Genomic DNA, 72089 nt, shown 5'->3' with positions numbered 1-72089 from the left:
CAGACATCCATTTCTACACTCATCAGACATTCACATCTGTACTCCTCAGACATCCACATCTGCACTCCTCAGACATCCACATCTACACTCATCAGACATCCACATATGCACTCCTCAGACATCCACATCTGCACTCATCAGACATTAACATCTACACTCATCAGACATCCACATCTACACTCCTCGGACACCCACATCTGCACTCCTCAGACATCCACATCTACACTCATCAGACATCCAAATATGCACTTCTCAGACATCCACATCTGCACTCATCAGACATCTACACTCCTCAGACATCCACATCTACACTCCCCAGACACCTACATATACACTCCTCAGACATCCAAATCTACAATCCTCAGACATCCACATCTGCACTCCTCAGACATCCACATCTGCTCTCATCAGACATCCACATCTACACTCCTCAGACATCCACATCTGCACTCATCAGACATCCACATCTACACTCCTCAGACATCCACATCTACACTCCTCAGACATCCACATATACACTCATCAGACATCCACATATGCACTCCACAGACATCCACATTTGCACTCATCAGACATCTACACTCATCAGACATCCACACCTACACTCATCAGACATCAACATCTACACTCATCAGACATCCACATCTACACTCCTCAGACATCCACTTCTGCACTCATCAGACATCCACATCTGCACTCATCAAATATCCACATATGCACTCATCAGACATCCACATCTACACTCATCAGATGTCCACTTCTGCACTGATCAGGCATCCACATCTACACTCATCAGACACCAACATCTACACGCATCATACATCAACATCTACACTCATCAGACATCCACATATGCACTCCTCAGACATCCACATCTACACTCATCAGACATCTACACTCCTCTGACATCCACATCTACAATCCTCAGACATCCACATCTGCACTCCTCGGACATCCACATCTGCACTCCTCAGACATCCACTTCTACACTCATCAGACATCCACATTTGCACTCCTCAGACATCCACATCTACACTCATCAAACATCCACATCTAAAATCCTCAGATATCCACATCTGCACTCCTCAGACATCCACATCTGCACTCATCAGACATCTACGTCTAAACTCATCAGACATCCACATCTATACTCATCAGACATCAACATCTACACTCATCAGACATCCACATATGCACTCATCAGACATCCACATCTACACTCCTCAGACATCCACATCTGCACTCATCAGACATTCACATCTACACTCATCAGACATCCACATCCACACTCCTCAGACATCCACATCTGCACTCATCAGACATCCACATCTGCACTCCTCAGACATCCACATCTGCACTCATTAGACATCCACATATGCACTCATCAGACATCCACATCTACACTCATCAGATGTCCACTTCTGCACTGATCATGCATCCACATCTACACTCATCAGACACCAACATCTACACTCCTCAGACATCAACATCTACACTCATCATACATCCACATCTACACTCATCAGACATCCACATCTACACTCATCAGACATCAACATCCACACTCATCAGACATCCACATCTACACTCCTCGGACATCCACATCTGCAATCCTCAGACATCCACTTCTACACTCATCATACATCCACATCTACACTCATCAGACATCCACATCTACACTCATCAGACATCAACATCTACACTCATCAAACATCCACATCTGCAATCCTCAGACATCCATTTCTACACTCATCAGACATCCACATCTGTACTCCTCAGACATCCACATCTGCACTTCTCAGACATCCATATCTACACTCATCAGACATCCACATATGCACTCCTCAGACATCCACATCTGCACTCATCAGACATTAACATCTACACTCATCAGACATCCACATCTACACTCCTCGGACACCCACATCTGCACTCCTCAGACATCCACATCTACACTCATCAGACATCCAAATATGCACTTCTCAGACATCCACATCTGCACTCATCAGACATCCACATCTGCACTCATCAGACATCCACATCTACACTCCTCAGACATCCACATCTACACTCCCCAGACACCTACATATACACTCCTCAGACATCCAAATCTACAATCCTCAGACATCCACATCTGCACTCCTCAGACATCCACATCTGCTCTCATCAGACATCCACATCTATACTCCTCAGACATCCACATCTGCACTCATCAGACATCCACATCTACACTCCTCAGACATCCACATCTACACTCCTCAGACATCCACATATACACTCATCAGACATCCACATATGCACTCCACAGACATCCACATTTGCACTCATCAGACATCTACACTCATCAGACATCCACACCTACACTCATCAGACATCAACATCTACACTCATCAGACATCCACATCTACACTCCTCAGACATCCACTTCTGCACTCATCAGACATCCACATCTGCACTCATCAAACATCCACATATGCACTCATCAGACATCCACATCTACACTCATCAGATGTCCACTTCTGCACTGATCAGGCATCCACATCTACACTCATCAGACACCAACATCTACACTCATCATACATCAACATCTACACTCATCAGACATCCACATATGCACTCCTCAGACATCCACATCTACACTCATCAGACATCTACACTCCTCAGACATCCACATCTACACTCCTCAGACATCCACATCTACACTCATTATACATCCACTTCTACACTCCTCAGACATCCACATCTACACTCATCAGATGTCCACTTCTGCACTCATTAGGCATCCACATCTACACTCATCATACATCCACATCTACACTCATCATACATCCACATCTACACTCCTCAGACATCCACATATGCACTCCTCAGTCATTCACATCTGCACTCATCAGACATCCACATCTACACTCCTCAGACATCCATATCTACACTCCTCAGACATCCACATATACATTCCTCAGACATCCACATCTACAATCCTCAGACATCCACATCTGCACTCATCAGACATCTACATCTACACTCCTCAGACCCCCACATCTGCACTCCTCAGACATCCACATCTACACTTATTAGACATCCACATCTACACTCATCAGACATCCACATCTACACTCCTCAGACATCCACTTCTGCACTCATCAGACATCCACATCTGCACTCATCAAATATCCACATATGCACTCATCAGACATCCACATCTACACTCATCAGACACCAACATCTACACTCCTCAGACATCAACATCTACACTCATCATACATCCACATCTACACTCATCAGACATCCACATCTACACTCATCAGACATCAACATCCACACTCATCAGACATCCACATCTACACTCCTCGGACATCCACATCTGCACTCCTCAGACATCCACTTCTACACTCATCATACATCCACATCTACACTCATCAGACATCCACATCTACACTCATCAGACATCAACATCTACACTCATCAAACATCCACATCAGCAATCCTCAGACATCCATTTCTACACTCATCAGACATCCACATCTGTACTCCTTAGACATCCACATCTGCACTCCTCAGACATCCATATCTACACTCATCAGACATCCACATATGCACTCCTCAGACATCCACATCTGCACTCATCAGACATTAACATCTACACTCATCAGACATCCACATCTACACTCCTCGGACACCCACATCTGCACTCCTCAGACATCCACATCTACACTCATCAGACATCCAAATATGCACTTCTCAGATATCCACATCTGCACTCATCAGACATCCACATCTGCACTCATCAGACATCCACATCTACACTCCTCAGACATCCACATCTACACTCCCCAGACACCTACATATACACTCCTCAGACATCCAAATCTACAATCCTCAGACATCCACATCTGCACTCCTCAGACATCCACATCTGCTCTCATCAGACATCCACATCTATACTCCTCAGACATCCACATCTGCACTCATCAGACATCCACATCTACACTCATCATACATCCACATCTACACTCATCAGACATCCACATCTACACTCATCAGACATCAACATCCACACTCATCAGACATCCACATCTACACTCCTCGGACATCCACATCTGCACTCCTCAGACATCCACTTCTACACTCATCATACATCCACATCTACACTCATCAGACATCCACATCTACACTCATCAGACATCAACATCTACACTCATCAAACATCCACATCTGCAATCCTCAGACATCCATTTCTACACTCATCAGACATCCACATCTGTACTCCTCAGACATCCACATCTGCACTTCTCAGACATCCATATCTACACTCATCAGACATCCACATATGCACTCCTCAGACATCCACATCTGCACTCATCAGACATTAACATCTACACTCATCAGACATCCACATCTACACTCCTCGGACACCCACATCTGCACTCCTCAGACATCCACATCTACACTCATCAGACATCCAAATATGCACTTCTCAGACATCCACATCTGCACTCATCAGACATCCACATCTGCACTCATCAGACATCCACATCTACACTCCTCAGACATCCACATCTACACTCCCCAGACACCTACATATACACTCCTCAGACATCCAAATCTACAATCCTCAGACATCCACATCTGCACTCCTCAGACATCCACATCTGCTCTCATCAGACATCCACATCTATACTCCTCAGACATCCACATCTGCACTCATCAGACATCCACATCTACACTCCTCAGACATCCACATCTACACTCCTCAGACATCCACATATACACTCATCAGACATCCACATATTCACTCCACAGACATCCACATTTGCACTCATCAGACATCTACACTTATCAGACATCCACACCTACACTCATCAGACATCAACATCTACACTCATCAGACATCCACATCTACACTCCTCAGACATCCACTTCTGCACTCATCAGACATCCACATCTGCACTCATCAAACATCCACATATGCACTCATCAGACATCCACATCTACACTCATCAGATGTCCACTTCTGCACTGATCAGGCATCCACATCTACACTCATCAGACACCAACATCTACACTCATCATACATCAACATCTACACTCATCAGACATCCACATATGCACTCCTCAGACATCCACATCTACACTCATCAGACATCTACACTCCTCAGACATCCACATCTACACTCCTCAGACATCCACATCTACACTCATTATACATCCACTTCTACACTCCTCAGACATCCACATCTACACTCATCAGATGTCCACTTCTGCACTCATTAGGCATCCACATCTACACTCATCATACATCCACATCTACACTCATCATACATCCACATCTACACTCAATAGACATCCACATATGCACTCCTCAGTCATTCACATCTGCACTCATCAGACATCCACATCTACACTCCTCAGACATCCATATCTACACTCCTCAGACATCCACATATACATTCCTCAGACATCCACATCTACAATCCTCAGACATCCACATCTGCACTCATCAGACATCTACATCTACACTCCTCAGACCCCCACATCTGCACTCCTCAGACATCCACATCTACACTTATTAGACATCCACATCTACACTCATCAGACATCCACATCTACACTCCTCAGACATCCACTTCTGCACTCATCAGACATCCACATCTGCACTCATCAAATATCCACATATGCACTCATCAGACATCCACATCTACACTCATCAGACACCAACATCTACACTCCTCAGACATCAACATCTACACTCATCATACATCCACATCTACACTCATCAGACATCCACATCTACACTCATCAGACATCAACATCCACACTCATCAGACATCCACATCTACACTCCTCGGACATCCACATCTGCACTCCTCAGACATCCACTTCTACACTCATCATACATCCACATCTACACTCATCAGACATCCACATCTACACTCATCAGACATCAACATCTACACTCATCAAACATCCACATCAGCAATCCTCAGACATCCATTTCTACACTCATCAGACATCCACATCTGTACTCCTTAGACATCCACATCTGCACTCCTCAGACATCCACATCTGCACTCATCAGACATTAACATCTACACTCATCAGACATCCACATCTACACTCCTCGGACACCCACATCTGCACTCCTCAGACATCCACATCTACACTCATCAGACATCCAAATATGCACTTCTCAGATATCCACATCTGCACTCATCAGACATCCACATCTGCACTCATCAGACATCCACATCTACACTCCTCAGACATCCACATCTACACTCCCCAGACACCTACATATACACTCCTCAGACATCCAAATCTACAATCCTCAGACATCCACATCTGCACTCCTCAGACATCCACATCTGCACTCATCAGACATCCACATCTACACTCCTCAGACATCCACATCTGCACTCATCAGACATCCACATCTACACTCCTCAGACATCCACATCTACACTCCTCAGACATCCACATATACACTCATCAGACATCCACATATGCACTCCACAGACATCCACATTTGCACTCATCAGACATCTACACTCATCAGACATCCACACCTACACTCATCAGACATCAACATCTACACTCATCAGACATCCACATCTACACTCCTCAGACATCCACTTCTGCACTCATCAGACATCCACATCTGCACTCATCAAACATCCACATATGCACTCATCAGACATCCACATCTACACTCATCAGATGTCCACTTCTGCACTGATCAGGCATCCACATCTACACTCATCAGACACCAACATCTACACTCATCATACATCAACATCTACACTCATCAGACATCCACATATGCACTCCTCAGACATCCACATCTACACTCATCAGACATCTACACTCCTCAGACATCCACATCTACACTCCTCAGACATCCACATCTACACTCATTATACATCCACTTCTACACTCCTCAGACATCCACATCTACACTCATCAGATGTCCACTTCTGCACTCATTAGGCATCCACATCTACACTCATCATACATCCACATCTACACTCATCATACATCCACATCTACACTCAATAGACATCCACATATGCACTCCTCAGACATCCACATCTGCACTCATCAGACATCCACATCTACACTCCTCAAACATCCATATCTACACTCCTCAGACATCCACATATACATTCCTCAGACATCCACATCTACAATCCTCAGACATCCACATCTGCACTCATCAGACATCTACATCTACACTCCTCAGACCCCCACATCTGCACTCCTCAGACATCCACATCTACACTTATTAGACATCCACTTCTACACTCCTCAGACATCCACATCTACACTCATCAGACATCCACATCTACACTCATCAGATGTCCACTTCTGCACTCATTAGGCATCCATATCTACACTCATCATACATCCACATCTACACTCATCAGACGTCTACTTCTGCACTCATAAGACATCCACATCTACACTCATCAGACATAAACATCTACACTCCTCAGACATCCACATCTGCACTCCTCAGACATCCACATCTGCACTCATCAGACATCCACATCTACACTCCTCGGACATCCACATCTACACTCCTCAGACATCTACATCTACACTCCTCGGACATCCACATCTGCACTCCTTAGACATCCACATCTACACTCCTCGTACATCCACATCTACACTCATCAGACATCCAAATATGCACTTCTCAGACATCCACCTCTGCACTCATCAGACATCCACATCTGCACTCATCAGACATCCACATCTAAAATCCTAAGACATCCACATCTACACTCCTCAGACATCCACATATACACTCCTCAGACATCCACATCTGCACTCATCAGACATCTACATCTACACTCATCAGAAATCCACATCTATACTCATCAGATATCAACATCTACACTCATCAGACATCCACATATGCACTCATCAGACATCCCCATCTATGCTCATCAGACATCAACATCTACACTCATCAGACATCCACATATGCACTCATCAGACATCCACATCTACACGCCTCAGACATCCACATCTGCACTCAGCAGACATTCTCATCTACACTCATCAGACATCCACATCCACACTCCTCAGACATCCACATCTGCACTTATCAGACATCCACATCTGCACTCCTCAGACATCCACATCTGCACTCATCAGACATCCACATCTGCACTCCTCAGACATACACATCTACACTCATCAGACACCAACATCTACACCCATCATACATCCACATCTACACTCATCAGACATCCTCATCTACACTCATCAGATATCAACATCTACACTCATCAGACATCCACATCTACACTCCTCAGACATCCACATCTGCACTCATCAGACATCCACATCTGCACTCATCAGACATCCACATCTGCATTCCTCAGACATCCACATCTGCACTCCTCAGACCTCCACATCTACACTCATCAGACATCCACATATGCACTCCTCAGACATCCACATCTGCACTCATCAGACATTAACATCTACACTCATCAGACATCCACATCTACACTCCTCGGACATCCACATCTGCACTCCTCAGACATCCACATCAACACTCATCAGACATTCACATCTGCACTCATCCGACATTAACATCTACACTTATCAGGCATCCACATCTACACTCCTCGGACATCCACATCTGCACTCCTCAGACATCCACATCTACACTCATCAGACATCCAAATATGCACTTCTCAGACATCCACATCTGCACTCATCAGACATTCACATCTGCACTCATCAGACATCCACATCTACAATCCTAAGACATCCACATCTACACTCCTCAGACATCCACATATACACTCCTCAGACATCCACATCTACAATCCTCAGACATAAATATCTGCACTCCTCAGACATCCACATCTGCACTCATCAGACATCTACATCTACACTCATCAGACATCCACATCTATACTCATCAGACGTCAACATCTACACTCATCAGACATCCACATATGCACTCATCAGACATTCACATCTACACTCATCAGACATCCACATCTGCACTCATCAGACATCCACATGTACACTCCTCAGACATCCACATCTACACTTCTCAGACATCCACATTTACACTCATCAGACATCCACATCTACATTCATCAGATGTCCACATCTACACCAACTGCTGTGTTATGGAAACATATTAGCTTTTTTGTAACAGAAGCATTATAAGTTCTTATAAATTATTCATTTTCTTTTTGGCTTAGTCCCTTTATTAATCTGGGCTTGCCACAGCGGAATGAACCGCCAACCTATCCAGTATATTTTTTTACGCAGCGGATGCCCTTTCAGCTGCAACCCATTATTGGGAAACATCCATACACACTCAGTCACGCACACACACTCATACATTACGAACAATTTAGCTTATCCAATTCACCTGTACTGCATGTCTTTGGACTTGTGGGGAAAACCGGAGCACCTGGAGGAAACCCATGCAAACATGGTGAGAACCTGCAAACTCCATACAGAAACGCCAACTGACCCAGCCGAGGCTTGAACCAGCGACCTTCTTGCTGTGAGGCGAATGTGCTACCCACTGCACTGTGATTAGAAATCATTATAAATATAATTCTTTATTTGAAAGTTTTAAATACATTTACTGTATTTTTCTTTCTGCAATAAAGGAATATAAACAGGTCCTTGGTAACCATTTAATAAGTCATACAGTTTTATATATCTGTTTATTTTGTGATGAAGAAATATAAATGGGTGTTTTTTTTTCTATTTCAATGCAATTAAAAAACCTAAGTCAACTAAAATACTTTCTAGCTGTTGCATGTATTATCATAAAAGTTTTAAATACTGTAATATAAATGGTATATTACTGTACTACTGAATGGTAAAGCACTATAACGTGTCTATATAAATATTTTTTTTATGTGGGAGGAATGTGTAAAAATTTTTTATTTAATAGTGCATTAACATTAACAAGTCATGCATTTTGCCAATATAAACACATTTTAGATGTGTGGAGTAAATAATGCAGTAAGACAATATTAGAAATGCCTATCAACTATTATTTTAAATAAAATCCTGGCTGCGACCCAAATTCTTTTATAATAGGAGTTTACAGGCTACCTCATAACATAAATATGTGGATAGATACATAGGTATTTCTTTAGTCTGTCGTACCTTAAGTTTGTAAACCGTATTTTGGCATATTTCCGTCTTTGACCCGCCGCAACATGCGCGTGCACGAGAATACCTGTTCAAATGCGCATGAGCGGCTGAGATTGCATTGACATAAATGCGTATGCGCGGCCGAGATTGCATCAGTCTAAGACTGCATCATGTTGGGGCTTGCATGCACAAATGACATACGCACTCACGCCAGTTCACATGGTTGTATTTTACAAAGGTAACAGAGGGGTTGCTGTAATTCACTGAATGCTTGAGACTGCTCCTGTTTGCCAATACACAGAGAAGTTGGAAAAACATCAGTAGCAAACAACTATAGTTCATACCCTTTACCCTGATTATATCCAATACTGCAATACATTGCCTGCAAGAACAGTGCTGATGATGGTAGAGCGACTTGCCAAGACAGAGGGATCGGTCACGTGTCTGCTGTCTACAAAGAGAGCAGAGGGGTTACTGAAGTTTGTTAAATGCTTGAGCCTACCACTTTTTGCCGGAAATAGCTAGGAAAAATCAATTCATGACTGTTGTTCATAGCCTTTCACACAGCAGTGTCCAATACTGGAATACAGTCCCTGCAAAAACTGGATGCTGGATGGACAGATACATTCACTGTGGCCTATGGACTATTCATTCACTCATTTCTATGCCAGCTGCTCTGTGCCAGTACATGGAAGGGAGAGATTACAAGGGAACTCTGGGCTCAATGCGAGGCACTCAAAATCTGAGGGGTCATAACTTACCAAATAGTAAGTGGAATCTGTCGCTTTCTGTGAGGTGTATTGAGTACTGTGGTATTGCATTTTGAGTGTTCAGTGCTTGGTGAAGAAGGAAGTAAGAACCGTTTGGTGTTTATATTTTTTGTTGTTATTTGTTTAACTTATGATTTAAAAAAAATCCATGTGTACAATCCTGCACACTGACGATACTTGCTAGATAGTGTCTTGCACTTTTTAGCAAGTATTGATAAGGTGGGGGTAGGCTTTATTAATATTTAAATTCAACAGTGGTATTGTATATTTTTCAACTGCAATGATCATATTCAGGTGTGCTCATGTAATTTATTTTATGGTTACAACTTTATTTGCTAGTTTCTTTTTCAAAACTGAAATGTGTGATAGTGGTGCTGAGAAAAAGTAAGTAAGTACTGTGTATTTATATAGCACATTTATTGTGCATGGCCATACACCCAAAGCACTTAACACTGATGAGGGGGGTCTCTCCACACCACCATCAGAGTGCAGCCTCCACTTGGATGATGCGACGGCAGCCACAAGACAACAGCGCCAGTGCGCTCACACACACTAGGTATATGTGGAGTGGAGAGACAGTGATAGAGCCAATTCGGTGGATGGGGATGATTGGAAGGCCATGATGGTTAAGGGCCAATGGGGAGAATTTTCCAGGACACCAGGGTAATAACTAATAAGGAGGTAGAGGAGTCCATGGGCATCAACCCAGGATTGCCCAGTACTGCAGCATGATATTGCAAGTGTCCAATCAAACAAGGTTCAATGTTCAGTTCAAAGATGCAGAAATAGGCAAATGTTTAACATTTTTGATCCCAGTTTGATCCCAGTAGAGGTTACAGTATTGTATTATGAGGGCAATATTATTTTTTACAAAAATAATTAAGTCCACGTATACATGATTGTTGAGTTGACCTTGTGTTTAATATATTATTTTAGTACTGTTTCGATATTCTAATGAATTTTGAGACCAGACACACCTGATCTTTGTTACCCTGATGAAGGCAAGTGTTTCCCGAAATGCACAGGCGCAGTTTTATGGAATGTCCATGTCAATAAATGCTTTTAAATACCTTTTCCACATTTTTCGAGTGCCTTAGACTTACTTTTGCTGTTTATTTTGACAAAACCCTTACACAAAGAGCACCAACACATTAATTAAGCTACCCCTGAGCACTGTTTGATTTAGGATTTTTGCACAGATACATTGTTTATAACAAGCACTACTGTATACTTTACACATTGAAATACGAAAAGCAAATCTTTATTTAATGCCAACTTTAAAAAGAATGTATTTGTAGATAAAGCGTTCATATATTCAATACAAATTACATGAATGTTCCATTAATTTTTCTCTTGAAAAATGTACACTAGAAAAGATATCACCCCCATTTGTGTCATGATTACCAGCGATCTCTAACCACCAGAGGTCGCTGGTAAGCACTCACCTTCACAATAACCTATGGACTACAAATCCGCCATTCATGGACTACATTTTCATACATGCACTCCGTTCACAAACACACATGCTTCCTCATTTTGACTGATTACACTTGCACCACCTGAGGATTGTCAAAGACTGATTACACACACTCACTTCCTTTGCCGAGTCTTGTTAGCTGTAAAGTGACATTACAACGCGTTTCCCTTAGTCTTGTTCCGCTGTGTTTTTGATCTTTGCCTGGTTTCCCTTTCTTCTTGTCTGCCGCCTGTCTACCGACCTCTCGCCTGTGTTTTATTACGATTCTGGACTGCCTTTATACATCTGTTTGCACCTGTGTTGACCATTGCCTCCCTGACTTTGAATAAACCTGCACGTGGATCCTAAACTTCGATGGTCTCTGTCACTCCCCGTGTTACAATTTGACAGATTTTGTAACTTCATTTCTGAGTGTAGATTACATAACAGTTTTATTTATTTTTTTTAATTTTTAGAATTTTACTTTATATTTTCCCCTAAATTTACTACAGAGCTCTTGTAGGAAAACATATGCAGTTTGTACATAATTACCTTCCCTTACAATGTCACAATCTATAGTAGTCAACATTTGAAGTGAATTAAAACATTTCATCAAAGTTGCCCTAAAATTATTGAACACAAATTATTGCCTTAGGAAAACTTTGATAAACTATTGATAAACACTTTAAATGTTGACTACTGTAATCATGTTTATATTAATTAAGTGGCTCCCGAGCAGGTTTGAGCTTACGTTCCTGAAGCTATGACAACAAATCCTGGATGAGTTTTGAAGCATGAAACTATCCTGGATCATGTTAGATAATCAAATCCAGCTAACTGAGCAATTCACATATGAAGAATGAACCACTAGTGTGGTCCCCTCCAACGCAATCTCACGGCAATTTGTAACTTTTTGATTTAGTGGCTAATTCGTATGAATTTGCACAATCTAATTTGTACAGTTTAGTTCGATTTGCTCATCCCCCAATGACGGTTGGATTTAGGGGTGGGCTTAGGTGGCACGCTTCCTTTTTTAAAATTGTACTTTTTCATACGACTAAACTTGTATGAAATCGTATGAATTAGCCACTAAAGTGACAATGTAAAATCTCTGCATTACAAGTGATTAAGTACCAAGTGGGCCACCAAGCAAATGTACAGTACTATTCCAGAAAATACTTTTTTACGAGTCTTTACTAAGTGATATTTTACCCAGTAATCATGATTTGGGTGAAAAGTAATACTAAAAATAATAAGTTTTCAGAGTTTTTCTGCATCAGATGTACATTCTGTTGCATGTATTTGTGAATGTTTTGCAAAAATGTTTTTAGATATTTTTTTTTTTTTCACAGTGAGTCTTGGTACAATAAGCCGATCATGATATCATGTAAAATGGCAGTGTGGGCATTATTCTCAGTTGTATATTCATCCAGACCCTCAGAGGAACCGTTGTGACCCTGCTCTTGAACAGACATCTCGTGGTCATTAATCAATGAGACTCTGGCTTTTGTGTTTCTGCTCTCCCTGACAGCCTGCTGTTGTGACGCCGATGAATGAGGCGTGAAACGGAGCGACGCGCTAAAGCAAAGGCCTGACACCTCGTTATTCAGAAGTGAGGGACAGACACACCATCCGGCGGCTCTGCATCCCAACAACCCATCCACATTCTTCTTGTTGCTGTGGATACTTCACAAATTAGAGCAAAATGCACGTGCTGTTCAGCAAGTTTTCATGGTTTTGTAGAAAAGGGCCACTCTATCACACTGTGTGCCTGTGTATCATTGTGCTAAAAAGAACAAATTATGGAGGTGGTAGTGCTGGTCTAATGTTTGAAAATGCCTCCATTTGTTACAGTGAATAAAACACACATTTTTCTCCACACAAATCAGCTATTTATAATTAATGATTTGCTCGTATCTTATTTTAAATAAAATTTTTTGATGTTAGCAGATATTTTGTTACTTTTAAAATGATTCATTTACAAAGGCAATGTTTATATATAACAAATAAGGCAAATAAGCAGCTATTATGAAAAGGGAATATTAGACAAACACATGGTTTATAAATGGCACTGATTTGTTGTTTATGTTGTTATCATGTTTATGACAGTTCATATTGTAATTTAGTCTAGAACTAGACTTAACCCTTGTCTCAGAATCTGATTTTTTTTATTAAATGTATTTTTTAATTAAAAACTAATTAATGAATCAATCAAACATACTTTCCCTATCATCCTTTTTCCCTACACATTATAATAATTTTAATTTCACATTCTCTGAAATGAGATTTTTTTTTTCAGCTTCTCCAGTTTTTATATTTTAGAACGTGAAATAGACTTAAATATACATATTATTTTAATACAAATTTGCTTCAATCATTTTAAGAAATAAGAATAATTGTCTAAAGGCTGATTTATACTTTTGTGTCAAGCACACACGTATGCTCCGGCGCAGCCTTCGCTCTGTCGCATAGCCCTTGCTGTAGCTGACGCTGACTTGCACCTCAAAAAAATTAACTACATGTCACAACAATGCATAGCGCAAGCTCTCTGATTGGTCGGCTTGAAATCGGTGACGAGTGTGGGAGGTCCTGAGAGCCGTGAGCCTAATGGAGCGAGTGTTTACAAGTGTCAAGTCATGTGAAGGTGCTCCAGATGGAAGCTGTTGTTTTGTGTTTACCTTATGATTAAAGTTGTTGCACGTCTGCTAGTTCCCGCCTCTAAATGAGCAAGTTTTAGCTACTTATACATTAAGGTAGTGTTCCGAAAAAACAAAACACCAGTGACGAAACTCAACACAGAGGAAATTTAAAAACCTACTGCCAGCTAGGGTTTCGGAAGTGTTATTGCAGAGCAAAACAAACAGCATGCAGAAGTATAAATGCACGACTACTCGCAATCACTCGATGCAAGAATAACTCAGTCATAAGCCTATGCAGATCACAGAAGAACTACACATCAGCCAATGCATGAACTATAACTACCAGGATGCTTAGCACCAATCACTCCTGCCACATCTGATCAAAGGCTGATTACACAGACTGTATAAACTGCTCACATTGCCTCACACATTGCTGAGACTTGTTATTGTTACACTACGAAGAGCTTCCTAGTCTAGTTTTTCTGTATTCCTTGACCCTTGCTTTGTTTATTATGGTGGCTTGAAAAGCCAGCATATTGTTATCTATCAAAACTTCTTCTTCTTCTTCTTCTTCTGAGACTAATTTCTAAGTGTATCTCCTCCTAAGCCTTTCAAGCTACATACTTCAAACACTCGTCAAACCTTCAAACTGGTCTGACTCGGGTTGCTATATCTTTTCTAACTGATCTGACTTTGGGTTTTCCGAAAAACGACCCAGAAAAATCCCAAAAGTCCCATTGACTTAACATTGGGTCAAACTTTGTGAGCTCATAACTCTGCATCAGACTGTCCTACAGACTTCTAACTGGACTCATTTAACTCAGTCTAGCCAGCAGCCAATAACTGATGACTTCTTAACTTACTAGCCACTCCCTAGCAACCACTTACAGCACCCTAGCAACTGTCCCATAGACTTCCATTGTAAAAGACTGTCATTGACTTAACATTGGATCAACCTTTGTGAGCTCATAACTCTGCATCAGACTGTCCTACAGACTAGAGTCTGGCCTCATTCAACTCAGTCTAGCCAGCAGCCAATCACTGATTACCTTTAAACTTACTAGCCACTCCCTAGCAACCAATTTAAGCACCCTAGCAACTGTCCCAGAGACTGTGACTAGCTATTCTAACACATGCTAACAGTTTAAACTTCCTACTGACATGCTAATCTTGCTAGAAAGGTGCTAGCAACACGATAGTGACATGCTAGTCATGCTAGTAACATGCTAATTCATGCTAACAACATGCTAATTCATGCTAGAATCATGCTAGTAACATACTAATATCATGCTAGTTACATGCTAATATCATGCTAGTTACATGCTAATTCATGCTAGATTCATGCTAGTAACATGCTGGTAACATGCTAATTCATACTAGAATCATGCTAACAACATGGTAATTCATGCTAGAAACATGCTAGTAACATGCTAATTCATGCTAGTGACATGCTAATTCATGCTAGAATCATGCTAATTCATGCTAGAAACATGCTAATTCATGCTAGAACCATGCTATTAACATGCTAATTCATGCAAGAAACATGCTAGTAACATGCTAATTCATGCTAGAAATACGCTAATAACATGCTAATTCATGCTAGAATCATGCTAACAACATACTAATTCATGCTAGAATCATGCTAGTAACATGCTGGAATCATGCTAGTAACATGCTAATTCATGCTAGTAACATGCTAATTCATGCTAGAATCTTGCTAATTCATGTTAGGATCATGCAAGTAACATGCTAATTCATGCTAGAAACATGCAAGTAACATGCTAAATCATGCTAGGATCATGCTAGTAACATGCTAATTCATGCTAGAATCATGCTAGTAACATGCTAATTCATGCTAGAATCATGTTAGTAACATGCTAATTCATGCTAAGATCATGCTAATAACATGCTAATTCGTGTTAGAATCATGCTAGTAACATGCTAATTCATGCTAGAATTATGCTAGAAACATGCTAGTTCATGCTAGAATCATGCTAACAACATGCTAATTGATGCTAGAAACATGCTAATCCATGCTATAATCATGCTAGTTACATGCTAACTCATGCTAGAATCATGCTAATTCATGCTAGAATAATGGTAGTTACATGCTAATTCATGCTAGACGCATGCTAATTCATGGTAGAATCATGCTAGTTACATGCTAATTCATGTTAGAATCATGCTAGTTACTTGCTAATTCATGCTAGAATCATGCTAGTAACATGCTAATTCATGCTAGAAACATGCTAGTAACATGCTAATTAATGCTAGAATCATGCTAATTTATGTTAGCAACTGCCTAGCAACCACTAAGAATACTTTAGCAACCGCCTAGCAACAACCCAGAAACATGCTAACATATATGTACTTATCTATGCCGACTGTTTCAAACTTCATAAAAACTGCTTCAGTTATTTACACTTTAAAACGACTTCAAACTTTTAGACTCAGCTTTTCAAGCCACCATAAAGTTTGTCTTCAAACTTTAATATCTAGTTGTTTTCTGTTGTTTGTCACCTGTATTGACCATTTGCCTGTGACTGGACTACGTTTCTGGATTGCCCTGTATGTATCCGTTTGCTTTTGTGACTGACCATTGCCTGTCTGATGATTTTAATTAAAGCTGCATGTGGATCCTCACTCCATTGTCACACAACATCCTAGTTACAATAATGATTTTTTATTGTATTTTCATGATGTCAGTTTAGTTATACCAGCTACACATGTATTGTACACACACACACACACACACACACACACACACACACACACACACACACACACACCCAGCAGGCACATAACATCATAAGACGTTAATATTAGGTTAGATTTAAGTCATGACGTCAGGTGACCAAAATTTTATGTCTAGCCAGTGTCTAAGGACGTTATTTTGACGTCCAATACCTATGACAAGTTACGTTGAAATTTGGTTGATTTCAGGTTGTCTTGGAAAGTGACCAAAATACAACATCTGATAGATGTCATAGTGGTAATGTCCTCACAACGTCAAGGTGTAACATGATTAGATTTTGATATTTGGTTGATTTTAGGTTGGACGTTGGACATTGGGGTACAACGTCAATGTGGACGTCATGTTGACATCCTGTGCCTGCAGGGTACACAAATAACTAGCCAATAAATAAGAATGATTTGAATTCAGACATTTTAAAAAAAGAATCAGATGTATTCTGTCACGTGTAAAATAAGAGTACAGAGATGGATCCAAATGCAAGTGATATTTTAATGGTAACAGTGCAAATAAGCCAACAGGGCTACAAAAATAGGGTGAGGACACTGGAACACTGGGGCAGGAACAAAAGGACGAAACCAATACCAGCAGTCACTCTTCTAGTCCTGAGCACAACACAGATACACATAAGCAGACACAACGAACTGACAAAGAGACATAGAAACGTAGCCCACGATAAAGGGAACCCCCGAACCCTCCAACCAATGACGCCACTCCTCCAAAGCGAGTTTGACAGCCAACAACTCCCTATTACCAATGTCGTAATTACGTTCTGCGGGAGATAATCGGTGTGAAAAAAACGCGCAAGGATGAATTCTGTCAAAAGGGAGAACACAATATTCAAAATGACCCCTGGGGGTATTAAATGCAGTTTTCCATTCATGACCCTGCTTAATGCGAACCAAATGATATGCGTTGCGGAGATCTAATTTCGTGAAAAAACATGCCCCTTGCAGACGCTCGAACGCTGAAGACATCAGCGGCAAAGGATATGTATTCTTCACCGTGATGTTGTTCAGCCCTCGATAATCAATGCAAGGTCGAAGAGACCCATCTTTCTTTTTCACGAAAAAGAACCCCGCCCCCGCCGGTGAAGAAGAAGGGCGAATGATCTTAGCCGCTAGAGAATCAGAAATGTATTTCTCCATGGCCTCCCTCTCAGGAATGGAAAGAGAGTATAACTTGCCTTTAGGCGGAGATGTACCTGGCAATAAATCTATAGCACAGTCATAGGGACGATGAGGAGGCAGAGAAGCAGCCCGAGACTTACTGAACACTCTCTTCAGGTCGAGGTACTCACTGGGCACGTTTGACAAGTCCATGCGCTCCTCCTGAAACACAGAACAAGACACAGCAGAACGAGCAGACGAAAGACAAGACTCATGACAGTTCTCACTCCACGAAAATATAGTATTAAGACCCCAGTTAATGTGAGGCTTATGGAGGATCAGCCAAGGATGACCTAAAACCACTGGTGTGTTAGCACAGTCTGTTAAAAAAAAAGATATATTTTCAACATGATTTCCGGACGTGATCATCTTTATGGGTTTAGTGGAGTGAGTGATAGTGGGAAGGGAAAGTCCGCTGAGAGCGCGTACTGCAATGGGTTGTGAAAGGGTGATAACCGGAAGTTTAAAACTGAAAGCGAAACTGGAATCAATGAAATTCCCCTCTGCCCCGGAATCAACAAGGGCATGGGTGTTCTGGCTTCCGGAACCCCATGATAAAGTGACGGGCAACAAGGTAGCCGCCGCAGAGGGTTTATCCAGATTAATTTCACCCATCAGTAACCTCTTACCTACTGATGGGTGTTGTCTTTTACTGGACAGGAAACCACACGATGTCCCGTGCCACCACAGTAAAGGCAGAGTCCCTCCTCTCTCCGTCGGCGCTTCTCCTGCACGGACAAGCGGGACCTGCCCACCTGCATCGGTTCCGGGTCAGCGCTTCCCACTTCCGGCGCCGCAGCCAAAACCGGAGGACCAGAGACCGGCTCCAAAAACCTGACCTGCTGCCTGCGATTCTCTCGGCGAAGCAATCGGGCGTCCACCCGAACCGCCAGATCCACTAGCTCGTCCAAGGTCTTTGGAAGATCTACAGTATAGATCTCGTCCTGAAGACGCTCGGATAGTCCATGCAGGAACATGTCCCACTGCGCCTCCTCGTTCCAGCCGCACTCAGCCGCCAAGGTCCTAAACTCAATTGAGTAGTCCGCCACGCTCCGATCTCCCTGACGGAGTTCAGCGAGGATTCGGGCGGCCTCTCTCCCGGAAGCGGCCCGATCAAACACCTTCTTAAGCTCTTTGGAGAACAGCTCGAAGGTAGAGCAGCATGGCAGTTTCTGTTCCCAGGCTGTAGTTCCCCATTGAGCCGCCTTACCTGAAAGGAGAGTGATGACAAAGGCGACCTTAGCCTGCTCCGTGGAGAACAACGACGGCTGCAACGTGATGTACAAGGAACACTTGGAGAGAAAGGACCGGCATAGGTGAGGCTCTCCGGAATAGCAGGTTGGAGGAGGAAGGCGAGGTTCAACAGGGCGATTAGTAGTCATTGGTGCTGGCAACACTACAGGGACTGGTGCGGTCTCAGCTTGTGCCGCTCCTGTAACCAGCTGTTGGACCTGGGTGGTGAGCAAGGAGACCTGGCCGACCAGAGCCTGAATCGCCTGAGCGGTGGTAGCTAATGCCTCATCCTGCCGGTCAATCCTGGCGTTACTGAGCGAGACGAACTCAGAGATCTGGGATGCACTCGCTGGATCCATGATAAGGTCAGTTCGTTCTGTCACGTGTAAAATAAGAGTACAGAGATGGATCCAAATGCAAGTGATATTTTAATGGTAACAGTGCAAATAAGCCAACAGGGCTACAAAAATAGGGTGAGGACACTGGAACACTGGGGCAGGAACAAAAGGACGAAACCAATACCAGCAGTCACTCTTCTAGTCCTGAGCACAACACAGATCCACATAAGCAAACACAACGAACTGACAAAGAGACATAGAAACGTAGCCCGGATATAGGCTCAGTAATGAACCTCAGCTGGTGATCAATCAAACAGCTGAGTGCCGTCATAACACGTGACCAAACAAATACACGTGGAAAAAACAAACAACACAAACCCATGTGACAAAACAGATAATCCGGAAAGCGCACAAACCTGCAACCGTGACAGTATTCAAGTCAACATTTTTGTTGAGACAACATTAAAAAATAAAGTTAGTTTATTAGTTTTTACTAATTTAAATGGATTAAACATAAAACATTTAAGTTGTCCTTCAAAATACTCAATATTTGTGTTGTTTCAGCTCAAATAAAGAAAGAAAGAAAGCTTTAAGGTGTTCAATGGTATGGTCTTTTTCTCTCTATACAGTATATCACATTTCACCTGTGCTTGACAGACTAAATTGGCACACTTTCCTGAGCTTCACCACTAACACAAGTCAAAGGTCAATGTCAAAGCGATCAGTCAAAGAGAAACGCTCTATAAATGCATTAAACCAGAGGATCATCAAGTCAAGGCCGTTTGTCTGACCACAACCGTTAAACTCAGCATACATTTCATTTTCAAACACGCATTCATTTTCAGCAAACCAGCGGCTTTTAATGACATTGATTCATCAAACACAAGAAAAAAAGGCATGTGTATGTACAACAAGTGATTATGGTAAGCATAAAGTCATATTTGCACTTGCTGTGAATGGAGACAAGCTAATGCATTGCTTGCTAATGGTGCGTAAAAGAGAAATAGGAAAATACAAAAGTTTAGCCATCTGGAACTGTGGGTCACACACCATAAAACACATGCATTTTTTCCCTTTATACCTTTGTAGGAGTTCATTGTTCTTTTAGAAAAGTGAGTTAATGCTAGCATGAGGAGCTACAACAAATCAATTTTGGTGTTAATATCTTATGAGAATGTGAATAGGTTGGTCAAAGGTATCAGAGCTTGATGTGGTCAAAATAGCCAACCCAGGCTCATTCTGATTACGTTCTGCAGAGTGCCAAATACGTCCCAGGAGGTATGTTTTTTGCAGTATTTGTAAATTTATCAAAAGCCGCTATCGACTGACTTACTGACTGATCCACCCCTCTACTTCCCTAAACCCAACCAATAGTGTTTTAAAAAGCACTGATTGACCCACCCACCTATTTCCCTAAACTCAACTCACAGTGTTTTCAAAAGTAATCCAGAAAAAGAAAGCCCTCACGGCAGCCTGATTTTTTTTTACCACGTTTTCAGATTTGACCACATTCTCACCCTGCTATTTACTTGTTTATTTTATTTTTGGCTTTTGTTTTTGTCCTGCCTGCTTTCTGGAACCATTCTTCACTGGACTCAATCCTGTCCTCTTTGCATCTCAAGTTCGTCAATGTACATGGCGAGTCACTGGACAAACTGGTAACAGCAGGAAAGCCGTCCATACGGAGGTAAACGGTCAGCTGGTAAGCGAGAAAAGGAACAGTGTGTCATATCATATTCATTTTAAAGATGAAATGCAGCCATACCTACCTCTGGCTACATAATTTGTGATTTCCAGAAATGTATGTAGGGCTACGTTTTCTCAATGAGCCTTTGTTGAAAATAGCACAGCTTAAAAAAAATAAATAAATAAAAATAAAATAAAACAAAACAAAATAAAAAAATAAAATAATTAGTTATATTGTCAGCAGCATTGATTTCTGCCTTTGCTTATTTAGAAATTACAAATGTATTTTTTTATTCTAAATGAAAATAGTTTTATTTTAGATAGTAGTTATTTGTTAAAAGTTATAAAAAATTTATTAACATTACAAAAAACAGTTTTCAAATTAAAATAATTTAAATACTGTAAAGTAAGTACAGGTTTGTTTATATAGCACCTTCAGAGGGGGCCCTGATCATGCAGAGCTTTATATGTATTACCAGAATTTAAAAATTTCCTCTAAAACAAATAGGAAGCCAGTGAAGTGCTTTAAGCAGAGGATTAATGTGGGACCTCTTACCTCGCAGCTGCATTCTGCACAACATGCAATCGTTCCATAGAAGATTTGTTCAGACAGATGTAAAGAACATTGCAATAGTCCAACCATGAAGAGATAAAGGCATGGACAAGTATCTCCATCTCTTCCTTTAAAACAATATTTCAGATTTTTTCAAAGTTTCTCAGATAGAAAAAGCATGTACGAACAACATACCTAACATGCTATTAAAACAGAGCTCTATCAAAGATAAAGCCCAAAACTCCCAAAACTTGTCAAATCATTAGGGTGATGCTTTCTTTAGTCAAAATCAACATTTCAATTTTATCAGGGTTCAGTTGCAGAAAATTGTCTGCCATCTATTTCTTATTGGAGACTAAACAATCCTGCAAAGAGACAGTTTGACTAGTCTGTCAGGGCTAAAAAGCAAAATATAATTTCACATCATCTGGTTCTGTCTTCAGAACTGCCTCAATCCTTCGTAGCATAGATTCATAGATTCAAATCTGTAGTTGCTACAGATTTGTCGACTGCACAGCCATGATGCAAATCTCCCGTTCCACCACATCCTAATGTTGCTCTTTTGTACACTATTACACCACCACCACCAGCCTGAACTACTGATACAAGACAGGATGGATCCTCTCATGCTTTCATGTTGTTGACGCCAAATTCTGAACCTACCATCTGAATGTCGCAGCAGAAATCAAGACTCATCAGACCAGGCAACGTTTTTCCAATCTTCTGTTGTTCAATTTTGGTGAGCCTGTGTGAATTATAGCCTCAGTTTCATGTTCTTAGCTGACAGGAGTGACATCCGGTGTGGTCTTTTGCAGCTGTAGCCCATTCGCTGCAAGGCTGAACATGTTGTGCGTTCAGAGATGCTCTCCTGCATACCTCGGTTGTAATGAATGGTTAATTGAGTTACTGTTGCCTTTCTATCAGCTTGAATCAGTCTGGTCATTCTCTGACCTCTGGCATCAACAAGGCATTTGCGCCCACAGAACTGCCGCTCACTGGATGTTTTCTCCTTTTTAGACCATTCTCTGTAAACTCTAGAAATGGTTGTGCATGAAAATTACTGTAGTAAATACTCAGACCAGCCCATCTGGCACCAAGAATCATGCCACTTAACAATCAAAGTCACTTAAATCACCTTTCTTCGCCATTCTTATGCTTGGTTTGAACTGCAGCAGATCGTCTTAATCTTGTCTACATGCCTAAATGCGTTGAGTTGCTGCGATGTAATTGGCTGATTAGAAATTTGCATTAACAAGCAGTTGTACCTAATAAAGTGGCCAGTGAGTGTCTATGCACACTTAGAAGGTGACATTGATATTTGCACTTTGAAGGTGACATATGAAAAATAATCAGCCTCATTAGTAGAATACCCCATCCTCTTCAACCTGTGTGAAGTATTCCCAAAGCTTCTCAGATTAAAGGAGTTTTTCATCCTCATATGGTAAACGTCAGTCATTATTGCTCTTTTAATTTTGTTTATTGAGGACGTTCCAAACTTCATTTTCCGCTCCTTCACAGTGAATACCATTGTGAGCCGAGAAGCTCTATTTACATCAATTATTGAGCAGAGTTTGGCGGGCGACTAGCTTTGACTAGCTTGACCTTTCACACATGCTCAAAGGCAGCTTAAGTGTTCGGTCAAGCGGAGATCTGTTTCTCAAGCTGTAAGTGCGCTCTTTTAAAGCTGCCTAATACATTTTTAATTCAGCTTTGTTCAATTAGGGTGTAATCAATCTGGCATTGTGTTTACTGAAATGGTCAGACCGTGAATGTCAACTTATCTGTCCAAGAGGCGGCCTTAAATGTTCTCCAGGGAGCTTTAGAGTGACTTTACTGTTTAAATTTAAGGCAAATTTTTAGTGAGGTGATGCTCTTAGGAAATCGCTTCTTTTTTCAATTAGAAAGCTGTTAATTTATAAATAGAGTCTGTGTTTGTTTTATCAAGATTACAGGTAAATTCATTATATGATTGTCTAAAACACTATTCAGGCTGTAATTGTTTCTCAAGGGGACACAAGGCATTTTCGACATTTTTAAGAATGTAGCTGATTGGTTAATATTGCTGTCTGTCAAGAATATATATATATATATATATATATATATATATATATATATATATATATATATATATATATATATATATATATATATATATTGTCTTACCACATGTGTTGTACACCTCTATACCACCTTTTTTCCTAGTATCTACTGTTTTTTTTTTTTTGTTTTTTTTTTTACTTAAATTCCATGGTGATTAAATTGAGGTCAAAATCTACACTACCTGACAAAAGTCATCGCCTATCCAAGTTTTAGGAACAACAAATAATAACTTGACTTCTAGTTGACAATTTGGTATCAGAAGTGGCTTATATTAAAGGCAAAGATGTCTAGACTATGCTTATTTTTACCAAAAATGAAATATGATCATGCCTTGATCTTTAATTATTTTCTGACTTTGCTCAGACAAAAGTCTTGTCACTTAACAGAAATAATGTACAGTATAGAATATAAAGTCATGGTGCAGTGGGAAAAGAGTTAACATTGTGTATGTCTTCCATGAGCTTGGAGGACTCCTTCTAGGCAGTTGATGTTGCCATCCACTCTGCAGATCTCCTGCACGCCCCCATACTGAATGTAACCCCAAACCATGATTTTTCCTTCACCAATCTTGACTGATTTTTGTGAGAATTTTGGGTCCATGTGGGTTCCAATAGGTCATCTGCAGTATTTGTGATGCAGTTCAACAGATAATTCATCAGAAAAATCTACCTTCTTCCACTTTTCCTAAATACTCAACCATTACTTGTTGATCTTACAACTGGGATCAACGACAAGACTTTTGTCAGGTAATGTTTATCTCTAACCATAAAGATCAATCAATCCAAAATAGTTTTGTCCTCTGAAATTCACTCTTTGGTTGCATTTCATGTTAACTTGCACTGTCAATGATTTTTGTAAATTATACAGTATTTAACTGTAATATAAATATAATTTTACTGAAAGACAATTATGCAGTATGTTACTGTATTTTAAAGTTACATTGTGAAAATGACTATATTTTAGTCATATACAACACTGTAAATGCATACACATCAAAATAAATGGTGCTGTAAATGTAAATACGATATTTTTTGCTGTAATTGATTTACTGTAAGTTAATGTTGAACTGAATTGTAATATGAACTGTATTTCACTGTAGGTCAGTTATGTAGTTTATTACTGTACTTTAAAGTTGCATTGTGAAAATTACTGTATTTTACAGTAAAGATATACAGTACTGTAAATGCATATACAGCTAGATAAATGGTGATGTAAATGTAAATACAGTATTTTTGCTGTAACTGATGCCATGTTGCCAGTAACTTAATTTTTATAGGTAACTGTTAACAGTGTACATTAGGAAAGCAACAACTTAATAACAGAAAGTTCGCTGAATTGCTAGAAAGTGTATTTTTTTAATAGTTTTGGCAAATAATTTTTGAAATGTTGCATCACCCCACATTGATAGTGTTTCACTGTGGGTCCAGTGTCACATCTTTAATCGTTGCCAAGCAGTGACGGACAAAGTACACAAATTAGACACTAAATCTAATTTAGTCCAAAAAAAAAAAAAATCTAATTTAATCTATAAGCACAGATACCCTAATACAATATTACTCTACTAATATGAAGTACTCCTTTTCAATATTGCTTCAGTAAAAGTAAAAAAAAAAAAAGTACTTGATGTTTAAAGGGCACATAGGTTACCCCTTTTTTCATATTTCATATAAGTCTTTTGTGCCCCCAGAATGTGTCTGTACAGTTTCAGCTCAAAACACCCATCAGATTATTTATTTTAGCTGTTTTAAATGTCTGTATTATAGCTGGGAAAAGGTTGTTGCTGTTTTTTGCACTGGGCCTTTAAGGCTAGTCCTCCCCGCCCACCGTTCTCACGTGCCTGTCAGCTACATGCCTCAATCGCCGCCCTCGGCTGCCTCAGGAAGCAGATTTCACGTAACGTTTGTGAGAAATACTACAGTAAGAACTTTAACAATCAGCATTTGATGCTATTTTTTGTGGAGTTGCAACAATGAGTCACACACAATGTCATAACAAAGTTCACGCACAAACACAGCAAGGACACACACACACACACATAGCGCAGACACACACACACACACAGATAGCGTAGACACACACACACACTTAGCGCAGACACACACACTCATAGCGCAGACACACACACACACACACACAGAGAGAGACAGCGCGTTAAGCTGTGCACTCGTTTTGCACGCATATGTGACATGATACTGGTAATATACACTGCTGTACGGATATCTGTTACGTTAATGTACAAAATAAACCCGATTTAATGTCCACAAACCGGGATTGAAGCATCTTCCTTTATAATTGTTCTGACACGCGGCTGTGCTGATGAAGTAAATCTGAAGTGAATCGCTATAATTCATTACACACATACACTGTTTTAAAACATTTTAAACTTGTAAAACTCACTCTTGATCACGTTTGATAATGATTGATGATCCTAGCGAACTAAACAGACCGTTTATTCCCGGTTGCTTTGCACTTGTCCTGTCTTGTTGATATGATTACATGCATTACTACGGAGACATGTTAATACGCGCAGCTGTCAATCAATATTGGTGGGCGGGGGGACCGTACTCCTACATCAAGTTGTGGTCGATCTGAAAACCGCTCCAATTGGTCCACCGTTTTTATGTTGTTAAATTTGAAAAACAAGGACTGGGTGTTTTTATATCACCCCAAAATGACAGTTTATACACTATACTTACACACATTTCTGTCCAAACAGCTTGAAAAGTAGATTTTTCAACAAAGGTGCCCTTTAATGTAATTAAATGGTTGGTTTACCCAAAAACTTCAGTTATCATTTACTTACCATTTACGTGTTCTAAACCTGTTTGAGAAATTCCACACATTTGCATTGCTTATTTTGTGTTGTTCGCCTACTGGAAAATTTACTCTTGCAAATACTTAATTCCCAGTTTGGTGTGAACTCAGCATAAAAGTAACCTTATGCCATCTGTTGGTTCGGCATGTCCATTACATGCAGCACAGTACATTTTTGCGTTTTCATGTGGGCGAAGATGTTTTTTTTTTTTTTTTTTTTTTTATGAAAGCAGGGAAAACCAGTTTATAAGAATAACCGTGAATGTGTGTACATGGCCTAAATCTATTAGCTTGTTCAGTTGTGTTTGATTAGGATTGGAGCTAAACTCTGCACCTCCAGGAACAAGTTTGATGACCCCTAAATTGGATGCTAATTTACTCAGATTCTTGTTGATGTATTCATTCACTCCCTCACCCAATCACTCCACTTAATCACTCATTTACAAGCATCCATACATTTTTCATATTTTTTAATTTACTTATTCATTATTCATGACTTTTGCTGCTTGTTCAAGCTACTTATTTAAAATACAACACAGGCTTATTGTGGATACATACCTCTGTCATCATTTCTGGAGAGCACAAATTATGTAGCCAGAGGTACGTTTGGCTGCATTTCACCTTTAACCCTCCTGTCGTGTTCGGGTAAAATCTGACCGATTTAAAACTTAAATCACTCATAAATATTGTGTTTTACATCTGATTGCCATAGGAAATGAATGGGTATCCAGGCTACATTTATTCATTAGACAGAAAAACATTCCCACACACACTACTAAATTGTACAAAATTGTATAATGAGATCATACAAATTCAAACAGATTAGCCACTAAATCAATAAGTTATGAATTGCAGTGAGATAGTGTTGGATCCTCCAACGTGAATCAACTTCCTGATAAAACACTGTATCATATCTTCACACAGACTAGACAGGTGTCTGTTATGTGAATCCATCTGTGTGTCTTTCTTTTTTTCTTTTATTATTTTTGTTTATTTATTTATTTTTCTCTCTCTCTGGAAAGAAGCACAGAGGAGGAATCTTATTCCCTTTCTTCCTTTCTTTCTTTCTTTCTTTCTTTCTTTCTTTCTTATTTTATTCTTGTTGTTTATTTATTTATTTCTCTCTCTCTGGAAAGAAGCACAGAGAAGGAATCTTGTTCCCTTTCTTTCTTTCTTTCTTTCTTTCTTTCTTTCTTTCTTTCTTTCTTCCTTCATTTTCTTTCTTTCTTTCTTCCTTCATTTCTTCCTTCTATTTTCTTGAATCTCTGAGTCTAGCAGGAGCACTTTTAGCTTAGCTTAGCAACAATTATTTTATTATATTAGACCGTTATTATCTCACTCAAAAATGGCCAAAGTATAACTAGTGCTAGTTCTGTGTCCATGCTTACCGTATATACCCTCAGTCACTATTCCCTATATTATCTATATGATCACTCAGAACACAGGAAAGGATATCATTTTGTTTTCAATTTCTTTTGTCAGATCCTCTTATAGTTACAGATGTTACTACTTCAATGTGTTCCTTTTGGCGCCATTCATACCGCGGCGACAGCGGTACTTGGTGCGCCAGCAGCTTTTGACCGCTGGGTGGCAGTTTAACCACAGATATTCAGCTTTGCCTTTCCACAACACTAAACAGACTTTTCTGTGCGTACCTTATGTGATCAGATGTGTTCAATTAAAATATAATTTGATTTAGATCTTACCAGGGCTTAAAGTATTCCAGCACCATGCCGGATCTCCGGCGTGCGACCGTGAGAGAAAAAAAATAGAGCTTGCACATGCGGTTTAGTTGGGGATGCTCAAAATAACCGATTAAAAATAACCGATTAATAACTGGTGGCGGCAGTGATTCTGGCAGCGGTTCTGGTGGTGACTGAGGATCTGGCAGCTCTGGAGGATCTGGCAGCTCTGGAGGATCTGGCAGCTCTGGAGGATCTGGCAGCTCTGGCGGTGACTGAGGATCTGGCAGCTCTGGAGGATCTGGCAGCTCTGGTGGCGGCAGTGGCTCTGGCAGCGGCTCTGGCAGTTGTGGTGGTGACTGAGGATCTGGCAGCTCTGGAGGATCTGGCAGCTCTGGAGGATCTGGCAGCTCTGGCGGTAGTGGCTCAGGTTGTGGCTCTGGCAGTAGTGGCTCTGGCGATAGTCTTTCAGGAACTATGGCAGGAACAAAGGCAGGAACAGACTCGGAACAGGAAACCATCTTGTGAGCCGGAGAACTGGAAGCAGCCATCTTGTGAGCTGGAGGACTAGAAGCGGCCATCTTGTGAGCTGGAGACAGGAGTATGGGTGTTGCCAGCATTAATGTGTCCGTGGGATGTGCAGCAAGCCCTGTTGTCCTCTGGTCCTGCTGTACATTGCCCCCTCCCAAAAAATATTTAGGGGTTTCCTCCACCTCGCCCACGGTGAAGGGGGACCCACTCATTTGTAGTGCCAGTTCGATATACTTCTCTATTGACCATTGGGGTTCGCACAGAGGCATGGCTGAATAAAGTGGCTCTGATAATCCGCCGTGGAAAAATATCATTAAGCATACCTCGTTCAACTTGGTTAAATGAGCCAGATTAATGAAGTCTTGCACATATTCTTCAATTGACCGGTCTCCCTGACGCAGGCACATGATTTTAATCCCCGCTGGATCCATGTTTGTCTGGCCGAGTCTTCTGTAAAACGGGGAGTGATAGACAACTGAGGTTAGGATCCACGTGCAGGTTTATTCGTTGTCAGAGAAGCAATGGTCAACACAGGTGCAAACAGATGTATATAGGCAGTCCAGAATCGTAAACAGTCACAGGCGAAAGGTCGGAAGGCAGGCGGCAGACAAGGATAACTCAGAAAACAAGGCTAGGGTAAATACATGGTGAAACAAGACAAAGGAAACGCGTTGTAAAGTCACTATACAGTAAACAAGACTCGGCAAAGGCAGGGAGTGTGTGTGATGTATAAATAGTGTGTGTAATCAGTCTTGGAAGCTGCAACAGCTGTGGGAGTCTAATCAATGGAAATGAGGAAGTGTGTGTGTGTGTGAACGGAGTGCATGTATGAATATGTAGTCCCAGAATGGCGGATTTGTAGTCCATGTGTGTGAGATCCAGCGATCTGGGAGTATGATCGCTGGTGATTAGATTAGATTAGATTCAACTTTATTGTCATTACACATGTACAAGTACAAGGCAACGAAATGCAGTTTAGGTCTAACCAGCAGTGCAATAGCAGCAAGTGCAGGATACAGGTATAAGTTATAAAGTGCAGTTATAGAAAAACTATGGTGATATTTACAGATGGATGTTCTATCAACATTATATACAGATTGTATTAGCTATGAACAGATTTACAATAAATGAATATATGTACAGGATGCTATTAATAATCAGGAGTGGCAGATAGATAACATAATTACAAATGTCCATGTGCTGTGGGTATGTCCAGTTCAAGTAAATGAATCAGTGCAATGAATATGTGCAAACTTTAAATGTGCAAATGTTAAATAGTGCAGTGATTGTGAGGAGTATAAGTTAGAGGAGTGTGGGGGGTGTATTGGGGGGGCAAAAGAGTCAGTGAGGGGCAGAGTTCAAAAGGGAGACAGCTCTGGGGAAAAAGCTGTTTCTCAGTCTGCTGGTTTTTGTCCGGGGGAGCCTGAAGCGCCTGCCGGAAGGCAGGAGAGAAAACAGTCTGTGAGCAGGGTGAGAGGTGTCCTTAAGAATACTGCGTGCTCGGCGCAGACAGTGTTTCTTCTGGATGTCCTCAATGGTTGGCAGTGTAGTCCCTGTGATGCGTTGGGCAGTTTTCACCACCCGCTGCAGTGCCTTACGCTCAGCAACAGAGCAGGTTCCATACCAGACTGTGACGCAGTTGGTCAGGATGCTTTCTATTGTGCAGCGGTAGAAGTTCACCAAGACGGCTGATGAAAGCTGGTTCTTCTTAAGTTGCCTCAAGAAGAATAGGCGCTGGTGAGCCTTCTTGACCAGGCTGGAGGTGTTGGTGGTCCAGGAAAGGTCCTTAGAGATGTGGGTCCCCAGGAACTTGAAGGATGAGACAGGCTCAACGGCCATCCCATTAATGTGGATGGGATCATGCGAGCCTGATCGTCCCTTCCTGAAGTCCACAATGAGCTCCTTGGTCTTGCTGGTGTTAAGGAGCAGATTATTGTCAGTGCACCAAGTGGCCAGATGCTGTATCTCCTCCCTGTAGGCAGTCTCATCATTATTGCTGATTAGACAATCACTGTGGTGTCATCTGCAAATTTGATGATGGTGTTGGATCTGTTCACAGGCCTACAGTCGATGGTAAAGAGAGAGTAGAGGAAGGGGCTCAGCACGCAGCCCTGGGGTACACCAGTGTTGAGTGTGACGGTGGTGGAGCAGATGTGGCCTGATCTAACATTCTGAGGTCTGTTAGTCAGAAAGTCCATAACCCAGTTGCAGAGAGACGTGTTGATATCCAGGTCTCTAAGTTTGATCATTAGCTTAGAGGGTATGACAGTGTTGAATGCTGAGCTGAAGTCAACAAACAGCATTCGTGCATAAGTGTTTTTATTGTCCAGGTGTGTGAGGACAGAGTGCAGTGCTATGGAGACGGCATCTTCTGTGCTCCTGTTGCCACGGTAGGCAAACTAATGTGGGTCCAGTGTGGATGGCAGAGAGTCTTTCAGATGTGCCAGGACCAACCGCTCGAAGCACTTCATGATGATGGGTGTGAGTGCTACAGGGCGGTAGTCATTCAGGCATGTTGGGCTGGAGTGTTTGGGCACTGGCACAATAGAGGTGGTTTTAAAGCATGTTGGCACAGTTGCTAGGTTAAGTGACAGGTTGAAAATGTCTGTGAATACCCTAGTGAGCTGTTCTGCACATGCTTTGAGGACGCGCCCAGGGATACCGTCTGGTCCAGCAGCCTTACGCACATTGATCCGACTCAGTGCAGTGATCGTGACAGTAAGGCTGTTGCATAATACAATTTTAATTTATAAGTGACTTTGCTGCGTCCGCCTTGATGTTTCAATAACGCATAATAATCTGTACACCATATTAAAGACAACAGAAATACATAAAATTTACAAATTACCTGTCCCCTTTTGTAGACTCAAAACAAGTGTCAAATCTTGAAAAAAATGCCAGAGCCATATTAAAATCTAATTTAAAGAATTACATTATCGTATATAATAAAACAGCATTAAATAAATAAACCAATATAAAAAAGCAAAAGCAAGCTACAACAGTTTAAGTAGGTCTATGTAGCCTACATAAATGAAACCGTTAAAGCCAAATTAAACTTTCATTTTACAAGATATTTTTTAAAAGATTTTAGATATTTTCTAAAAACAATAAACACCAGAGAAGGTTTAAATAATTATATAGTGGGTACGATGATAATAATCAAATCGTGCAAACAGAGCATTTTTGGGGAGAGTGAAAGCAGAATGCGACCTTTTTCTGTTATCCAGCTATGCAGTGCCACTTTAAAAAACGCATCGGGGAAAACTGCAAAAAAAAGTGTTTTGTCTCCCCAAACAATTGTGTCTATGTTTTTATATGACGCGCTAAAATTGAAAAATGAAATTTACATGAAAAGCTTTATAAGTGAAAAGCTGCCGAGCGCAACGAAATGGGCTATAAGCTATATTTGCTCTTATGTGCTGACATACTTAACACTTTCCTTAAGACCACAGAATAATATGCAACATCTAAATGTCATATAGCCAATAAGGAAAAATTAACATGTTTCAGGTCTCTCCAGTGCATTTGGACTGAATATTTGACTGTGTCTTACTGGATGTCTCCAGTAACTCTATAAACATAGAGGCACAAGCAGACTGTAGGATTCATTCATTAATTCTTTCTTTTATTTATTTATTGTCAACCAAATATATATAAATTAATGTGTGTGTGTGTGTGTGTGCGTGTGTGTGTGTGTGTGTGTGTGTGTGAATGTGTGTGTGTGTGTGTGAGTGTGAGTGTGTGTGTATGTATGTGTGTCAGAGTCCAGAGGTGCGAGTGGAGGAGGTGCGTGGGGAGGGAGCGGGGAGCAGAGCTGGGAGAGAGTTCAGCTTCCTGACAGCCTGATGGATGAAGCTGTCTTTCAGTCTGTTGGCCTGGCCTGGAGTCTGCGCAGTCTCCTTCCCTGATGGCAGCAGACTGAAGAAGTTGTGCATTGGGTGGGTGGCATCTGCTGTTATGCAGAGGGCTTTATGGGTAAGACGTGTGCTGTAAATGTCCTGAAGGGAGGGGAGAGAGACACCAATGATCTTCTCAGCTGTTCTCACTATGCGTTGAAGTGTTTTCCTGCAGGATGCATTGCAGGTTCCAAACCACACAGTGATGCAGCTGGTCAGGACGCTCTCAACAGTGCCTCTGTAGAAGGTGTACATGATTGGGGCTGGTGCTCTTGCTCTTTTGAGTTTGCGGAGGAAGTAGAGACGCTGCTGTGATTTTTTTTTTTTGGCATCCTCAGTGCATTTGTTTATGTAGGCTGTAACAGCCTCAGCATACTCCTGGAGGTCAGTGGTGTTGTTGTAAGTGGCAGCCTGTTTGAACATATCCCAGTCTGTGGTATTGAAGCAGTCTTGTAAAGCCTCTGAAGAACCTTCTGGCCACACTTGTATCTCCTTGCAAACTGGTTTGGTGACTTTAACGATCGGTCTGTAAGCAGGCATTAGCATGACAGTTAAGTTGTCTGAGGCACCAAGGTGGGGGAGGGGGAAGGCTTTGTAAGCTCCTCTCTGTGTGACGTAAACAAAGTCCAGTGTGTTATTGCGCTGTGTTGGAAAGTCTATGTGTTGTTGTATTTTTGGAAATACACTCTTTAGGTCTGCATGGTTAAAGTCCCCTGCCAGGATGAGAAAAGCATCGGGGTGGGCTGTCTGCTGCTCACTAATGTGCAGGTACAGGTCATTTAGTGCCTCATTCCTGTTGTTTGCATTGGAGCTGGGAGGGATATAAACAGCGAAAAGCAGAATGGCTGTGTATTCCCTCGGTAGATAAAACGGACGGCACTTGATAATCATGAACTTCACCAGTGGTGAGCAGTATTTGCGGACTACAACGGCATCGCGGCACCATGACTCATTGATGTAAACACAGAGCCCGCCACCGCGGGTCTTACCTCCCGCGACGATAGCTCTGTCTGCTCTGTAGCATGTTAGCTGGTCGAGCTGAATGGCGCTGTCCGGAACGTTGTCGTTGAGCCAAGTTTCCGTAAACACAAAAGCACAACAGTCCTTTACAGTCCAATGTGATGAACGGAGTAGACGGATGTAGTCCAGTTTGTTGTCTAGCGAGCGTACGTTCGCTAGAATGATGGAGGGGATAGCGGGTTTGTGGGGGTTAGCCGCTAGCCTAGTTCGGATACCCCCGCTCTTACCCCTCTTCTGCTTCCTCTCGCGCCGCTTGAAGCGCCTCCATTGTGGGCGAGGTGGTGAGGTGGGGGTCGGAGGATGGGTAGGCATCCGGAGCAAGCCGAGATCTTGCAGCTCATCAGTGTCCGCGGAGTTTAACTTGTGAAGTTTGTTTCTACCGATGTCGAGCAGAAATGTTCGACTATATGCGCGCTTAAGGATAGATAAACGTGACGTTGACGCACAATAACACTGCGACGTACAAGACGAAGAACACAAAAACACATTAATAACACATTAATAAATAATACCAAGTTTTAACACATCTGCTACATTCCAGTGGAGCCTCCGTTGCGCTCTACCACAGCTGGCAAAACTTTCTGAAGGTGGTCGATGTATCTGTTGCAGACAGTTATTGTCAAACCATGCCGGCAGAATGTTTCGATGGCTTTAAGAAGCTCGTCTTTGTTTTTTGGCTTGACCTCATTGCACTTATGCAACCACTGTGCTTCAGCTGAAAGAAGCGCAAACAGCAGCAACGGAAGCTCAGTGGACACAAGACCCCATGCGTACACCTGTTAACCTGAATGAGGATATGGAACAGTCCGAAGTCACCTCTGCTGGCCCGACTCCAAATTCAAGTTGCCATCCCGATTTACTGTTCTTGTTTGGTGCAGTTGTGCCAGACCAGCGCTACGCGGAGTGGGCATCCACAACGAACTGGGATGGTTCGAGAGGCAAAGTTGCTTTGCCCGTGAACCTAAAACAGTTCGTTAGACAGCGTGATTTAGAGATTCCCTAACCTGACCAGCGCTGACAGCAAACGCATAAAGGACAGAGTGAACGAATTTCTACGGTCCACACGAACCTCTGTTAGTGCCCACCGACGTCTTCAGTATTAGAGACAACTTTAAAAAAAAAACATTCAGTTATTTTTGTATTTGTATTTGTTTTTTTTCTCAGAATAAATATATCCTCTTAACCAACTGTATGACTGATTTTTTTCCCGATTATACGCAAAAGAAATAGTTTTTAAAGTGTTTTTTTCATGCTTTATTTCTAACACGTTTATGAATTATAAGTTTTAGCCTAAGGTTACCAGACAAAACAACAATAACAACATTATTATACATCATAGTAGCATGTAGACTATAAAAAGGCAACATATCGACTCATGCGCACACATGAGGCCCGTAGCCAGCCTGGTGAAAGGGATGGTTCTTTTTTTCTCAAGTGGACCTTTTTGCAGTTATACGCCTCAGTTTCTATTTAACTATGAGATTTAAATACTACATTTTAGTGACTTTTTTGCTGGATTAGCCAGTCAGATGTCATTATAACCACACTTTTTGATGTACTAAAATATTTCCTAAAAAGTGCAGTTAAAAAAATTTAAACAAGAGAAATTTTTAAAATACAAATTTATTAAATCATATGTCATTAGAAAAATAGCAATCTGTTTTAAAGTTTTAAAGTAAAAAAAAAAAACTAGCATTTATTAGACAAAAAACACACTGGCCAAACCTTTGACAGCTTTTTCTTCTTTTTTTCACGGTTATGCGCGCATTAGCCTATATTTCACACGCATATGTAAGGTGACTGAAATTAAAATTAAAATACAAAACATACTGATCCATTAAGTAAAAAAACAAAACAACTATTTTACTTTAAAGAAGAACCTTGACGTTAACATTATTTTATTATACTTTAAGTGATCTGCTTGAGGTAGGTCACGTTTATCAATGGTAAATTTTAACCTAAGTTTACATTAATAACATACAGTGCATTGTTCTTTACCATACAAAATAAAAAATAATAAAAGAAACATTATACACCATAGTAGCCTGTAGCCTATAAAAAGGCCGCAAATCTTTTTAAATGCATTAAAAGGCAAGCGCATATCTAAGCCTTACCTTGAGTTTGTTCACACTCTGCCTGTATTAACTTACATGCTGTATTTTAATATAGCTAATTTTGATGAATTAGCTCTAACCTTTGACAGTTTTTTCTTCTTTCCGCGGTTATGCGCGCATTGTATTTCAAATGCATATGGAAGGTGACTGAAATTGAAATTAAAATACAAAACATACTGGGTCATTAAGTAAAAAAACAAAACAACAGTTATACTTTAAAGAGAACTTTAAAGAGAACATTGATGCTTTGAAACAAAAAAATTAACTGAAAACTATTAAAAATAAACCTGCGAGATATGTCCTGAGGCAAAATTATTTTATGAAGCAGCATTCAACTTAAGCTCTTTAGACCAAGGGTGCAATTCTGGTCTGAGAGGTAGGGTGGACCAAATCTGAGTGATGGTAATACTGTAGTAGTGGAATGTTGGTGATAGTTGTAGGAATGTGCAGCAATGTTGGGTAATTGTGTGCAGAAAAGCCTACATTTCAATTTTATTTGACATTTTATCATAACATATACAGTGTATTTTTAAAATGAGAACAAATGAAAGAATATAATTTTTGGGAAATAACGTGAAAAGTTTATTTAATTGTTTTAAGAGTAAGAGAACGAATTTGGATATTAGATATTGGAGTGTGCGGCGGGTGGGGCACGTGGGGCGCGGGGAAAGGTGACTGATCTTTAAAGAATGCCACTATCACTATCAGTGGTGGGAGCGGGCTATATATCCAGGGTCTTCAGCATTTCACACTACCTCAGCTTGCTAAATTATTTTTATATTATTTTATTGGGACAATGTATCTCCCTAAATCATTAATTCTTCTTAAAATGTTTATATTAAATGCCTAAAAATAAAATATATATAGACTTGCAAACATAAGTGAAAAGTGAGATTCTCTTCCACTCGCATTGTAGCCTTCCCTCCCTTTCAAAGGTACTTGTAAAGGTAGTCAAGGCTACTTTTTATGTAATTTAAATATTAGGCCTGCTTGAGTTCTATTTTTTAAATCGCTATAAGGATGTGTTACAAGGTACGGGCGTATGCTGGAAGAAAAGGCGCGAGTCAGACAAACTTTTTAAAAAACCCTTTTTTTTTTGTTGGAAAAATCATTTTTTAAACAAATTTCGTTTGGTATCATTTTATAGGCCTATGTAGTGTATTTTTTGTTCAGGTATCAACAAGAACAACAAAACATTTGAGGTGAGTTATTTAAGACTTGCTTCTTAAACAAAAAGGCCAAGACTTATTGTCAGGATTTGTTTAAATAATTAAATAAGCTATAACTGTGGAAATCAGTTAACATTTAGGATGGGCTTATATTCTATTTAGGGGTGTGACGATAACCGCATCACCGCCTTACCACCATAATGAGATTTCAATGAGATGTCAACTCTATACAATATCTTTCAGTATTGTATAGAAAAACAGAATAAACTAAATAAAAGGCCTGACCTAAGTATTTTCCACCTAAATTACAAATTTAGATTACAAAACGAAAACACTGAATCCTTTTTAATAACCAGCTTAGGCTGTTTTTACTTTAGGCTTATTTTAATAAAGCAGGCCTAACTCAAATCAATCGCTCCACAGAAAATAAACATTTTTAACGCACTGCTGTAATTTCTATATTCCAATCCCTTTAACAACATTTTTAATACAAGTCATTATTTTAAAGATTATTACTTGAGAATATGATTTTACCTCAGCGCTGCACTTTTCTCCTTCTCCCTCTCGCTGAGTTCAGGTGACGGAGTGTTATGAAGTAGTTAAACTCTCCTCAGTTCAATGTACAGTGTCAAACTGGCACAGGAATATCAGTGTATTAATATAGGCTTTGCTAAAAAGCTGGTTAAATGTAGGTCTTTTTTTACAGAAGCTATACAGAAGCGCGAGCTGCGACCACGGTGATGAGTCAACAATCGCATATATTTTGACTTATTTAAAGTAGGCTATAGCATATAATAATTTTGTGTAAAGACATTTATAAAAACATGTAGCTAATATATCACAGGGGGTTTGTGTAGGAGCAATTACAGTGGAGCATTAATTAAAGCAGTTTATTAAATTAAATAGTTTATTTAATTAAAGCATTAATTGCACAGTTGTGTAGCGGATGGGGACGCACAAAAATACACAATTCATATATTTTCGTCGGAAGAAAAATATTCTTTGAACGAATTTTGTTTTGTACAATTTGTATCTTAGTTTTTGTCGGTCAGTTTACAAAATAAACAAGAATAACTAATAAACTTTGAGGTGAAGCGATGTGCCTCAGGGTCCGCTATATGCCACGGCCAAAACACAAACCGGTCAAATACAACTGTAATATAAATAAAATAAAAGTGAAATATTCAGTTTGGAATATTGAGTCTTTGTTAACTGTATGATCAAGATTAAAAGAGCAGCCTATAAAATCACTCTTTATGACAAACATCCATTGATCGGTCAGTTTCGCTATATTTAATCAAAGCGTTTGAACTTTTTGATATTTTAGGCAAAGTGGTCTACATAACCAATGATAGAACTTCTCCACCTGCGACCCACCCATAATTAAACAACATGTAGGCGAGCTGGCTTTTTGATTACCTGAACCGTGTATTAACGGCTGCACCAGCATAACCATCTGCATATTAATAGCAGCACCAGCAGATATAAGAGAGTTTATTAAAAATCCTATATTAATATACTGATATTCCTGTGCCAGTTTGATAGTTTAACTACTTCACAACACTCTATCACCTGAACTCAGCGTGAGGGCGAAGGAGAAAAATGCAGCGCTGAGGTAAAATCATATTCTCAATCTCAAGTTATAATCTTTAAAATATTGACTTGTATTCAAAATGTTGATAAAAGGATTGGGATATAGAAATTACAACAGTGCGTTAAAAATGCTTATTTTCTGTTGAGCGATTTTATATATATATATGGTTTCCGCTACATTCATTCTTCCATGGCTGGGCGCCAGGCCAGGATTCATCCCGCCACGGCTACATTACAGCTGCTCATTCAAAACATTTTATTATTTTAGTAGCGGGTGATAATCGCACCAAAGTGTATTAAAGGGTAAGTGAGTTCTGTAACAGTAATGCTGTGCGCCTTTGTTTAACCCTTTAAGGTTACGTGCTGACTGACTGACTAGCTGACTGTGACATGTGCGTGATGCGTGAGGCCAGCAAACACGACGCCGTTTTACTTTATTTCAGGACGCATTAATAGCGGAGGAATTCATAAATATTCCTAGAAAATCTAATAAATGCTGGAGACATACTTGTTACATTAACGCACTAAATCGCACTTCAGCAGCGTTTATTTGAGAGGGCACAAGAAGATCTGCGCGCTCTTAAAGCGGCTTATATTTGAGGGGGAGGCAAGAAGTTTTGTGCACGAGCAGAAAAAAATGCAGAGATCCGCATGCTGTAGGCTATTATATAAATGGGATCTCGGCTTCTAATACTGCGCTCACGACATTTGTCATTGATATAACGCCACAGGTAGTTAGTAGATCTGTGTAAAAAAGGCCTGCCGCCACAGCTGGAAAAAATCCTAGAGGAAACATATATATGCGCGGTTAACCGACATACCGCATGATTTCTTCCTTCATCACCGCCGTAACAGAAAATCCGTTACCGTCACAGCCCTAATTCTATTATCATTTTAAAAGGCAAAACAATATTGATATTATCATTAAAGTGTTTTATTTTTCTGTCTTGTAAAAGGCAGAGGTTAAACTAAATTTTGTTTAGCAAAGCAGCATATAACCTAACCTCATTTAACCATAAGACATCTGCTGCAAATTCACTCATGCACAAATTTATAACACTGCAAACCTAACATTGCAGGCCGAATTTGCAAATGCCACCAATTAGGCTATTTGTTTTAACAAATCTTATTTGTTAAATGTCAGAATCCTATTTGTTTTTTTACATCAAAATTTCATATTCACTTATGTAAGTTTTCTTGAAAAGAATTACATCAGTTCACAACTGACTATTATAACGCCAATTCCATTTCAGTTTCTAATGACACTATCACGTCTTTTTCAAGAAAACAGCTGCTTTAGAACTTCAAATGTTTAACAACCCGAACAGTATTATATGTCTTAACAATAAAACTGAAGAAATAATAATATTTACTTCGGTGAGGTTCGAACACGGGTCGGCAGAGTCCTAATGCAACGTGCTGACCACTGGACCACATGTATCGCTGTTATGTATAAAGGAAAAACTTATGCTTAAATCAAGTTATGTCAGATTTATTGATGCACTGAATCATCTGATTTTCATTGAGCAGGTTTAATATTCATTAATATTAATTATTCAAATTCTTATTTTCACTAAGGTGCCGCTGTTTGGGGTCGAATTATGGTACATCATCATTAACCTGCAGGCTGCATCCTGCTCACGGGGCTGTGAGAAAATAAAAAATAAGAGTGAATCTGCGGCAAAATAACAAGTAAAAAGAGTGAGGCTATGGTCAAATAATAAATTAATGAATGAAAAAAGTGCGACGGCTGAGAGTGCGAGCAGCTAGGGACCCAGCCCTCGCGGCCAAAACACGGACCGGCCCACCGGGAATTCTCCCGGTCCTCCCGATTATCCAATCCGGGCCTGTGCTAACGTTATATCTAAAAAAAAAGTGAGTGGGACATGTCCCCCCTGTCCCCCCCGGGAATTGCGCCACTGCTTTAGACCATGCGCCTGACCGTTTCTTAGTGTTTCACCACATGAACATCTCTTTACATTTAGGCTAAAAGACTGCTTTATTTTTTTATTTAGGCATACTTAGAATATTTGTACTGAATGTTTGTGCTTTCATTTCAGTTGTCTTTAACTTCTTCAATTCTATTTTTCAAAAAGAATCCTCTTTGCACTTAAAAAGTTTAGAATAACAATAAAGCGTGTTAACAAATTTTAAATGATTAATAAAGGAATTATAATGCTTTGACTTATTGTTTAATCTCATTTACAAGCACAGTAGCATATTTAAGGCTGCTGTGTGGGCTATTTCTGTCCGTTCGCATCCCGTCCCTTTGCGCCCCCTGGCGGCTCATTCACAAACTGCGGTCATACACTAAAAACAAAGCGGCTCCTATTTCAAACGGCGGCGGTATATGACGCGACGGTAATAGTCACTTTGAACTCTCATCTACTGTATTTAAGCGAACTGTCTATTAGTAATGAAACAAAGTATTTTGAATTCTGTCATCTATTGTTCAGTTTTTAATACATTTTCAGCGCCTATTTTGCAGTTAATTTATGTCTAATTCTGTAATTTCATGTTAAACACTACTTTGAGACATTGTTCACAGCTAAAGAATATTGAATAAAAATTTGGTGGAGAAAAATAATTTTTTGTGCTAAATATAAGAGCAGTAAAACAGACAAAACACAAAAGTAAGGGGCAGAATGTAAACACGACAGGAGGGTTAAAACAAACAATATGAGGCGTTATGATGCCGTTGATGGCTTCTGGTTCATATAGCACTACCAGCTGACTGCTTACATCCATGTACAACACAGGCTCACTTTGGATACGTACCCCTGTCTATGATTCTGGAGAGCATAGATTATATATATATATAATATATATATATATATAGAGTTACGTTTGGCTGCATTTCGTACCAAACCGAACAGTACCGTACTGTACCACTCAGTGGAAATGGGCCTTAAGTGTGTGAATAAGTGTGTATGGTTGTTTCCCAGTGATGGGTTGCAGCTAGAAGGGCATCCGTTGCGTAAAAACATGCTGGATTAGATGGTGGTTCATTCCGCTGTGGCAACCTCAGATTAATAAAGGGACGAAGCCAAAAAGAAAATGAATGAATGAATGAATAAATAAACGACAGGCTAAAAACAAGGTGAAATCATGTGTCTGTGACGGCTTTGCTTTTTCTAGATTGCTTTTGAAAACTCAATTGGTTGGGTCAGTCGGTCAGTCTGTCAGTTGACAGCCAACTTGCCTGGTCGGCTGAAGTGTATACTGTGCCCTCTGGTGGATTTACGTGAGAAGAGGACACACAAAAGAAATTTGAGATCATCAAAGAGCATACACAGTGGCCTCTGGCAAATTTGCGAAAACAAAAATTGCGAACAGTCATACCTATGGTTACGTACTTTGCTATCCCTAAAAATGTAGACCTGTGTACGTATCCGCAATCAGCCTGAGTTGTTAAAAAAATTTGGAACAACGTAATTGTTTATTGTTTAATTGTAAAAACTATTAAGTTAACTAAATGTGTGCATTTTTCTTTCTAACATTGTTATTTTATTAAAATAGCAAAACAGTAGTTAGTTAGTTACACTCAAAAAAATTATGTGTTGGCTCTAATTACCTTTTTTATGTCAACCAGTTCCATGTAACCGAGTTACGACATTAATGAAAGAATATTTATTTTGGTGAACTTAAGTTAGTTACATAAAGGTAATGTAATATTGTTTAGTTCAATCAAAATAACATTCATAATTTAGCTTTTATCTGTTTAGTTATTTAAGTTCAATAATATAATGTCAAAAAGACACATGTAACATGGCAATTTCATAACAATACTATAACGTAAACCAGGGACGATTTTAGGATTTTCATTTGAGGGGGGCTGAGCTCCTTAAAAGGTTAAAATTATATATATATATATATATATATATATATATATATATATATATATATATATATATATATATATAAAGCCTAACATTACATTTATAAGTAGTAATTTAATAGTAATACAGTTAAAAATGACAGTTTAATATGGGTTGTATACAATTATTCCATTGTATTACATAGACAGGCATAGCCGTTTGAGTTCTGAATAAGCCAAATATGCTCAACCCACCTGTTGAGCACTTTCAAGTGCATTTTTTGTTTCTATGTATTAAACAAATAAACTGGCACTTTTATAATTAAATGGCATACATACAAATATATATTTTTGAACTTACAGGCTAATTCACATATTTCACAATCTGAATGATAATAAATAATAAGTATTTTTTTAATACCAGACAACACTTGATGTTTCTATCTTTGTCAGTGACTCTGTGACCGTTAAAATGAGTACATTCTGTCACTGTGTTTAATCCTTTCTGTGCAGGTATAGTTAATGCCACACAAACTGTAAAGTGTTTAATATTAGTTGTTCAATTTGAAAAAAAAAAAAAAAAAGCGAAATTTTTGTTAAGAGTTACATTTTTCGCCAAAGAAAACAGCTGAGCTCATGAGGTGAACGCAGAAAAAACCAGACTGCTCCTCCATGACATTGGGATACAGGTGATACAAGATTATCTATATCAAAGAACTGCAAATAAGCAGATATTATAACAATTTATCGATAAACACACACCTCATTCTCTCGCCGTCCACGGCTGTGGTTTTCTGATCAAATAAAAAAAAAAGACGGGGAGGAGCCGAATTCTGCCACTGTTTTCTTATCAAATTTAAAGGGGACTGAGGCGATAATTTAGTGTACAGTTCATGAGCTAATTGCAAATGTTTTAGGGGGGCTGAGTAGAAATATAGGAAAAATTTATATTTAAAGATTTATAGAAAAAATAGGCCTAGTAACGCCCATGACGTTACTGATATACACAACAAGAGAGTACATTACATTAATGATTCAAATTTTGCCTCAATATAAATGCATAAAAAGTGAAAAATCTCACCTGTGTGATAACATTGGGGAAACTTTCTGTGCACTGTCTCAATTTGTCCTCAATTTGTACATCATCTGATTCCCATATAAGAGCGATTGTTGTGATTTGAATCTTCCTTCCTGTGTTGTTTTGAAACTGCGCATGTGCAGATATAAATATCAAAATGCAGTACTGGAGAATCAGCACAACTCCCTTTCATCCATTTTAATTAAGCAAGCTGTTTAAATTTGAAAACTTACTTTCTGTATTTTCTAACACAACTCTTTTGGTTTTTATAAACAAACATAAGCAAATTGTTTAATTTAAACAGTTACATTCTTTGGACCAACTAAAGCCATTATCAATTTTTTTTTTTTTGAGTGTAGTGAGTTGATTATATGTATGCGTCATTTAGAAAGACAGTGTAAACTAAGAATTACCTTAAGATAACCAAATACTTGACCTGTTCTAAATATCTATACTTTTTGGTTGATTCCCTTTGCCCTATTAGTTAAACTTTGACTTTTTTTTTTTAGTTTGTTTGGCAAGTTTATATATTTAAACATGAGTTTGTATGCATCTAAAAATCCATCTAACAGCCATTACTATGGGTGATTTGAAGCAGTAAGAGCTTTGGGGCTGTTTGTCTGCTCGTGATCCAGGAGCTCCTGGGAAGATCGATCGCATAATGAATTCCAATAAGCAGCAGGATATATTTATCTAAAACCTACTTGCCTTTGCCAAGAGATTGAGATGCCCCGGGATGGACCTTTCAACTGGGCACTGACCCCAAACATGCCTCAATGTAGAAATGCAGAAGTGCAGAAATCAATGTTTGTGAAGGGCGATCAGGGGTGCAAAATTATTTGAATCTAGGAATATCAAACATGCTGATGTTCAGAATGCATTCACTCATTTATTTTTATTTTACTAACTCACTCACTTAATTTAGATATGATCAGAATGGACTCACTCATTCATTTACTCACTCATTTCCAGAGGTGGAAAGAGTAATAAAATCTTCTACTCAAGTAAAAGTACTGTTACTTCCAAAACATTTTACTTAAGTAGAAGGAAAGTTACATGTCTATAAATCTTCAAGTGAAAGTAAAAATTAACTCATTAAAAATGTACTCATAAGTAAAGAGTAACTATTTCTCATAAGGGACAAAGGGATTGTCACGAGATGGGGAGTCACAAAACACAAAAATCCAAGTGCAGCAATTTATTTTGACAAAAACAAGGGTTCTTAATCTAGCACAGGAACTACAAACAAGACACAAAAATCTAGAACTGAGACCAGACAAAAGAACTAACCAAAAAATCCCAAAATAGGCGACTACAAAAACAGGGTAGGAATGTTAACAAAAACCAACAAGAATCCAAGATTAAGCAAATACAAAACTAGAAAACCAAACAAACATACCAGGCATGAGGTGCTAACAAAATCCTAAGGCAACTAAAACACAAGACAAAAGGGTTTATAAAGACAGGGCTAAATTAACAAACAAGAAACAGCTGAAACAGAATACAATCAGAAGTGCAAAGGATTGTAGGAAATGAAGTTAAACTACAAAACCACCTAGTGCCCTCAAGTGTCCAAAAGAGGGCACTGCAACATGTGACATTACCCCCGCTCTAAGGGAGTGGATTCCAGACACTCCCACTTGATCACCTATCTAGGAGGGAGGCGGAACGGAGGTGGACCAGGGGGAGGGATGGTGGGCCAGACCTGCATTAAATCTACAAAATAAATGGAAACAAAGTGAAGCCATACGAGCCAAGGTAGAATCCATGAAACGGGTGAGCAAATGAGCCTAGCAGATTCGATGCCCAAACTAGAGGCCACCCTAGTGGTACAAATGGAGGAAAAGTACCTTTAAGCCAGTCATAGGTCCACCATGGTAAAACTGCTGGAATTGGTGGCCACATACATGGGATAGACGGCTACCATGGCAGTGTCGATGAATTAACCATAGGTTTATTTGGAACAAAAGTTTGTTTTGGTGGCAAAGGCATTCCCATCTTAGGAAAAGGCTTACCCATAGATCTGGGTTGTGAAATGAAAGGCTCACTGGCGCTTGAGGGCTCACTGGCGCTTGAGGATGAAGGCTCACTGGCGCTTGAGGACGAGGGCTCACTGGCGCTTGAGGACGAGGGCTCGCTTGAGAACGAGGGCTCACTGGCGCTTGAGGACGAGGGCTCACTGGCGCTTGAGGACGAGGGCTCGCATGAGGGCTCACTGGCGCTTGAGGGCGAAGGCTCACTGGCGCTTGAGAACGAGGGCTCGCATGAGGGCTCACTGGCGCTTGAGGGCGAAGGCTCACTGGCGCTTGAGAACGAGGGCTCGCATGAGGGCTCACTGGCGCTTGAGGGCGAAGGCTCACTGCCGCTTGAGGGCGAAGGCTCACTGGCGCTTGAGGGCGAAGGCTCACTGGCGCTTGAGGGCGAAGGCTCACTGGCGCTTGAGGGCGAAGGCTCACTGGCGCTTGAGGGCGAAGGCTCACTGGCGCTTGAGGGCGAAGGCTCACTGGCGCTTGAGGGCGAAGGCTCACTGGCGCTTGAGGGCGAAGGCTCACTGGCGCTTGAGGGCGAAGGCTCACTGGCGCTTGACGGCGAAGGCTCACTGGCGCTTGACGGCGAAGGCTCACTGGCGCTTGACGGCGAAGGCTCACTGGCGCTTGACGGCGAAGGCTCACTGGCGCTTGACGGCGAAGGCTCACTGGCGCTTGACTCAAAGAAACTTAAAAATGAAGACTCAACAATATTAGAAAAGTAAGGTTCAATGAGTCTTGAAAAAGAGTCAGAAAAAATAGAAAACAGTTCAACAACAATTGAGGACGAGGACTCAAAGGCGATTTCTGGAGCAGATACTGAACTGGCAGTCATCTCAGGCTGAACTTTTATATGAGCAGGAAACTGGACTAAAACCCCTGAACTGCTGATCACCTTGGGCAAAGGCTGCAAGGTGGTGAGAATCCTGGGCAAAAAATCTGGAGTAATGGCCATCTTACTGAATGGTTCATGAATAGCAAATCTTTTAAGGAGAGCCTCCATATCATTAGCCATCATCGAAAGAGGTCCTGGAGAAATGGTAAACTCAGTCTCTGGACTAGTGATCGCTTTAGGCTGAGATTCTAAATGATCAATCAATTTAGGCGGAGACTTAACACAAGACAAAAGGGTTTATAAAGACAGGGCTAAATTAACAAACAAGAAACAGCTGAAACAGAATACAATCAGAAGTGCAAAGGATTGTAGGTAATGAAGTTAAACTACAAAACCACCTAGTGCCCTCAAGTGTCCAAAAGAGGGCACTGCAACATGTGACAGGGATATAAATCTCCAATTTGTTGTTTTTATTTGAAATAACATCTTTAAAAATTAAAGACCAATAACAAAAAAGTATATACTTATTTTAAATATTTTACAGATTATCCTATTTAACATTTTAAACAAATTCACAAATTCTAATGCAACATCTGCTATTTTAATTATAATATTCTAAATTGTGTGTCCAAAATATTCTAAATTGCGTGTCCAAAATGTAATATATTATGTATTACTAGTTACTGTCATTTCTTTATTAGTTACATTACAATACTAATGTCTCAGAAATGCATTACACAACTTTTGTATTACTTTTAGGTTACTTTACCCAAAATAATCATAGAAGTATGACTCAATTTTCAAAATGTATGTCTGTTTTCAAATACAGTTTGCTATTAATTGTAATTATTCAGAGATATTTTTGTTTGCACAAGGAGTCTGACAACAGCCAGTGCTCCACACAGAGATCTGATCATTTGACATATTTTGTTTTAAATATATATATATATATATATATATATATATATATATATATATATATATATATATATATATATATATATATATATATATACACACAGTTGAAGTCAGAATTATTAGCCCCCTGTTTACTTTTTACCCAAATTTCTGTTTAACGGAGAGAAGATTTTATTCAACACATTTCTAAACATTATAGTTTTAATAACTTATTTCTAATAACGGATTTATTTTATCCCTGCCATGATGACAGTAAATAATATTTTACTAGATATTTTTCAAGACACTTCTAAAAGTTTTTGTAAAACCAAATTTAAAACAGTTTTTGCATCGGTTTTGCTTAAGTTGCACACTGAACAGACATGCATGACACTTCTCATAAAGCTTGAAAAGCATACAGTTCCCCTTCGGGAGGGAAACTTCAATGGTATGTGCAAAATCTTTCAAATGTTGTTCAGAAAGCCAGTTGTCTGAAAAATTATGTAAATGGACCATTGAAATGCCAATGAGTTGGAAGCTTCAGTTTGCGCAGCTGATGCTCATTGCAATCAATTTGGCAATAAAAGCACAGTGGGCACAAGCTAAGCATCCTTTTTCGCTTCAGAGTCTTTCATGCTTCTGAGTAAATGAGAGCGGTCTCCCGGTCCAGAGTGTGTGACACGCAGCGGCAGACGGTCGAGCTGAGTTTCTCCCTTGCCTGGCGTTCTTTCGGTCCGGTCCTCCAGAGCGATTTGTATTGTTGCAAATTTCCTAAAAGAGCAACACAGTCGTGCTTTCAAGACGTCGCTCCGACTGTGCGTTTCTGGATGCGGTGGTTTCCTGTTCCCGAATGATGGACACGAGCACTGCGTTTCATGTCTGGGGGTCCAGCATGTTAATGCGGTGCTCGCGGGCAGTGCACGCCATCACTGCAATGGCATGTCTGTTGCGCAATTAAGATTGCAGCTCACTCTTGCAAAAGGGCCACCCACTCTGACCTCTGACCTCAGATCTGAGGGTTACAGTGGGAGTAAATCTGCCGCCCTTGGGCTTGCGGACCTCTCGCTCCTCCACACGCTCCATCCAATCTTCGAGTGAGAGAAGCGCTCCGTCCTTGGATGGCCGGCCTCTCATTTAATGACACAGAGGGTCAGATGTCCACTGCTGCATCGGAGGACGGGCTGTCATTGTCTGATGAACGATTCATTGCCTCCGCTCCCTCCCCTCAGGAGCGAGTGTGGCGGCGGATCTTAAAACATGATAACCGTGCTTTCCCGGGCTGCTTCGGCCGCGGGCCTGGAGATGGTTTATCTCCCAGCCCCGCAGCTGGACCGACTAGATGGGTGTATGTGGAGGACTAAAAAGGCAAGACCTTCTAGCCTCCCATTCCTTTCTTTCCGGAAGTGCACAGTGGGCTTACGCAGTCTTGGAGAGCACCTTTCTCTGCCCGATCTGCGTGCGCCTCCACCTCACCACCCTTGATGGTGGAGCAGCCAGAGTGTACGAGTCGATTCCATTGTGGGCCCGCATGGTGCCTCTTTCTACTGGAGTCAGCCTCGTCTCCCGTCCAAAGCGTGTCGTTTTTCTGCCTCCCTCGGAGCCAGAGTCCAGGCTGCTTCCACCCTGCATGCTAGGGTCCATGCGAGTGCGCCATTCACATTCCAGGCAAGCTCAACCATGCAGCCCACGCACCCTCATGGCAGCATTACATCCAGGAGAATGGAGACTCCATCCGAGTCTGTTCAACTGATATGGGCATGATTCGGGGAAGCCCAGATGGATCTGTTGCTTCCCGCGAGAACGCTTATTGCCAGTTTACACATAGCATTCTACATAACTACAATAGACAGATTTATCAGTGCAAAAACCGCGATCAGGTTCACGTTGCTGATGCAGCTGGTGTAAAGGCAAACACCTGCGCGCTGATTCGGTGCCACTTATGCACTGTGCATGCACTGCTTCAGCTCTGCTTGCATGTGCAATAGGAAAGTCTTGCAGCATCCATCACGGTCTGGATCATATCATGTGCAAGCTGTTTTATATATATATATTTAATATGAGGTTGCCACAGCGTAATGAACCGCCAACTTATTCAGCATATGTTTTATGCAGTGGATGCATTTCCAGGTACAACCCATCCCTGTGAAACATCCATATCTCTCATTCACACACATACACTACAGACAACTTTAGACTTTTGGGAAACCAGAACACCCAGAAGAAACCCACACAAACGCATATTCATCTCTCTCTCTCTCTCTCTCTCTCTCTCTCTCTCTCTCTCTATATATATATATATATATATATATATATATATATATATATATATATATATATATATTATTACTATTATTATTATTATATATATACTCACTTACTTGCTCATGCATTTATTCATTCCTTCATTCATTTATTCACAAGCAACCAGTCCATGTAAGATTTTTAGTATTTAGATTTTAGGTTAAAAAGATTAATAAAATAAATCACTCACTTACTTGCCCACTTATTCATTTGTTCATTCATTTATTAATTTATCCTTACTCACATATTCAGTTATTCATGTACTGGATATCACATTCATTCATTCACTCACTAACTTGCTCATTCATACATTCATTAATTTGTTCATTCATTCATAAGCAACCAATTTTAGTATTTAGATTTTAGGTTAAAAAACGAATAAATTAAATCACTCAATTACTTGCTCATTTATTCATTCCCTAACTTGCTCATTCAATCATTTGCCAACTTACATGCTCATTCATTCATTCATTCATTTACAAGCAACCAGTCTTTTAAAGATTTTTAGTATTTAGATTTTATGTTACAAATATGAATTAATTAAATCCCTCACTTACTGGCTCACTCATTCATTTGTTCATTAATTTATTCATTCATTTACTCACTCACTAACTTGCTCATTCATTCATTCATTTACAAGCTACCAGTCAATTTAACATTTTTGTTAGATTTTGTTTCCTCGCTCATTCATTTATTCATTAAAATATTCATTCATTAATTTGTCCTTATATATTCAGTTATTAATGTACCGGACCTCTCGTTCATTCATTCATTCATTTATTTACAAGCAACCAGTCAATTTAAGATTTTTAGTATTTAGATTTTATGTTAGAAAATATTAATTAATTAAATCACTCACTTACTCACTCAGTCATTTGTTCATTCATATATTCATTCATTAATTTATCCTTACATATTCAGTTGTTCTTGTACTGGATCTCTCATTCATTCATTTATCCAATCCCATTTATTCACTCATGCACACATTCACTCAATCATTTATTAATTCACTCACTCATTGATGTTTTACTTTATTTTCTCACTCATCCACTTGCACTTGAATTAATTAATTCACTCATCTAATCCATTCATTCATGCACACATTCACTCAATAAATTATTAATTCACTCACTCATTTATTCATTGATTCACAGTATTTTTACTTAGTCATTTTCCCACTCATTCTCTTATACTTAAATGAATACATTAATTAATTCACTAATGAAGTATGAAGCATTACTTACTCTATTCTAGAATGCAACTGCTTATCTGCAATGCTCATTTACCATTTATCTTGTTCATTTTAATAAAGGACACCAAATATACTATGCGTGTTTATTTTCAATCTCATGAGGTGTATTTTTCTTTTTTGGCACAACTGTGTTTTTCATTTCATATTTCTCCAAGACACATCAGCGCTCCTGTTTTTGTCTGAAACGCTCAAAACCGTCTGTTGTGCCATCTGGGATTGTCCCTTTTTTCCCTTTCCCCCTTTTACTCTCACTCTCCCCTCCTCTAGTGCATTGCATTGAATCTCTGTGAATCCTTCTTCAACCTTGCAGTAGTAAGCAAGAAAAAAAAGAAGAAGCGGCAACACTAGTAATGATTGGTATTCTGAGCATATACAAGTTACCAGCCAAGTAACTTTGATCTTTGACTTTGGAACAAGAGATAAGGAAAAAATATTGGCCAATCTGTTGGTGTGGGAATGATCAGTTATGCTAATAAAGTCGGTGCAGATGAAGAGATGCCCTCAAAGGTCAGATCTTTACAGATATACACATTCTACAGCTGATCAATCTGTCTCTCTGAGCTCCATCCAATTCACAGTTGTTTTTATGGATTTAGATGTGTGGTAGTGGCCTGCTTTTTCTTCTTTTTTTTGGGTGATTTGCATAACTGAAAATGAGCGTAGTCTGTAGATTTTAGAGCAAAACAGTTCTAACCTCTAAGATTCACACTAACTATTACCTTACGCTTATATATATATATATATATATATATATATATATATATATATATATATATATATATATATATATATATATATATATATATACATACAGTTAAAGTCAGAATTATTAACCCCCCTTTTTCATTTTTTTCTTTCTTTTTTTTATATTTCCCAAATGATGTTTAACAGAGCGAGGAAATTTTCACAGTATTTCTGATAATATTTTTTTCTTCTGGAGAAAATCTTATTTGTTTTATTTCGGCTAGAATAAAAGCAGTTTTACTTTTTTCATGAACCATTTTAAGGTAAAAAAATATTAGCCTCTTTAAGCTAGTTATTTTTATTATCTCAATTTAAGCTGCATAGAAGTGTCTTGAAAAATATCTTATATTAAAATATATATTAAAATCTTTTTACTGTCATCATGGCAAAGATAAAATAAATATGTTATTAGAATTGAGTTATTAAAACTATTATGTTTGAAAATGTGTTGAAAAAATCTTCTCTCCATTAAACAGAAATTGGGGAATAAATAAACAGGGGCTAGTAATTCAGGGGCGTTAATAATTCTGACTTCAACTGTGTATATATATATATATATATATATATATATATATATATATATATATATATATATATATATATATATATATATATACATATATATATATATATATATATATATATATATATATATATATATAATATTGATACGAAATCCTCTTAATCAGCATATCATCGTTTAATAATGATTTATGAAGGATTTTGTGAGACTATAAACTGGAGTAATGGAAGATAAAAATGTATCTTTGCATCAACGGACTTGTCACGATCACCAGCGATCATACTCCCAGGTCGCTGGTTCTCTCACACATGGACTACAAATCCGCCATTCATGGACTACATAATCACACATGCACTCTGTTCACACACACACACACATGCTTCCCCATTTCCATTGATTAGACTCCCACAGCTGTTGCAACTTCTGGACTGATTACACACACTATTTATACATCACACTCACTCCCTGCCTTTGCCGAGTCTTGTTTACTGTATAGTGACTTTACAACGCGTTTCCTTGTCTTGTCTCACCGTGTGTTTACCCTAGCCTTGTTTACTGAATTATCCTTGTCTGCCGCCTGCCTTCCGACCTCTCGCCTGTGACTGTTTACGATTCTGGACTGCCTATATACATCTGTTTGCACCTGTGTTGACCATTGCTTCTCTGACAACGAATAAACCTGCACGTGGATCCTAACCTCAGTTGTCTCTGTCACTCCCCGTGTTACAGAAGACTCGGCCACCCAAACATGGATCCAGCGGGGATTAAAATCATGTGCCTGCTTCAAGGAGCCCGGTCAATTGAAGAATATGTGCAAGACTTTATTAATCTGGCTCATTTAACCAAGCTGAACGATGTATGCTTAATGATATTCTTCCATGGTGGATTATCTGAGCCACTTTATTCAGCCATGCCACTGTGCAAACCCCAATGGTCAATAGAGAAGTATATCGAACTGGCACTACAAATGAGTGGGTCCCCCTTCACCGTGGGCGAGGTGGAGGAGACACCTTAATATTTTTTGGGAGGGGGCAATGTACAGCAGGACCAGAAGACAACAGGGCTTGCTGTACATCCCACGGACACATTATTGCTGGCAACACCCATACTCCTGTCTCCAGCTGACAAGATGGCCGCTTCTAGTCCTCCAGCTCACAAGATGGCTGCTTCCAGTTCTCCGGCTCACAAGATGGTTTCCTGTTCTGAGTCTGTTCCTGCCTTTGTTCCTACCATAGTTCCTGAAAGACCATCGCCAGAGCCACTACTGCCAGAGCCACTACCTGAGCCACTGCCGCCAGAGCTGCCAGAACCACTGCCAGAGCCACCACTGCCGCCAGAACCTCCAGAGCTGCCAGAACCTCCAGAGCTGCCAGAACCTCCAGAGCTGCCAGATCCTCCAGAGCTGCCAGATCCTCCAGAGCTGCCAGATCCTCCGTCATTTCCAGAGCTGCCAGATCCTCCAGAGCTGCCAAATCCTCCAGAACTGCCAGATCCTCAGTCACTGCCAGAGCTGCCAAATCCTCCAGAGCGGCCAGATCCTCAGTCACTGCCAGAGCTGCCAAATCCTCCAAAGCTGCCAGATCCTCAGTCACCTCCAGAGCTGCCAGACACTCAGTCACCGCCAGAACCGCTGCCAGAGTCACTGCCGCCACTAGAGCTGCCAGAGCCACTACTGCCAGTACTGCCAGAGCTGCTGCCAGAGCCACAGCCGCCACTGCTGCCAGAGCTGCTGCCGCCGCCACCTGAGCTTCTTGAATGGCTGCCACCGCCGCCTGAGCTTCCTGAATGGCTGCCACCGCCGCCTGAGCTTCCTGAATGGCCACCGCCGCCGCCTCAGCTTTCTGAATGGTCGCCACCGCCTGAGTTTCCTGAATGGCTGCTACCGCCGCCTGAGCTCTCTGAATGGCCGCCGACGCCAAAGTTTCCTGAATGGCCGCCGCCTGCGCTCCCTGAATGGCCGCCGCCTGCGCTCCCTGAATGGCCGCCGCCTGCGCTTCCTGAATGGTCGCCGCCTGAGTTTCCTGAATGGTTGCCACCACCGCCTGAGCTTCCTGAATGGCCGCTGCCTGAGCTCCCTGAATGGTTGCCGCCGCCGCCTGCGCTTCCTGAATGGCCGCCGCCTGAGCTCCCTGAATGGCCGCTGACGCCTGAGTTTCCTGAATGGCTGCCACCGCCGCCTGCACTTCCTGAATGGCCGCCGCCTAAGCTTCCTGAATGGCCGCCGCCTAAGCTTCCTGAATGGCCACCAGGTTCATATGACCCGCCGATGTCTGCTGAAAGTAAGGCTCCAGGCTCTCTACAGCTCCATGATCCAGGGCCACTGCAGCTCCACGCCCCAGGCCCTCCAGAGCTCTACTCCCCAGGCCCTCCGCAGCTCCACGCCCCAGGCCCTCCGCAGCTCCACGCCCCAGGCCCTCCGCAGCTCCACTCTCCAGGCCCACCGCAGCTCCATGATCCAGGGCCTCCTCAGCTCCATGCTCCAGGTCCTCCTCCTCTACATGGTCCTGGCCCTCCATCCCTCCCCCTCTTCCGCCTCCGCTCCACCTCCCGCCTGATCAGTTTTAGGAGTGTCTGGAAGCCACTCTTAGAGGGGGGGCTCTGTCACGATCACCAGCGATCATACTCCCAGGTCGCTGGTTCTCTCACACATGGACTACAAATCCGCCATTCATGGACTACATATTCACACATGCACTCTGTTCACACACACACACACATGCTTCCCCATTTCCATTGATTAGACTCCCACAGCTGTTGCAACTTCTGGACTGATTACACACACTATTTATACATCACACTCACTCCCTGCCTTTGCCGAGTCTTGTTTACTGTATAGTGACTTTACAACGCGTTTCCTTGTCTTGTCTCACCGTGTGTTTACCCTAGCCTTGTTTACTGAATTATCCTTGTCTGCCGCCTGCCTTCCGACCTCTCGCCTGTGACTGTTTACGATTCTGGACTGCCTATATACATCTGTTTGCACCTGTGTTGACCATTGCTTCTCTGACAACGAATAAACCTGCACGTGGATCCTAACCTCAGTTGTCTCTGTCACTCCCCGTGTTACAGGACTTCATTATATGTTATTATATGTTTTATAACAGAACAAATACTTTTAACCGCAATAAAAAATTTTTTATTGTTTGTTGTAATTAAATCAAGCTTTTGGTAATTAGACAACGTAACACACTCACCTTCTTATTCTTTCATTTATTCCTACACTCACTCTCCCACATACTAAATCAATGAGTGACTAAGCATTTACAAATTCATTCATTCATTCAAAATCTTCTCCACAATTTCACTCTTTATTGCTACATTCTCTTATTAATTTACATACTCTTCTAACACTGACTTACCAAATTCAATATTTCAATTAATTAATTAATTCATTCATTCATCCATTCATTCACATGTGCTTCATTCACTCACTCCCTTACTCATTCATTCAGTGAATTAATTTACCTACTTAATAATTCACTCACTCATTCGTTCTCTGGCTCACCTTATTTTCTTTTATTTACCCCTTCACTCACTCACTCACTAATTAATTAATTCATTTAATTTGTGTCACTCACTCATTTATAGACAAGATGTCGGCGTGTTCAGTTCGCGAGGCTCAGAGTCTCTTCAGTTTCTGCAATTTTGCAGTATTATTCCTGCTCATTTCGGGTCTGTTCGTGCAGAACATTAAACAGTACATCGTACACATGACAGGACATCTTGGATATTGGTTTTTGCATTCCGGACAGTTTTATTAACAATCTTCGACTCATCCCTGAGATCGCCAGAACATCCGGGCCAGAGAGCCCTACCCGGCCGGGCGGAAGTGCTCGGAGGCGGCGCAGAGAACGTAAACAAAGACGGGGGAAGCGCGGCGGGCTAAGCTAAAGCTAACACCACACCGGCTCTCTTTACCCAACATCTTTCTCACCAATGTACGGTCACTGGTGAACAAAATGGATGAGATTCGACTGCGCATCAACCACAGCAAAAGATTATGTAACTGTAACGTCATGATTTTCACAGAAACATGGCTAAACAGCGGGATACCAGAAAACGCTGTATCGCTAACTGAGCATCAAACATTCCGAGCAGACAGAACGGCGGATGACTCCGGTAAGACCAGAGGCAGAGGATTATGCATTTATATTAACAAAGCTTGGTGCACAAACTCTGTCGTCGTTGGGAGACATTGCTCTGTTAACCTGGAATTTCTAATGGTTAAATGTAGACCATTTTATCTGCCACGGGAGTTCACTTCCACCATAATAACTGCTGCTTATATTCCTCCCGACGCTGATGCCAAGCTTGCTATGAATGAACTTCATGCAGCCATCAGCAAACAACAGACTGCTCACCCGGAGGCTGCTTTTATTGTTGCAGGGGATTTAAATCCCTCAAACCTTAAGACAATGCCCCCCAAATTCCATCAAAACATTTTCTGCCACACTTTTTCAGCTCACTGGGGTATTCACAGACATTTTCAACCTGTCACTTAACCTAGCAACTGTGCCAACATGCTTTAAAACCACCTCTATTGTGCCAGTGCCCAAACACTCCAGCCCAACATGCCTGAATGACTACCGCCCTGTAGCACTCACACCCATCATCATGAAGTGCTTCGAGCGGTTGGTCCTGGCACATCTGAAAGACTCTCTGCCATCCACACTGGACCCACATCAGTTTGCCTACCGTGGCAACAGGAGCACAGAAGAGGCCATCTCCTTAGCACTACACTCTGTCCTCACACACCTGGACAATAAAAACACTTATGCACGAATGCTGTTTGTTGACTTCAGCTCAGCATTCAACACTGTCACACCCTCTAAGTTACTGATCAAACTCAGAGACCTGGATATCGACACGTCTCTCTGCAACTGGGTTATGGACTTTCTGACTAACAGACCTCAGAATGTTAGATCAGGCCACATCTGCTCCACCACCGTCACACTCAACACTGGTGTACCACAGGGCTGCGTGCTGAGCCCCTTCCTCTACTCCCTTTTTACCATCGACTGTAGGCCTGTCAACAGATCCAACACCATCATCAAATTTGCAGATGACACCACAGTGATTGGTCTAATCAGCAATAATGATGAGACAAGACCAAGGAGCTCATTGTGGATTTCAGGAAGGGACAAACAGGCTCACATGATCCCATACACATTAATGGGATGGCCGTTGAACCTGTCTCATCCTTCAAGTTCCTGGGGACCTACATCTCAAAGGACCTTTCCTGGACCACCAACACCTCCAGCCTGGTGAAGAAGGCTCACCAGCGCCTATTCTTCTTGAGGCAACTAAAGAAAAACCAGCTTTCATCAGCTGTCTTGGTGAACTTCTACCGCTGCACAATAAAAAGCATCCTGACCAACTGCGTCACAGTCTGGTATGGAAGCTGCTCTGTTGCTGAGCGTAAGGCACTGCAGCGGGTAGTAAAAACTGGCCAACGCATCACAGGAACTACACTGCCAGCCATAGAGGATATCCAAAAGAAACACTGTCTGCGCCGAGCACGCAGTATTCTTAAGGACACTTCTCACCCTGCTCACAGACTGTTTTCTCTCCTGCCTTCCGGCAGGCGCTTCAGGCTCCCCCGGACAAAAACCAGCAGACTGAGGAACAGCTTTTTCCCCAGAGCTGTCTCCCTTTTGAACTCTGCCCCTCACTGACTCTTTTTGCCCCTCCAATACACCCCCACACTCCTCTAACTTATACTTCTCACAATCACTGCACTATTTAACATTTGCACATTTAAAGTTTGCACATATTCATTGCACTGATTCACTTATTTGAACTGTACATACCCACTGCATATGGACATTTGTAATTATGTTTATCTGTCTGCACACTTCTGCTATTAATAGCATCCTGTACATATATTCATATATTGTAAATCTGTTCATAGCTAATACAACCTGTATATAATGTTCATAGTACATCCATCTGTAAATATTACCATAATTTTTCTATAACTGCACTTTATAACTTATACCTGTATCCTGCACTTGCTGCTATTGCACTGCTGGTTAGACCGAAACTGCATTTCGTTGCCTTGTACTTGTACATGTTTAATGACAATAAAGTTGAATCTAATCTAATCTAATTTACACACTTCTTTACAAATTGCTCTTTATACATTCACTCACACATTCACATTCTACTTATTCAGTCATGCACTCAATTATCTACATATTCATGTATTAAATCATTTATTCACTGACTCTCTTATTCCTTCATACACTTAATCATTCACATACTCGTTCATTCATACACTCACCCACTCACTTAATTATTTTCATATTCCTTTATTCACCCACTAATTATCATGATCATCCAGGCATTCATTTATTCACCCAGTCACCCACCACTTCACAAACTCAATATTTTTTCATATATTAACTTGTTCTTTCACATACAGTAATCTTTACTCGCTCATTCATTCTTTCAATCACACATTCATTCATTTACTCACTCCTTTTTTAAATTCATACCCTTACACATTAATTCACTAAAATGTCCAATCTCTCATTCATTCACTCATTCATCCACATACTCTTTATTAATTCACTTATGTGTGTATTTACTTCAATCACCCCACTCACTAATTCCTATACTCACTCACATACTCACCCATTTGCATAACCATGTAGGCATGCATTCATTTACTTATTCATTTACTCACTTCACAAACTCATTCATTCATTCATTTTTATTTACTCACTCACTTTCACTCACTTCTTTACAAACTCATTCTTTCTTTACTTAATCAATCACATAATCTTTATTCGCTCGTTCATTCTTTCAATCACCCATTCATTCATTCATTCATTCATTCATTCATTCATTCATTCATTCATTCATTCATTCATCCATTCGTTCAATTATTCATTCCATTACTTGTTTATAACCTTACCCATTAATTCACTAAATTGTCCAGTCTTTCATTCATTTACTCAATCATCCACATACTCTGTATTCATTCACTTGTGTTTTTCCTTCAATCACCCCACTCACTCATTCATATACTCACTTACATACTCACCCATTTGCATAACCATGCAGGCATGCATTCATTTACTCATTCATTTACTCACTTCACAAACTCACTCTTCATTCATTCATCCATCCATCCATCCATTAATTTATTTATTCCCTGACTCACTTACTCCAATACTTTTCCATTCATTTATTTATTCATTAGTTCACTCAGATTCACTTTTTCACAAAGTCATTGTTTGTTTACTTAATCATTCACATAATCTTTACTCTCTCATTCATTCTTTCAATCACTCATTAATTCATTTACTTATTCATACCCTCACTCAACAATTTACTAAATTGTACAATATCTCATTCATTCACTCATTCGTCCATACTCTACTCTTTGTTTTTTCACTTGTGTATTCATTTCAATCACCCAACTCACTCATTCCTATATTCCCATACATACTCACATATTTGTATAACCATGCAGTCATGCATTCATTTACTCACTTCACAAACTCATTCATTCATTCATTCATTCATTCATTTTCATACACTCGTCCATCTCACTCCAATAGTTTTCCATTCCTTCATTCATTCATTCACTCCACTTTCACTCACTTCACAAACTAATTTTTCTTTGCTTTTCTTAATAAAATATATACTCTTTACTCATTATTACTTTCACTCACAATCATTCAAACCTCATTCATTCACTAAAAAGATCAATCTTTCTTTTTTCACACATACATCCACTTATTCATACATTACATCACCCACTAATTGTTTCTCGAGGTTCCTATGGCCTTACATCTCTAATAGTGTGTTTTTTTCACAGTTATACTGGTGAAAATTAACTTTCATACATAAGAGACCTCCTAAAAAACTATTAGACATGAAAAACCACAAATGCCAATTTGTCAAAATATAATTTAACTTCAAATAACTCCTATAATAAACTTCCACAATAATAGCTATAGCAATTTAGAACTCAATATATGTAATTTTCCTAATCATAATACATTTTCTGACACACGATCATGTCACATATACAAAGACATCATCAATAAGTAATTTGTAAAATGCTGTGTTTTATTGATTGCCAAAACTTTAAAATGCAAGCTGTAGCCAGACGCAGTTTTAATGTGCAAACACTGTCGCTGTCGAAACACTGTCGCTGTCACCGGACGGTAGCTTCGCTGCGTGTGTTTGGAGATTAGATTCGCAATTTACATTTTTATCATAAAATACCCCCTCATTCACTAAATATTTATCCCTCCTACTTAGGGTGAACAATCCCTTAACACACTCATACAAACAAATCTACTTTTAAACCTTCTGTCTCTCGAGCATCCGCCTGGTGTCTGTAGCTTTAGCCTGCTAGCACCGCTGGTCAGCTAAAGCTACTGACCTTTTTCATTCACTTATTTCTCACTTACTGGCTTTGCTCTTCACCTTGTATAATGTCGCTTGCGTGTCTGTCCTTGAGTGCAGGAGATGCATCAATGGAGGCACTGGAGCTGGAGCTGGAAGCAGGGGAGTCCCAGATTCGCTCCCTCGAGATGAAGCGAGCGGGGCTCAGGGCTAAGCTCTTAACCCATACTCGCTCGTCTGAGGTAAGTGTTCAATACAATAACATTTTTCCTTCTTCCTCAACCCCGCGTGTTTCTCTGTCCAGGCCCAGCGCACCGAGGGCGCGGCTCTCCCAGGCGTCGTTCACGCCGACACCCGGCTACCACGGCTCCTGGGTGCAGCCGCGTAAGGTGCTTACCGGGTCACGGGGCAGAACGTCTCCTCCTCCGGTGTTCGAGATCCTCACGGAGAACCGCTTTGCCCCTCTCCGCGAGACGGGTCGCAATGTGGCCATCATTGGCGACTCAATAGTGTGCCACGTCCGCTCCGCTTCCTCCAAAGGTAACAAAGTATGCACTTTCTTTTTCCCTGGTGCCCGAGTTAAGAATATTTCTGCACAGATACCTACTATCCTGAGCGCTGCCGAGAGACTTGGTGCCATCGTCCTCCCGGTGGGGAGGAACGACACCGGGCTCCGGCAGACGGAGATCCTGAAGAAGGACTTCAGGAGCCTGATCGAGACGGTTCGACGCACCTCGCCCCGCCACGCAGATCATCGTTTCTTTACTGCTTCCTACCTACCGCAGAGGAAATGAAGGTTCAGTAGACTTTTTGCTCTGAATGAATGGCTATTAACATGGTGTGAAGAACAGAAATTGCTCTTTGCCAATAACTGGAATCTTTTCTGGGAGCATCCTAGGCTTTTCCGCGCTGACGGGCTGCACCCCAGTCGAGCTAAAGCTGAACTCCTGTCGGACAACATCTCCAGAATACTTCGCTACTTCAGAATACTTCTGACTAGTAAGTAAAAATTCACAAAATTCACAATTTAGCTATACAGACTCCTATTCATCCCACATAAATAACAGAAATGTATACCATAGAGACTGTTTCTGTTCCTCGCATTATTAGATCAAGAAACAAACGTACTGTGTGCTCCAGAAATAATCTATTAAGAATTAAACCAGAAAAACCGCTAAAAAGTGAAAATACAAATTTCATAAAGCTTGGTCTCCTAAACATTAGGTCACTAGCACCTAAAGCACTTATCATAAATGAAATAAGAACAGATAACAATCTTAATGCACTCTGTCTCACTGAAACCTGGCTGAAACAAAATGACTATATTTGTTTAAATGAAGCAACTCCTCCGGAATTCCTATATAAACATGAGGCTTGTCAAACTGGTCGTGGTGGTGGAGTTGCATCAATCTTTAGTGATATTCTTAATGTTAATCAGAGAAACGGACTTATGTTTAGCTCCTTTGAAGTATTAGCACTTAATGTTATGCTTTCAAACACTATGCAAAAACCTATGTTATCTCGTTCTAATCACCATATATAGACCCCCAGGACCCTATGTCAATTTTCTAAAAGAGTTTTCTGATTTTATCTCTGACTTACTAGTTAAAACTGATAAAATACTAATTGTAGGAGACTTTAACATCCACATAGATGACGCTAACTACACATTAGGGCTCGCGTTTATGGACTTATTACATTCACTAGGGATAAAGCAAAATGTTATTGGTCCAACCCATCGCCTAAAGCATACACTAGATCTAATCGTGTCTTATGGAATTGAGGTCATTGATGTAGACATTATACCACAAAGTGATGATATTACAGACCACTACCTCCTACTATATAAGCTGTGTTTACCTGAAATTAGCAGATCCGCTCCAATATATCGCCCTGGTAGAACTATAGTTCCATCCACCAAAGATGAATTTATAAATAACTTACCTGATCTTTCTCTACTTCGAAATGCACCCGCAAATGCAAATTACCTTGATGTAGTAACCAACAGTATGGATGCCATCTTTACTAGCACTCTAAATACTGTGGCACCCATCAAACTAAAAAAGACTAGAGAGAATAAAACTACACCATGGTATAATAGTCATACCCGCGCTCTCAAAACAGCAACCCGTGCCCTGGAATATAATAGAAAAAACTAATTTAGAAGTCTTTAGAATTGCGTACAAAGACAGTATGTCCAGCTATAGGAGGGCTTTAAAATCTGCCAGGGCTGAGCACCTCCGCAAACTGATAGAAAATAATCATAACAATCCTGGAATCTTATTTAACACCATTGCTAAATTAACAAATAATCGGTCATCTTTGGAACAAAATGTTCCACCGCAAATCAGTAGTGATGACTTCATGACTTCATTTTTTCAGTGATAAAAGAGGCTTTAGACAGAAAATAGGAGATATTAAACTTTCTGCACCGCCTTATACTTCAGATCCAGTAAACACTCCACTGTGTCTAATCTAAATAACCTACAGTGCTTTAAAATCATAGAACAGGAAGAGCTAGACAAAATTATAAATAGCTCTAAACCAGCTACGTGTATATTGGACCCAATTCCAACAAAGTTACTGAAAGAATTGCTACCTGTTATAGGAGAACCTCTTCTTAACGTTATCAACTCTTCTTTATCTGTAGGCCATGTTCCAAATCTTTACAAGTTAGCTGTTATTAAACCTATTATTAAGAAACCACAACTGGACCCTAGCAACTTAGCTAATTATAGGCCTATTTCAAACCTTTCATTTATGTCTAAAATACTAGAAAAAAGTTGTTTCTGCTCAATTATGCTCCTTTCTGCAGACGAACAATGTTTTTGAAGTGTTTCAGTCAGGTTTCAGAGCTCATCACAGTACAGAAACTGCATTAGTGAAAATAACCAACGATTTACTCTTAGTTGCTGACCAAGGGTGCATCTCGCTATTAGTTCTACTCGATCTTAGTGCGGCATTTGACACCATTGACCACGGTATCCTCATTAATCGCTTAAAGTCTACAGGTGTCCAGGGACAGGCGCTACAATGGTTTAAGTCATACTTAGCTGACAGTTACCAGTTTGTGAATATTATTGGACAGCCTTCACAAATCAGCTCAGTAAAATACGGGGTGCCTCAAGGATCAGTTTTAGGCCCTTTGCTGTTTACAATATACATGCTACCCCTGGGAGACATTATTAGAAGACATGGGATCAGCTTTCACTGCTATGCAGATGATACTCAATTATATATTTCAACTAAACCTGACGAGATGTCTAAACTATCCAAGCTAACTGAGTGTATTAAAGATGTTAAAGACTGGATGACCAACAATTATCTTCTCTTAAACTCAGACAAAACAGAATTATTACTTATTGGGCCTAAATCCTGTACACCGCAGATCTAACAACTCGACCCACAATTAGAGGGATACAAAGTTAGCGTTAGCTCTACTATAAAAGATCTGGGTGTCATATTAGACAGTAATTTAACTTTTAAAATCATATATCCCATGTCACAAAAACTGCTTTCTTTCATTTGAGAAATATCGCTAAGTTACGAAGTATGCTATCCATCTCAGATGCAGAAAGGCTAGTCCATGCTTTTATGTCTTCTAGGCTGGACTACTGTAATGCACTGTTTGCTGGCTGCCCAGCATCCTCTATTAACAAACTTCAATTAGTACAAATTGCAGCTGCCAGAGTTCTTACCAGGTCTAGAAAATTTGATCACATCACCCCAATTTTATCCTCCTTACACTGGCTGCCTGTTAAGTTTCATATTGAATTTAAAATATTGCTTCTTTCATATATAACTTTAAATAATCTAGCTCCTGTTTATCTAACCAATCTTCTGTCTCGCTACAATCCATTTCGCTCTTTAAGATCTCAAAACTTAGGGCTTCTGGTAGTACCTAGAATAGCAAAGTCGAGTAAGCGAGGTCGAGCCTTCTCATTTATAGCTCCTAAACTCTGGAATAGCCTTCCTGATAACGTCCGAGGCTCAGACACACTCTCCCAATTCAAAACTAGATTAAAGACCTATCTGTTTAGTAAAGCATACACTCAGTGCACCACTTAGCGGGCTTCCACACAGGTTTCTGCACCTTGTTTATATACACTATGAACAGCAGCTACGCTAATTATTTTCTTTCTCCATTTCCACCTGGGGATACTCTTCCCGAGGCCCTCAGACTATGCAGAGTCACTGATTCGATCCAAGACCAACGATGAGATGATTCCAAGGTTTCCATATCCTGGACCAGGCCGTATCCTGAGCAACTACTGTGGTGGTCATGGAGGAGTGGAGAACATGAGACTGATTCCTGTGATGCTCCAGAGACAGACGAGTCTTCGCTGAGGCCAGCTTCCAGCCTCCGCCACTGAAACTGCAGCTCTGCTCAAGACGTTTGGCCAGCGGAGAAATTAAAATGGTCGTGCACAACTGAGCCTGGTTTCTCTCAAGGTTTTTTTTCTTCACTTTTGCCATTTATTGAAGTTTTTTTCCCCTCTCCGCTGTCGCCACTAGCTTGCATGGTTCGGGATCTGTAGAGCTGCGCATCGTTGGATTTGCTCTTCAGTATTTGGACTCTCAGTAGTGATTATTAACCACACTGAACTGAGCTAAACTACACTGTTCCTATTTACTATGACCTTTTATGTGAAGCTGCTTTGACACAATCTACATTGTATAAGCGCTATACAAATAAAGGTGAATTGAATTGAACACACAATTAGCTTTTTTTAAAAATTCATTGTTCAGTGTGGGTTTAATCAAAAGCATGTGTACTGTTTTAATTGGTTGCACTGAGGTACTGTATGTATGAGACTTATAGCAAGACTTTTTTATTTTAGTTTGATCAAACTGTTCGTTTTAAAGTAGATTTGTCCTAAAATAATTAAGGCCAATATAAACAAGCAGATATGACAATTGATTAAAATTAGGTTTATTTTTTTTTACTACGGCTCAGAATTGAGAATATGCACACTTTATATTTTAATCTACCACTATATTTGAGGTAAAAATATATTAATAATTAAGTAATTAAGTAATAATTAAGCAAGTACAATTTTTAATTAAATACACATTACTCTGATTTCATTAAATAGAAATACTAAAAATAGAAGATTTTTTTTCTGGAAACATAGTCCAATATACACTCATCGGCCACTTTATTAGGTACACCTTATATGTACCAAGTTCACAGCCACTAAACTTTTCTGACAGGGTATTCGAGTATCATCAAGTGTCAGAATGTTGTGGGACTGCCGTACAGGAGTAATTATTAGGGATTATAGATCTTTAGAAAATATAGCTGGGTTTTTTTGCGTTTATTTTTTCAAAACATGACGGTAAAACACAAACACGGTTATGAATATATTAAAACATGTGCTTGTTTGTCGTAAAAATTCGTAATAATGACAAAAAATATATTCATTTGTGGATCTCCTTACTTCTGGGTTCAACAATGCTGCCGCTGTGGCAGGTGTATTCTGGGAAATTTTCTTACATCTTGGTTTCGAGTGTGGTCCTGAAATATCTTCTTTCAAAGGGCTATTCACCCCTTCCCCTTAGCCCTACTCCTTCAAGCTAAAGAGAATTTGGACATCCCTACCTCTTGGGATGCAAGCTCAAAACGAGGGGTAGGGGTAAGGGGTAGAATTGGGATTGGGCCTTAATCCTTCGTGGCATAAATTCAGCAAGGTACTGGAAATAATCCTCAGAGATTTTGGTCCATATTGACATTATAGCATCACACAGTTGCAGCAGATTCGGCTGCACGTCCATGATGTGAATCTCCCATTCCACCACATGCTTAAGGTGCTCTTTAGGATTGAGATCTGGTGACTGTGGGGGCTATTTGGATACAGTGAACTCATTGTCATGTTCAAGAAACCAGTCTAACCGATTTCAGTTTCAAATGATTGGCCATTCTCCTCTGACCTCATCAACAAGGCACCTGCGCCGACAGAACTGCTGCTCACTAAATATTTTCTCTTTTTCGGGCCATTCTCTGTAAACCCTAGAGATGGTTGTGCATGAAAATCCCAGTAGATCAGCAGTTTCTGAAATACTCAGACCAGCCAGTCTGGCACTAACAACCACGTTCAAAGTCCCTTAAATCACCTTTCTTCCTCATTCTGGAGCTTGGTTTGAAATGCAGCACATTGTCTTGACCATGTCTACATGGCTAAATGCATTGAGTTGCTGCCATGTGATTGGCTGATTAGAAATTTGTGTTTACAAGCAGTTTGTCAGGTGTACCTAATAAATTGGCCAGTGAGTGTAACAATCTTTTATAAAAAAAAAATCTATTTTTTTCATTAATCATTGTGGGCTCAATCAAAAAGCATCTGTTGTTTTTTTTTAATTGGCTTCATTAGTGTACAAGGTGGTTGACAGATTGTCCTACTGTCCAGCCGTCTAAATAGATGAGCTCTTCTCTCATCTTGAGCTCCAGAAAGGCGACAAGCAAACGGGCGACACTCACAACACCCATTTCTTACCGACAGCCAGATGTGATGAGGTCAGCGGTGGCCTTGTGCATCGACCAATGGCGTTAACGATGACTGGTGGCGAAAAGCTTAAAGTCCCCTTGAAATCAAAATATATTCTTTAGATGTTTGTATCAATATATAAATCGTTATGTTATCTATAAGCTAGTGTTCTCCAAAAACATATGACAGTTTTTGCATTTAAAATATATAAGCATTTAAAATATGCAGAGGAGTACTGAACACAAGTAGACTGAAAAGCCAAGGATAACAGCAAAAGCACAATTTGGGTTAATCAGTGGATGCTGGCATTGTCTGTTGCACGTTTGCTGATCCAGCTTGAGAATGTGCTGTTTTGTCAAGTGTATAGATAGCCGAGATAAAGTATTCTTTAACAGTCCATGGGATCAATCACTGAATCAATGATGCATATACAAATATAATCTGATTTGAGCCAATAACCAGGCTCGTAACAACCATTACTTTATTGCAAAGAAACAGAAACATATTACGAGGTGATACATATTAAGGAATTAACATAATTATTCATTAATTTTCCTTTGGCTTAGTCTATTATTTATCAGAGGTCGGCACAGCGGAATGAACCACCAACTTCTGGCATATGTTTTACACAGCGGATGCCCTTCCAGCCGCAACCCAGTACTGGGAAACACCCATAATCTCTCTCTCTCACACACACACATACAAACACACTGACACACATACACTACGGCCAATTTAGTTCATCCAATGCGAGCCAGCGACCTTCTTGCTGTGAGACGACAGTGCCAACCATGGAGCCACAGTGCCAACCTTAACACAATTACAATTAACTAATTACACTTTGTCTTTAATGTGAGCAGTGGACATGCTTATTACTTACATTAATGCAATTTACATAAAATTTATAAAGAAGATTAACTGCGAAGACTCACAAAATATATGCACATATTTTATCTGTTTAGTCAGTTTTATCTATTTAGTCACCTTCAATCTAGTCTTTTATCTTTGTTTTGGGTGTTTTCCTGTAATTGATTTTATTCAATACATAATCTGATCATTATCTTTTATATATAGCCCGCCTTTGATCTTTTTTTCTTTTTTAAATATGTCCCAAATTGTGTTTAACAGAGCATGGGAATTTTCACAGTATTTTCTATATTCGTTTTTTCTTCTGGAGAAAGACTTATTTGTTTTATTTTGGTTAGAATAAAAGCAGTTTTTAATTTTTTTAAAATAATTTTTAAGGTCAAAGTTATACAATAACTTGCCTAATTACCCTAATCTGCCTAGTTAACCTATTTAGCCTAGTTAAGCCTTTAAATCTCAATTTAAGCTGCATAGAAAAGTCTTGAAAAATATCTATTAAAATATTTATTACTGTCATCATGGCAAAGTTAAAAGAATTCAGTTATTAGAAATGAGTTATTAAAACTATTGTGTTTAGAAATGTGTTGAAAAAACCTTCTCTCCGTTAAACAGAAATTGGGGAAAAATAAACAGGGGGGCTAATAATTTATGGGGCTAATAATTAAACTGTATATTAAATAGCTAATATGTTTCACTGTTTTTCAGCAGTTGATTGATTTTACACTCACCGAATATACATGAGAACGAGGAAACACTGATGTTTGAGGCTCAGGGTATGGCCATTTAGTGAACTCTTAATTTTTGACTATATGCCTAGGTATAACAAGACTGCGTCCGAAACTGCCTACTACCCATTTGGCAATGTACTACTCAACCGTTAGAAAAGTACGTTCTATGAATGGGAGAATTATGAATAGAATTTGGACGTACTACATCCTCCATTTTGTCATGGTCACGTGACCTACCTGCATCAGTTGCGTCACTTCACTCCCATTCATCAATTCTCTCGTGGGGCATCATGGGATGCGCACTTCAGAATCTTTCCGGAAATAGTAAGTCATCTGTAAGGCCAGACGGAATCTGCGGACATTTTTAACTATTTCTGCTGAGAATTTTGGTAAAAATCTGCGAATTTCTGCGGAATTATTTTGGGAGCGTCATAACTAAAACCTTAATATGTGAAATAAAAAATAAGACATTTTTATTCAATGTTTAAAAGGCAAATCCAATTAGATTTACTTTATTTGGTAAAGAAAGCAAGTCTCTCATAACATAGATATGTTATGAGAGATTACAGTAATATTATTGACTAATATGAAAATGTTCAACTGATTTATGTACAATACAGTTTGTACAGTAATATTTTCTGTCTTTTAGCAGATACTAAAAGACAGAAAATATTACTGTACAAACTGTATTGTACATAAATCAGTTGAACATTTTCATATTAGTCAATAATATTACTGTAATTAATTTAAAAACTGAATAAATATAGATTTACACACATTTCAATTCAATTCACCTTTATTTGTATAGCGCTTTTACAATGTAGATTGTGTCAAAGCAGCTTCACAAAAAAGGTCATAGTAAATAGGAACAGTGTAGTTCAGTTTTTAGTGTTTAAGTTCAGTTCAGTTTAGCTCAGTTCAGTGTGGTTTAAAAATCACTACTGAGAGTCCAAACACTGAAGAGTAAATCCAAAGATGCGCAGCTCTACAGATCCCGAACCATGCAAGCCAGTGGCGACAGCGGAGAGGGAAAAAAACTTCACTAATTGGTGAAAGTGAAGAAAAAAAACCTTGAGAGAAACCAGACTCAGTTGGGCACGACCATTTTAATTTCTCCGCTGGCCAAACGTCTTGTGCAGAGCTGCAGTCTCAGCGGCGGAGGCTGGAAGCTGGCCTCAGCGAAGACTCGTCTGTCTCTGGAGCATCACAGGAATCAGTGTCATGTTCTCCACTCCTCCATGACCACCACAGTAGCTGCTCAGGATACGACCTGGTCCAGGATATGGAAACCTTGGGATCATCTCATCGTTGGTCTTGGATCGAATCAGTGACTCTGCATATTCTGAGGGCCTCGGAATGAGTATCCCCAGGTGGAAATGGAGAATTAAAAGAATAATTAGCTTAGCTGCTGTTCATAGTGTATATAAACAAGATGCAGAAACCTGTGTGGAAACCTGCTAAGTGGTGTATTGAGTGTATGCTTTACTAAACAGATAGGTCTTTAATCTAGTTTTGAATTGGGAGAGTGTGTTTGAGCCTTGGTCGTTATCAGGAAGGCTATTCCAGAGTTTAGGAGCTATAAATGAGAAGGCTTGACTTAGCTATTCTAGGTACTACCAGAAGCCCTGAGTTTTGAGATCTTAAAGAGCGAGTTGGATTTTAGCGAGACAGAAGATTGGTTAGATAAAAAGGAGCTAGATTATTTAAAGCTTTGTAGGTAAGAAGCAATATTTTAAATTAAATATGAAACTTAACAGGCAGCCAGTGTAAGGAGGATAAAATTGGGGTGATGTGATCAAATTTTCTAGACCTGGTAAGAACTCTGGCAGCTGCATTTTGTACTAATTGAAGTTTGTTAATAGAGGATGCTGGGCAGCCAGCAAACAGTGCATTACAGTAGTTCAATTCAATTCCCCTTTATTTGTATAGCGCTTATACAATGTAGATTGTGTCAAAGCAGCTTCACATAAAAGGTCATAGTAAATAGGAACAGTGTAGTTCAGTTTGTAGTGTTTAAGTTCAGTTCAGTTTAGCTCAGTTCAGTGTGGTTTAATAATCACTACTGAGAGTCCAAATATTGAAGAGCAAATCCAACGATGCGCAGCTCTACAGATCCTGAACCATGCAAGCCAGTGGCGACAGCGGAGAGGGAAAAAAAACTTCACTAAAGGCGGAAGTGAAGAAAAAAAACCTTGAGAGAAACCAGGCTCAGTAGGGCACGACCATTTTAATTTCTCCGCTGGCCAAACGTCTTGTGCAGAGCTGCAGTCTCAGTGGCGGAGGCTGGAAGCTGGCCTCAGCGAAGACTCGTCTGTCTCTGGAGCGTCATAGGAAACAGTCTCATGTTCTCCACTCTTCCATGACCATCGCAGTAGTTGTTCAGGATTCGGCCAGGTCCAGGATATGGAAACCTTGGGATCATCTCGTCGTTGGTCTTGGATCGAATCAGTGACTCTGCATAGTCTGAGGGCCTCGGGAAGAGTATCCCCAGGTGGAAATGGAGAATAAAG

The sequence above is a fragment of the Danio aesculapii genome, chromosome 10 (assembly GCF_903798145.1).
Source record: "Danio aesculapii chromosome 10, fDanAes4.1, whole genome shotgun sequence".
Taxonomy (NCBI): domain Eukaryota; kingdom Metazoa; phylum Chordata; class Actinopteri; order Cypriniformes; family Danionidae; genus Danio; species Danio aesculapii.
Note: the sequence above shows the minus strand (reverse complement) of the source record.